This window comes from Lissotriton vulgaris, chromosome 7 (assembly GCF_964263255.1).
Source record: "Lissotriton vulgaris chromosome 7, aLisVul1.2, whole genome shotgun sequence".
Classification (NCBI taxonomy): domain Eukaryota; kingdom Metazoa; phylum Chordata; class Amphibia; order Caudata; family Salamandridae; genus Lissotriton; species Lissotriton vulgaris.
In genome coordinates, this window is record NC_141695.1 from 249200789 (window position 1) to 249272877 (window position 72089).

The following is a 72089-nucleotide window of genomic DNA, read 5'->3' on the forward strand; positions in this document are numbered from 1 at the left end:
TCTTTTCATCACCACCCCCTTTTCTGAATCATTTTGTCCACCATAAGCGTGGAAGGGTATACTCAGATGTGAGTCCCTTGCTCATTGCACCATCAGGATTCAAGCAAGCCAGGCAGAGGATGGCTGAAATGCCAGAAACCGGTCCCCGGAAGCTTGTTTCCTTCCCAGTATAAGAATTGGCTTTGTAGTTTGGTTTGCCCTGTTTCCATAATGCACTGCAACAGGAACAGACTAATTTGCATGTAGCCAGGTTCTGAGCTGGGATGGTGCAGTGAGCTAAAAAACGGTGATGGATTAAGCCCTGATCTTTGGACTGGGTAAGAGTGGTCTGCTTAATTCAGACACTCTATTCATCACCACCCCCTTTTCTGAATCATTTTGTCCACCATAAGCGTGGAAGGGTACACTCCGATGTGAGTCCCTTGCTCATTGCACCATCAGGATTCAAACAAGCCGGGTAGAGGATGGCTGAAATGCCAGAAACCAGTCCCCGGAAGCTTGTTTCCTTCCCAGTATAAGAATTGGCTTTGTAGTTTGGTTTGCCTAGTTTCCATAATGCACTGGGACAGGAACAGACTAATTTGCATGTAGCCAGGTTCTGAGCTGGGATGGTGCAGTGAGCTAAAAAACGGTGATGGATTAAGCCCTGATCTTTGAACTGGGTAAGAGTGGTCTGCTTAATTCAGACACTCTGTTCATCACCACCCCCTTTTCTGAATCATTTTGTCCACCATAAGCATGGAAGGGTATACTTAGATGTGAGTCCCTTGCTCATTGCACCATCAGGATTCAAGCAAGCCGGGACGAGGACGGCTGAAATGCCAGAAACTGGTCTCCGGAAGCTTCTTTCCTTCCCAGTATCAGAATTGGCTTGGTAGTTTGGTTTGCCCTGTTTCCATAATGCATTGGGACAAGAACAGACTAATTTGCATGTAGCCAGGTTCTGAGCTGGGATGGTGCAGTGAGCTAAAAAACGGTGATGGATTAAGCCCTGATCTTTGGACTGGGTAAGAGTGGTCTGCTTAATTCAGACACTCTGTTCATCACCACCCCCTTTTCTGAATTATTTTGTCCACCATAAGCATGGAAGGGTATACTCAGATGTGAGTCCCTTGCTCATTGCACCATCAGGATTCAAGCAAGCCGGGCCGAGGATGGCTGAAATGCCAGAAACCGGTCCCCGGAAGCTTGTTTCTTTCCCAGTATAAAAATTGGCTTGGTAGTTTGGTTTTCCCTGTTTCCATAATGCACTGGGACAGGAACAGACTAATTTGCATGTAGCCAGGTTCTGAGCTGGGATGGTGCAGTGAGCTAAAAAACGGTGATGGATTAAGCCCTGATCTTTGAACTGGGTAAGAGTGGTCTGCTTAATTCAGACACTCTGTTCATCACCACCCCCTTTTCTGAATCATGCCTGGATTCAAGGCAACTAATTAAGCGAGCTCCAAGCTTAATAGGAGAGCGTGGCACAATATGGACTTAGGAGTACTGGAAAGTCAGCTTGTGCACAGCCTCACAAACTTAGAGCTTGAAGTAGAGTTCTCAGCTAGAAGTTATACCTCCTGGCTGAAATACAACTTTGATCAATTAGCACCCATGACAGTGGCTAATAATCTGCACTATGGTTTTCTGATATTCATAGATCAGATAAACAATCATGTAGGAGGCAAGAAAGAGCCTGGCGAAAAAATTATGATGCAGTTAAAAAAGAGCAACATAAGTAAAGGTTAGCTGACCATAAGAAAAAAATTATCACTGAGAAAAGCCAATATTTTACACTGAAATGGCAGGAAATTCTAGCAAGGAACTTTTTAAGGTCATAAACGATCTGACATTTGCTAAAAAGGATAATGCTGCCAACTGTCCTCAATATTTCTGTAGCACATTGGCACAGGCGTTTAAATCAAAGGTTGATTTCATTTATGATCAATTTGCCATGTATACACCTATCACTAGTGTTACAGAACAGTAAGTTAAGTTGGTTATGCCTCCCTTAAATTTTACCCCTACATCCACAGTGCAAATTGAAATCCTTGTGTTAAGGACTAAATCGGGCTCCCCGGATGATCCTTGTCCTCCGAGGATTCTACATAACTTTAGCCATATCATTAGTCCTCAGCTGTAGGGCATCTACAATCAGATGCTCCTGCTAGGAATATTTCCAACGGTGTGGAAACAGGCCTGTATCTTACTGTTATAAAAAAAACCTAACTTAGATATAATCAACCCAGCACACTATCGATTACGAGACTTCCACTTCCCACGAAAACTTTGGAAAAGTTGTAAATGCAAGACTTTCTACCTAAATCCTAGAAAACCATATTTTAGACCACAGTCAGTTTGGTTTAAGGTCATGTCACAGTACTGGGACAGCTTTGATAAAGACAACAGAGGAAATTCACACTGCGCTAGATGGCGGAGGGTCGGCGGCTCTCATCCTCCTTGACCTGTCCGCGGGTTTTGATACTGTGGACCATATCTTGTTGTTTGAAGGCCTTAAGACCATAGGTTTGGGAGGAAGCGCCCTCACGCTTTTAAACACATTTTTAGCAGATAGAACTCAAACAATCCAATTAGGCAATTTTAAATCTGCACCTTTTATCCTGCCATGTAGAGAACCAGAGGGCTCCTCACTGAGCCCAACGCTTTTTACCATGTATGTGTCTGAACAAGCCCCTGTGATCAGAAGTTTTGATCTAATCCCAACCTCATATGCCGATGACACCCAATTGGTTATATTAACAATAGAACAGGATGTTAACTACTCCATCAAACTTCATGATTGCATGGTCGCCCTAAGCAATTTGATGAGTAGGCATTGCCTGAAGTTAAATTCAGGTAAAACCGAGGGGATGCTTTTTGGAAAGCTATTTCCTCTATGGTCACCAGTTTGGTGGCCGAGTACCCTGGGCCCCCCTCCGACACCAGTCGCAAAGGCCAAGAACTTGGGGGTCATAATAGATGAAAAGCTTAATTTTAAATCCCAGATTTCTAAAGTGGTGTCCTCTGCATTCCTAACCATCAAAAATGTGAGTAAAATTCTTCCATTTATTCCTAAAAAGATCAGAAAAACAGTTTTAACTTCTCTGGTTTTATCAAAATTGGATGATTGCAATTCTTTATATATTAACATGCAATCCAACCAGCTCAGAAGACTACAATTGGTACAAAATGCCGCCGTCAGATTAGTACTGGACGTTCCCAACACCAGTCTATTAGGGCTGGAAATCAAGAGCTTCATTGGCTTCCAGTTGCCCAGCGCGTGAATTTCAAGGCACTTTGTATCGCACAGAAGGCTCTCTACAGAGAAGGCCCTGAATTTCTTTGGCACGCCTTTAGCTGGTACTGGTAGTAGATCATTACAGTCGGCTAACACTTTCCTAATGCCCAACTCCAGAGTCAAAAAGATGAACTGGGGAGGAGGAGTTTCAGACATAGCACCATGAGGATATGGAGCTCTCTTCCACTTTCTCTCAGGAAGATTTCTTCCCTTCTTAAATATAGGAAATACTTGAAAACCTGGCTTTTTTAAACTTAGTCTCCCTCTTACAGCATTGAATGAAAAGCGCCTAAACACCCAAAATGTTATAACATAACATAACATAAATGCCAATGCCACCCGCCACAAAGCCCACTAGACACCAGTTATTTTTTTCCAATAAATTACCCACCACAAAATTCCTGTATTTCTGCCCCCCGGGGGGCAAATGGGGGCATTCCCCACGCAGGAATGTGAGAAAAAAATCTTTTTTTCAACAAAAATTGAGGTTTGCAGGGGATTCTAAGTGGGAATTGTTGAGGGACCCACACAAGCCATACCTCGCTGGACTCCCCCGTGTGTCTATTTTCAGAAATGTATGGGTTTGGTAGTTTCTATAGATGGCCGCTGAGCCCAGGCCAAAATCCAAATTACCCCACCTTTGCAAAACCAGTTGTTTTGTGATAGGTAATTTTGATGTCTCCTTGATAAGTTTAGGGCCCTTGCCTGTCGCAGGTACTTGACCCACCCACAAGAGGTACCAGGGAAGCTTCTGTGATAGGAAATTTGTGGATCCACATAGATTCCAGAACTTTCCCACTCAGACATTTGAGAAAAAAAGGGATTTTTTTCATCAAAATCTGAGGTTTGCAGTGCATTATATGTAGAGAAACATTGGGGATCCACGCATTAGTTAAAACCTCAGTTGTGTTCCAGGGGAGCCCCTTACGCATGAGAATGGAAACCCAGCGAGAATAGCAAGAGTAGAATGAGGAGTGAGTTTCACCCTAGTGATGAGAGCAAACCCTGTCAGAAGTGGAGGGCTGCAGGTGAGTTTCCTGAATGAAGCATATGTCACCTTTATGACGGAGGAGGTGAGCATGCACAAGGCTGCCCTTGTGGTGGTCATTGAGACCGCGGACATTCCAGGTCCAGAGTGTACGGGCTGTCATGGTACTATGCCAGGAAGAGGAATGATGGATGTAGGTTGAGGCACAGATGGAGTCAGATATGATAGTGAAGGGAAACACAGCAGAAAGGCCGATGCAATGAAGAACATGATGCAAAAGAAATCGCAAAACAACAAAACCAACAAGCCTCAAAGGAGAGGCAACGTACCCGTAAAAACAAACTCCTCACCACCCACACCAACCCCTCAATCAGGTTGAGAGACCAAAACCACCCACCCAGGTGAACCCCAACATGGAGGGGAAGGGGTGAAGACTGAGACAAAGGGAATTATCCTGTAGAGGCATGGCTCGACACTGCGAACACCCCTGCCTTTAGGGACCGGGTGGCCTAGCTAAAAGGTATTGCATACTGCAGTTAATAAATAGAGAGAATTGGGGTGCCAGAATGGACTTCCATGGCCAGCTGGGTGTTGGTCAGGAACCGCTAGAAACAGGAAGGGAAGTCGAATCAGCGAAAGGGGAAGGATGAAGGACCACATGTCCAAAGCTGGCCACACTTGAAAGGTGGCAGCAGAAAGATATATCAGAGCAGGGAAGGAATGTTTATCCAACCAAGAAAATGATGTTAATGATGCCCAAAAAGTTAACTGTTCACAAGGGAACGAAATGGAGAGCAAGCAAAAAATGGCCACAATAGTCAGTCATTGTGTGTAAGGGGTCAGGACACCCTCAGGGTCTGACACCCGCTGACACCGGATCCAGCAAAAGAAGTGGCCCCCGAGGAGGAGGCAAGAGGTGAGCAGGGCTGCCGGCGTTGGCAGATGGAGAATGCACAGCTACAAGTGGAGAGCCCAGGGCCGGCCAACTGGTGAGTCGGAGGCTGAGAAGGGCTGCCAGCCAAGCGGTAGGCAGGCAGCTGGTGGGCAGGTATTAGAGAGTGGCAGAGAAGTCGCCAGGTGCAGCAGCGATGTAAGCCAGGCAGTCAGGAGGTCACGCCAGAGGAGGGAAGTAAGGAGTGAGGAGTCGTGGGGAGTTCACCGCCCGCGTCGCCATGCCAGTTAGGGGCAGGCCGTTACAGCGGGTCCCAGGAGCTGGAAGATGGCGTGCGCTGCAAAAAAGCCAGGGCCTGGCGGTTCGGCACATGCGCTTCCAAACTCACCGCAAAACGCCCCCACAGTGGCAACACTCACCAACTCCGGAGGTGAAGGGCTGGAGGCAGGGCCCAAAGCGATGACCGGTTAGCACTGGTTTCCTATGCTTTTGACACTAAGCTGGTGATTTAAATCCACACAAATCTAGCTGCAGTCACTGCAGTCTGGCCCCATGTCTTCAGGAAGCTCAATGAGAGGCTTTCCAACCCTAAATGTGTGGCCACCAGAGAGAGGCACCAGTGAAGCCAAGCCGTGCCAGCAGAAGGGCCATTAGTCCGCGCCAAGGCCCAACAGCAGATCTCGGCATAGTGGCACTGGAGCAGTGCCAAAGTGGGATCAAACTATGCCCCGGGGCAAGATGAGTCAAAATGGCATGGCGCCAAGAGGCAGCGATGGGGATGTCTGCAGGATTCCTGACAGATTATCGGCTTGGCCAGCAGAGCCCACTTAGAGTGCGGCCATTTTGCAGCCAGCTAAGCCATGCCCCCAGAGTATTCCAGAGTTTGTGGGTCAGTTGATAGAGCAAACAGCCTCCCTAACAAGCTTTTTTAAGTTATGAACCTGAGGCGAATGAGCTGAAGAGGATGGGGGGCTAGTGATCTTAGCAAAAGTAAACCGCTCTTGTGGAGTGATGTGTGCAAAATGCATAGGACCTTAACTTGCACTAGCTGTTTCAATGGAAGCCAGTGTAGATCTTTCAAGGCATTTTTTGCCTATTGGTGCCTTTGAAGATTCATGAGGAGCTGAGGGGCAACATTCTGAGTGACCTGCAGCCTTTTGATCATGCATTGGGGTGAATCAAGGTACAGGACATTACCAGAGTCAATGTATATATTCATTCGAGGCTGGATGATTCATCTTGTGGCTGAAAAAGGAAGGAGATCAAGAACCTTTCTTAACAGTTTTGGGGTACAAAAGCAATTAGCGGCAAGTTGTTTGGCCTAGTGATCCATTGTGAGGCTGGAGTCCAGCCACATGCCAAAACTTTTTATTACACATTTAGGGTTGGAAAGCCTCTCGAGACAGTCCAGAGCAGGGGTAGGGATTTTCTTGCTGAGATTTATTCCTAATATTATAAACTCAGTCTTGTCTTCATTGAGCTTCCTGAAGACATGGGGCCAGACTGCAGTGACTGCCGCTGTAGTTGTGTGGATTTAAATCACCAGCTTAGTGTCAACAGCATAGGAAACCAGTGCTAACCGGTTGGATTACACAATTTCAGCTAGGAGGTGAGCATGAAGATTTAAAAAATGGTGGGGTTCAGGGACGACCTCTAAGGCACCACACAGCATAAGGGGAGTTTGTCAGAGTAACATGAGTGATCTAACACCTGGCATGTTCTATTGTCCGAGAAGGGGAAAAGCCATTTCAAAGCACGGCTGTCAATCCCCACGTTTGATATCCGAAGGATGAGTGTGGCATGATCTACCATGTTGAAGGCCTCACTGAGTTCGAAAAGAATGAATTTGTTTCTTTGGTCCAACAAGTGTCCTAATTCCTCACAAAGCTATTTTTGTCATGTGCTGTGGTCTAAACCCGATTTCAGTGGGTTGGAGGATTTTGTTGAACACAAGGAAGGCAGAAAGATGATTGTTAACATGTGTCTCAAGGATCTTCAAGTCTCCTGGTAACAGAGAGATCGGCTTGTAGTTACTCAGACAGAGGGGATCAAGACTAGGCTTTTTTAAAATTAGTTAACCACTTCCATGCGGGGCTAATTCCCCCGTGGTGCGGGGTGAAAGGGGGAGGGCGGCATCTCAGTACTCATGACGAGTCCAGCTCGTCATGCTGCACAGTGGAGCTGTGCTCATGACGAGCTGGAATCATCATGACTCCACCCACTCCTGTAGAACGCCCACATAGCTGGAGAATTCGCCACTCGTGAAAGGGCTGCAGAGTAATGACGAGTTCAGCTCGTCATGAGCACAGCTCCACTGTGCCTCATGATGAGCTGAGCTCGTCATAAGCATCGAAGGGGTTAAACCACTGAATGATTCTATTGTGAGTGGACCTGCTTACTGGAGAGGAAGAGACTGAGCAGATCCACCAAGGTTGGAGCAATACTATGAGACCCTTGCCGGAGAATGTGAAGGGGGCAGGGGCAAGAGGAGAACCTGACTTTGTTGCACTTAGAAGATATGTGAGAAGTCTCACATAAAGTTCAGGAAAGACATTGAGAGTCTCTTCTGACTGTATTAGATGTTATTTGAGGAATCCTCAATGTTTAAGCTGTCGGGGAAGGGGGAGTCGATGCCCAAAATCTTCTTCTAGTAGAAGACAGACACATGATTGCTGTGTTCGCTCAAAGCTTATGGAGCAGAGTGAGAGAGCTTTGGCTCTGTCATATTTCATAACCTGAAAGATCTCATGATGGAATTGGTGGAGAGCTCACGTTTGAAAGTAAAAAGGCTGATTGAGAGTCCTTTGTTTCTGAATGATTAGAACCTAATGGTGCTCCTATACTTATATTTGCTTTGTCAAAGTACTTTCTCCAGCTTCTCTCCAGACTCCTACAATCCTTTTTCAAGGCAAGACTGTGGGCATTAAACCGAAGAGATGTTTTGCTTTGCTGGATAGTCTTATACCATCTTGCAGGAAAGAGCATGTCTAATATGTAAATGATCCACTCATTAAAATTACAAATGGGCAACATAACTTGGTCAGATCGAACCAATCTCGTTGCCTTCAGGACAAATGACCAGTTATCAAAGTTCAATTTCGGCCAGGGTCATTCCAGAAGTCTGGCCAGTGATTAGGGGAGAGGGGAGGAAGGCACAGATAGAGTAATAGGAAACAGAAAGTGATTAGACCAAGTTAAGGGTAAAGGGCTCTGCACCTGAAGATTAGTCATATTGCTGAACACCAGATCAATGGTGTGGCCTTTCTCATGAGTCGGGCCCTCCACTAGTTGCAGTAACTGTAGAGACACAATATCTTAAAAAATGGTTCTAAGAGGCACTATTGTTGGTGTCATCAGTATGTATGTTGAAAAAACTGAGCAAAGTGAAGTTTGCCTTGTTCATAACTAAAACAGCATCCAAATCGGAAGAGCCTGTAAAAAATGAGCAGGCGAGCCCAGCACTTAATACAACAAAATTCTGGAAAAGCTAAAAGTGGGTCTAAGTGTCAAAGTAAAAAGCAAACTCACGCAATTTGGAATCTGAGGAGGTGAGAACATGCCCTTTAGGGTTTCCTTATTGGTTATACCTATGCAACCACCTCCTTTACCCAACCAATCTAACATATTGATGCAGTAACCAGGGGGCAAGGCTTCGATGATATTGGGGAGAGAGCCCTTGTGTAACCAGGTTTTGGTAAGGAAAAGCACACCAGGTACAAATTCCATAAGGAGAGGGTATATATACAATGCATGTGCTTCCAAGGAGCGTCAGTTGACCAAAAACAAGCTAAAGGTCGAAATCGCATGTATATGACTAAGGCCAAGCTGGCAATGCCAACCATAACTGTCACAGACCAACAAAAAATGACTAAGGTCTATAGAATGGAGACAGGAGATAGTTACAGAGGTTTGAAGAGCTGGTAGCTTAATAGTGGTGTGATATACCTTATTTTCCAGAAAGGTCCTGGACCCTTGTTCCAGAAGGGCGTTGATTGGCGCAGACAGGTTTGTCTTTGGCACACCTTTGACGCGCCATAGGTGCGCCCGGTGCGTGCACCCATGTGGCTTCCTTCATTCCAGGCGGAACACTAAAGTGCATCAGAATAAGATGGTGACTAGTAATGTGCAAAAGAACAATGAAAATGTCCTTGCCCAGTACAGTTTTGTCTTTGTGAGAGCTCACGCCCCAGATAATTTTGTGCAATTTTCCCAACTACAGGTAAAGTATATTCAGTTCAACATTCATGTAATACAAATTTTAATAAGAGCTTCTTGAAAAAGTGTGATACCAATCTCGTCACCCCCACAACAGCGTCAATCGGTACTGTGACTTTGCAGGCATTAAAAGTTGCCAGTGGTTTAAAAGCTATTGTGGGAGAGCGCTCTAAGGGCAGGGGGCTGGCACTGGTGGTAGGAGGCAGCAGTCCTTGGATATTAGTGGATGGAGGGGGTGTCACTCTAATGTGGTTCACAACAGAAATTACAACTCCACGATGAAGAAAGGCCGATTTTAAGGGTTCATAGACTGCTCGGATTACTGGAAGAGATGCTCAGACTTCACTGCACAAGGGGGGACAAGAGCAGAGCATCCCACTTCTTCAACGGCCAGATTACTGCAGACTAACAGACTTACCCACAGCCACTGTGCCCCAGGCAAGAGACTTAATGGAAAAAGCACATGTTGTGTAGCGGGTCACCCAGTGACTAGAACGGCAGAAGCGACCCCAAACCACAGTGAGCACTCCGTGAGTTAAGGGTGGTGGTAGAGGGGGCTAGCAGGGTGGTGAAATAAGCAGTAGTGCATATGTTACATACTGCATATTTGCTAAACTATCACAACAAGTCAAATTGCACTTGTATAGTTTTACAGATTATGTTTTACTTTTACTGTGGAACATGATAGCACAACCCCATTCTGCGGGCTGTAGCTCGGACTCTCCACCAGCATGCAGCAGCAGGCTGTGCTTCACAGCCACAGCAGCAGGCGGCACAGCTCCACATTTCACGTTTACTGCTTAACATGATAGGCTTGACGATACCATTCCATGGGCGGTACTTCTGATGCACCGCAAGCATGCATCGACAGGCCGCAGCTACCCAACTGCAGCAGGAGGCATGGATCCTCATTTCACTATTACTGTGTATCATCATAACACAACCCTATTCCATGGGTCATACTCCAGACTCACCACCAGCCGTGTAGCAGCAGGCCTCAGATCCCCAGCAGTAGCAGGAGGCATTGGTCAATGTGTCCGCATCAGGCCAGGGGCTCCATCACATTCCACCAATTTTTATTTTATTTTACTTATTTATTTAATGCATTTTTATAAAGCGCGGACGTTACCCGAAGGAGTCAGTGCAGAATCTATGACAATATATCGACTACAAAAAAATCTACCTACCAAAATATCGCAACAAAAATATCCATTACATTATTATCGAGATCCTATCTCTAACAAGGTAAGCACAAAAATATCGAAAAAATAATGTCGATGTAAAAAATGTAGTTTTTTTAAAAATATTGTTTTTTTTTTAAATTAAAAAACATGGAATATTAACAAAATAATACTTATAAATGTAATAAACATAGTTAAAACTATATTATAATATTTAAAATTATTAAATAATGTAATAAAAACTAATAATAATAACGATATAATACATAGTATATACTTCATTATTAATACCTCTGATAAATTATTTTATTTAACTTATAAATAAATGAAAATATAATAAATTACAAATACATTTATATACATCAAATAATAATATAAATGTCAAATAATAAAAATGTAAAACAAATAAAAAAAATTAAATACATTTTGGATAGCGTACAGGTAAAAATTACTATTCCCACTCCATAGAGTGCAACAGTAGGGAAAGTGTTGAATAGCGTAGGGGTAACAATTACTATTCCAACTCCAGAGAGTGCAATAGTAGGGAAAGTGTTGGATAGCATAGGGGTAAAAATTACTATTTCCACTCCGGAGAGTGCAACAGTAGGGAAAGTGTTGGATAGCGTAGGGGTAACAATTACTATTCCCACTCCAGAGAGTGCAACAGTAGGGAAAGTGTTGGATAGTGTTAGGGTAAAAATTACTATTCCAACTCCAGAGAGTGCAACAGTAGGGAAAGTGTTGGATAGCGTAGGGGTTACAATTACTATTCCCACTCCAGGGAGTGCAAGAGTAGGGAAAGTGTTGGATAGCATAGGGGTAAAAATTACTATTCCAACTCCAGAGCGTGCTACAGTAGGGAAAGTGTTGGATAGCACCGGGGTAACAATTACTTTTCCCACTCCAGGGAGTTCAACAGTAGGGAAAGTGTTGGATAGCGTAGGGGTAACAATTACTATTCCAACTCCAGAGAGTGTAACAGTAGGGAAAGTGTTGGATAGCGTAGTGGTAAAAATTACTATTCCAACTCCAGAGAGTGCAACAGTACTGAAAGTGTTGGATAGCGTAAGGGTAACAATTACTATTCCAACTCCAGAAAGTGAAACAGTAGGGAAAGTGTTGGATAGCACAGGGGTAACAATTACTATTCCAACTCCAGAGAGTGCAACAGTAGGGAAAGTGTTGGATAGAGTAGAGGTAAAAATAACATACTTATAAATAAATGTATTTTTTTAAATAATAAAAAACTTAACTATTAAATAAATATAAACCATTTACAAATACCAATACATAATTATTAAAAACATGATTAGCAAAATATATTTAACTAACATTTTTTCTAAAAAATACCATTTAATAATATTTAATTACCAAATAATAATTAATTAACAATTATATAATTACCAAAACAATTTATTAAAAAACATTTTAACCTAAATACATTTAAATTACTTCCCACCCTATTCCCCTATAAACCGACAACCCGCTACAGAACATAATTATTAATTGATCAATTAATTAAAACAAATTACCAATTATTTAAAAATAATTATCAATTAATTAAAATTAATTTATATTTCCTACTAATTAATAATTAATTTCACATAATCAAATTACTCTCCACCCTATTCCCCTATAAACCCACAACCCGCTACAGAACATAATTATCAATTAATCGATTAATTAAAATTAATTACCAAATAATTAAAAATAACTACCAATTGATTAAAATTAATGTATAATTCCTACTAAGTAATAATTAATTTAACATAATTAAATATCTTCCCACCCTATTTCCCTATAAACCCACTACCCGCTACAGTACTAAAATACAAAATTACATAAATATAAATTAAAAACATAATAAATATATAATAATATACACAAAAATAATTAAAAAATCGATATTAGTAACATCGAAATTATTAACATCGATATAACTAACATCGATATTTAACACCTCTTTGAAGATCTGGATGGAAGTGATGGCATGGAGCGAAGCTGGAAGCGAGTTCCAGATTCTCACCGCATTACCTGAGAACCATTGTGCCAACAATTTTTCCCTTTTGAAGGAGGGGTGTTCAAGAAGGAACTTTTCTGCATTACGAGAAGGTCTTGAGCCTCCAGATAATTTCAGTTTCTTCGCCAGATAGCGAGGGGAGTAAGAGTGCAAAACTTTGTGGGTGATGCACGCTGTTTTGTAGACAGCTCTAGCCTCGATGGGAAGCCATAGGAAGCCATAGGAGAGAAGACAGGATAGGAGTGATGTGGTCACTTCGTTTGGACCCTGAAATGAAGCGAGCTGCTGAATGGAGGACGGATTTGAGGGGGGAGAGGTGAGATTTGGGAAGGCCAGTCAGAAGAGAATTACAATAATCCAGTCTAGAGAGAACTAGCGATTGGACCAAGGTTTGTAGGTCATTCTACGGGAAGAACCGACAAATCCCCCATAAAAGGCGCAGCTGATAACGTGCGCTCTTGGCCATGGAATTAATGTGTGAGATTAGGGTGAGTCTTTTGTCAAGTATGACACCTAAGCTCTGTGGTCTATCATAGCGGAGGTGGGGCAGAGGGGGATAGGCTGCTGTGGCACAGACTGCCTGACCCGGACACCAGGTCACACACCAACACCACAAGATCCTCTCACAGTGCAGGCCCCTTCTCTTAACTCCATCTCTTCCCTTTCAGTGCTGCTACTGTGATAATATTGCACCTTAGGGCAGGCATGCCCCAGAAGAGTAGCCCTTCTCATCATAATCTTCCTGAGAGACAACATCTGATGTAAATTAGCCTCCAGGAGCTACAGGGAGGGAAAGAGTAACTTTCTAAAAGTCCCTTTCCCTTAATGTTTGATTTTTTAATACATATTAAACACAGTCTTTGCATTATTTTTCTAGTGAGCCCTTAGTCCGAAATAGCAGAGTTAATGTAATATTGCTTCCAGTGTTTCTCTAATGACCAACCAGCGTGTTTAAGGTGTAAATTGCTTTTGGGGGCCAGTCACTGTAATAACATGTTGATTTAATATTTCTAAGTGTCCTACATTTAAATTCTATGTACCCTGCCTTTTGTGCTACAATGCATTCTTATAGGTGGTTTTATTTATTTATTTTATCAATTTATAGGGCGCAACAGCTACCCAAAAAGGGTTTCCCGGCGCCTAGACACAGCTAGATTGAGGACAGAGAAGGAGGTGACTGTTAAGTGGTTATTGTTCATACAGCCAGGTCTCTACAAGCTTTCTGAACCTACAGTAGTTTTCTTCCTTCCGAATACCGGGGGGAAGCGTGTTCCACAGGGAGGGTCCCAGATAGGCAAAAGATCTGCCACCTGTTCTTGCACGTTTAAACCTTGGTATGCAGAAACAGGCTGCTGTCTGTGACCGGAGGTTTCTCTTGGGCGTATAGAGGCAGGCAAGAGATTGGAGATATTTTGGTGCTATTCCTGCTTTTATTCTGAACATGTAGTTCAGGGCCTTGAAGCGGATTCTGCTCTCTATCCTGAGCCAATGAAGATTCCGACGATGGTTCGAGACTCCAGAGTTCTTCGGAATATTGCAAAGGAGTCTGACCGCAGCGTTTTGCGCTACCTGTAGTCGTCCGATCACAGATTTGTTTGCGCCCAGATAGAGGATGTTGCCGTAGTCAAGCCTTGATGTGATAAGGGCATTGACTACAGTCTTTTGCGTTGACACTGGCAACATCCACAGGATCTTCCTCAACCATTTAGCTATGGTGAGACAAAGGCCGGTTACTTTACTGGCCTGTTTGTCCATGGATAAGGCATTGTCCAATATAAAGCCCAGATTTCGAGCATGGGACACCGGGGTAGGAAAAGTGCCCATCTGGTCCGGCCAATGTGCAGGGTTCCAGAGAACTTGATCCTTACCCAAAATCAGTATTTCCGTCTTGTCGCCGTTCAGTTTTAACTGGTTTGTTGTCATCCAGTTCAATATTTTTAATAGTCCTTCCTTGAGTAACGACGGGGAGTGGGGACAAGATTCAGACAAGGAAAAAATGATTTGGGTGTCGTCGGCATAATTCATAAGCGTTAGACCTAACTTTTCAACAAGTTCTGCCAGAGGTTTAAGATAGATATTAAAAAACAGAGGGCTCAGGATGGACCCCTGAGGCACTCCATGTGATGCAGGTAGGGTGTCTGACACGGCTTGTGCAGATGCGATCTGAAAGGTTCTATTTGCCAGGAAGGATTTGATCCAATCCAGAGCCTTTCCTCTTACACCATTTGTATATAGCTCTTTAATAAGCGTTTCATGAGAGATGGTGTCGAACGCCGCACTTAGGTCCAATAACACAAGTGCGACCGTCTGGCCTTGGTCAAGAAGTTTTCTGATGTGTTCAGTGACACCTAACAGGGCGGTTTTAGTCGAGAAACCAGCCCTGAAGCCAGATTGCGAAGGATGGAGTAGGGAATTTTCTTCTGCAAAAGTGGCTAAAGTAGAGTGTACGTGTCTCTCAAGACATTTAGAAAAAGCAGGGAGCAGAGATATAGGTCTATAATTGGCCAGTATTTCTGGGTTTGCAGTTGGCTTTTTCAAAAGGGGTGTCACCATGGCATGCTTCCATAAGGCTGGGACAGTGGCGAGATCGAGGGATGAGTTTAAGAGATTGGCAATGATTTCCAAAGACTGGTCATCCAATTTTTTAATAATTTTAATAGGGATGGGGTCCCTAGGGGAGCCGGATTTAACAGTTTTTAGGATTCCTTTCAATTTCTCTAATGAAAGAGTCGGCCAGGCTTCCAGTAAATTTTCACCCAGAGCAATGGGTTGAGGCAAAATTGGGTCAGAAAGAGGGGGAGGGTCAGGATCAGAATTTTTTGTCTTGATGTCTGAGATAATTTTATCGATTTTCTCAGTAAAGAAACAAGCTAACGCCTGGCATTGTTGTGTGCTTAGTGGGGGTGCAACAGCTGTGGTATGTGCGCCCGCCAATTCCTTGACTTTGGAAAAAAGAGTTTTAGGCATGTTAGTTGCTTCGATAATTGTTTTAGAGACAAAAGCAGCTCTCGCTTTTGTACAGGCAGCATGATAATGATTTCTGGCTTCATGATAGCTTCTTTTGGCATTGGGGTCGTACTTTTTACGCCATTTGCGTTCTAGTACTTTGCATTTTGATTTTTCAATTTTAAGGCTGTCGTTAAACGATGCCTACTCCCTTTGGTGCGAGTAGAGGGCAGACAATTATTTGCTGCATTTGTTAGCCAGTTTTGTGTTTCAATTGCTACGCGGTCCATGTTGGAGTTTAGGCTTGGAGGGTTATGTTTTAGTGCCGCATTTAAAGCATCGATGTCGACTGACTTCCAATTTTTCCTGTAAGTGGCATCAGTGTTTTGTTCCAAACTGGGGGAGGGTGGAAAAGTAATGCTAAAATTAATGAGATGGTGGTCGGACCAGCCAGAAGGTACGGTGGCGATGTACGTAAGTTCCCTGATGTTGGATATTATGGGGTCCAACAAATGGCCCGCTATGTGAGTAGGGCTGGAATTTATTATAGACAAATTTAGTGCAGCTAGGTCTTCCAACAGATTAGAGCATGAGGCGATGGTGGGATCTTCTAGGTGTAGGTTTAGATCACCCAGCAGGGAAAAATTGCTTGATGACATAAAGTAGGGAGTAATAAAATTTGCAAAGTTTGATACCCATTGAGAAGGGTTGCCTGGAGGTCGATAAATCAGAAGGCCTGACTTTGTAAAATTGGGGTTCAAAGAGATTTTGAAAAGACCCGCTTCACAGTCTGGAATTGATACAGATTCCAAAGTGCATTTGAATTCTCTGTTAAAAATGATAGCAATCCCACCCCCTATCTTATTCTTATATTTAAAGGATAGGTTTTCTCCCCTCAAAAGGATTCATTTTGAATGGTTTTGCAGCTTTAAACTTGCAGCATCCAGGCTTCTATGGTAGGACTTGAGTCATGTTTGTGCTTTCACAAAACTGGATGGTTGGCGCATTAGTCAATAGGGGACATTTAAATGTTCATGTCATGGGTGTACGTTAGGCACTATATATCACGGCTTAGGAGAAAGTTAAATATGCCAGTTATGGCTTTAGGCAATTTTGACCTGGTTTAGTGGTCAGAGAACATGCATTGAGGCCCGGTCAATAAAATAGCAGATGCATCAGCTCACAAAAATGTGAGTGACTAGGGAAGAGGGGAATGTTCTCAGACTAACCATGAGACTTATGATGCATGCATCCTTGTATGTATCCTTGTAGATGTGTTCTTGCTAATCATGAGACATATGTGTGTGTCTGCTAAAGAATCACCCCGTAAGATGTTTTTGCAAATATACATTTTGGCAGTGCTGCTATTGGCAGAAGCACATCACGCTATATTTACTATGGCAATGCCTTAAAATCATCATTGGCTATATAACCTTGACAAACCTCCTGGCAGCAACAGGTTTCAGGCAGTAGTACTTCTCGGAGCTAAAACAGCTGAGGTGAGTTGTATCTACCAAATATTTATTTTTTATATGTTTTTTTGCTTACTAGAGCAGCTTCACTGTCTTCAATTCAATGGTTTATTCAGTCTTGAAAAACTGTCTCTTAACTTTATGTAATGTCAGTAAGGACAACGAAATAAATAATAGCATATATTTAAACAGATAATGTGTAAACGGCGCGTACCCCATTAGTCTCTGCACTTACTGTCAACTGTGACACTACTGCATCGGTGTACCTGTATAATAGTCTAACACGTGGTATTTGTGTCGTGTGCATTTAGAGGAATAAGTAGGTTTCTCTTATCTTTAGAAATATCAGTCCATTTTGAGACAGTGTTTTCTGTTGCTGGAAACAAAACATCTCCATTTGTTCTTGCTTTTAAAAAAAAAATCTTAGGAGATCTTTCATTTATTAAATATTACAGCTATCAAGTAATAACAAACGAAGGGGCATATTACCAACGTTTAGCGATATTTACCGCGAATTTTTTAACGCTAAGCATTACCGGAAATTATCGCAGAGATAACTTGCTATTAGCAAGGTTTATTTCAGAAGTGATAAAAATCCTCGCGCTAACTGCCAATTGAGAGATTATCACTGGAAAACCAACGATAATCTCTTGAAGATTGGCGTTAGCTTGATGATAGGGGCTCACAAACTTAGCCATGATATCCACCTTCAATAGGATATCATGGCTAAGTCAGAAAAATACCAGCTGTAAAAAAAGCAGTGCTAACTGCGGTTAGCGCTGCTTTTTTTATCACTAACAGGGTTAGCGAAATCCTTGATAATAGAAGAAATGTCGCTTAACAACATGCGAATTTGCGTGTTAGCACCCTGTTGCTGATAGTGAGATAATTTTATCTCCGCTTTCTTGGCTTTTAAAGCCAAAAAAGCGGAGATATATCCCTTGATAATATGCCCCACAGTCCACAAAGGCAAAGTTGATGCATCATTCACAGTGAAACCAGGAAACGTTTCAGGCGCCATATCGCAGGACTCGGGTTGTGAAAGTTATAAGATGTGGCAATTAAGAACTGGGGCAATGAGAGGGTGGAAAGCATGAGACTAGCAGGTCCTTGATAAAATCGCATCTGGACATTGCATCGGGTATAGATCAATACACCATCGAACAGGTCAAACAGCCTCGAACAAAATAAACCTTCAACACCTCAAAAACTCAGAACCAGACACCTGAAATGTCTAACAATACTTCAATCCAAGGATTAAAGCCAGCAGTATTTACCCTGGGAGATAAGTCCCTGGAAATGGAAAGGTTTGTAACAAGCCTATAACTAGGAGTGTAGCAATGGCGCAATAGGCCTAATTCAAGCACACATAATGCACCCCTGATATCCATTTGTTAGTAAAGAAGAGGCATACTTCAGATGGAGCCTGTGCCCCGGTGCCACTGTACATGCTGCACGATTGATAGCTATGCGGCAGCCTGCAGTAGGTTAGTGAATGCAGCACTCATGATTCACCGAGTATGGAACCCTGAATTCATGAAGCCCATATGCATCTATGGAAAACCATCTCATAAGCACACGTTGAAAGCACCGAGAAGTGAGGACACTTTGTATTTTATTATTAAAAGTTCTGTGCGGACATTTCAGAAAGCACAGACTCAGGTATCGGCATAACCATTCAGGCTAAATGCAATATGAGCAGTCGTTTTTCATATTCGATATTACTTAGCTTCAGAATGGTTCTTTCCTCTGCTTCTCATGCTTAAAACCATCCTTCACTAACCGATGCCACTTATGTATTAATATAAATGAATCACGGGAGATTACGGTGATTTTTATTGGGCTCTTGTGAAATTGTAAAATGTAGCTTCTCAATGTATTGTGAAATTTCATGAAAACACTTTGAAAATTTCATGAAATCGTCAAATTGTTTAAAACGTCTGCAAAAAATTCTAGTGGAATAAGTAGCATTTGACATGGTGCTGATTTTTGGCAGAATATTTAGCTAAAATAAGTAGCTAGCAGTTTGAATTTTCAGGAAGGTTTTCCTTCAAAAGCCAGAGAATGCTGACAGTCAGAGGGGTAAAACAGATTTTTTTTTAACTCATGAAAAAGAAACTGATTAATTTTATTCCATCAAACCAACATTATTATAATTGTGTTCATCCGTGGTTTTAAAGTGACATTGAAACCATTCTAATGCATCATGAAATATACAGAACCTGATGAACAGTTAAGTGAAAATAAGCGAAGAATACACTGAGTGAGTGAGAGAATGAGTGAGTAAGTATGTAATTCACTGATTTCTCAAGTCTGTTTATTGAAATTACCACATCACCTAAACATTGACCTGGTCAATGATGTATGAAACTAGACACCCGGGGCCAGGTTTAAGAAAGTGTCACTCAATGCAGCAACTATAAATGCTACGCTACGTTGTGTGAGCTGAAGGGAGCAAGAATGCACCATATCTAAAGAGATATGGCACTCTCCTCCACTGTCCCTAGCACTGCTCGCACAGAATGTTGGTGCTGAGTGCAATACACACCGCTTTGCACCACAGTGCAAGGGTGTGATCTTGACTCTAGCATAGGCTTTGTACTGGAAGTGTTTGATTCCAGTACATAATACTATGCTTAGACTTTTACAACTTTTCCTACATTGTGTGTGTACTGTGCAATGCAGCAGAAAAGCAGATTCGAAGATTTTAAAACATTTTGGCCCACATGCATCAATGTAGGATTTTGCATTTCTCAAATAGCGAAAATTAAGGAATCGCTATTTGAGAAATGCAAAATGCTATGCATCAAGAAATCCTAAAAGTTTTTAGGATTTCTTAATTTTCGAAAATTGCGATTCCTTAATTGCGAAGTGCAATTAAGGAATGGCATTACATTGATTCCTATGGGCCTAGAGGCCCATAGGAATCAATGTAGTCAATTGGAAGCCAGTAGCAAATTGCGAGTGGCACTTAGAACATTTCATGGGTGCAGGGGGGGGTCCAAAGGACCCCCCCATGCACCCCTGAAATGTATTTTTCGCATCATGTTGCACACACACATGTCCTAAGGACATGTGTGTCCGTAACATGAACGTTTTAAAAATGCATTTTCTGCATTATTTACAGTTTTTGCAAATTTACCGAGTAGTTCAACTACTCGGTAAATCTGTCCCGCAAAATGCGATTTCTCTTTTGAAAATGTATTCATGCATTGCTTTTAGGAAATCGCACATTTGCGATTTCCTAAAAGCAATCGCATTTTTGGAAATCGCTCAAATGTAGCGATTTCCAAAAATGATTGATGCATTCCAAAATGCATTTTTGGAGTCGCAAACGGCCGATTTTAAGGAATCGCACCGTTTGCGACTCCAAAAATGCTTGATGCATGTGGGCCTTAATCTTTTAACTGCTGCTTTCAAGTGGTGTCTGTTTACTAATATTAGTAGATAGGGCTTTGTGTCAAAAATCATGGATGTTTGCATGGGAATGCCTATGTAAAAACCATGGAACGCCCCCTTGATACTAAGAAATGAAAAGCAGTGCTCTGCACTGGTTTGCATTGATTTCAGACTACTTACCAGCGCAAAACATTTTTTTGCACTCAGAGGAAAAGTGCTCAGAAACATTTCGTGTTGGTCTGAATCACTTTTTTGACAAAATGATGTTAATACCTAAACGTGTAATTATACCTTGGTATAAGAAAACATCACCTAATGAGACTGTGTTCCTAATCATAAACGGCTTTGCCTAATGTATAACAGACTCACCTGAGATGAAGAATTTCACCTGATGTAAAATGGTAGTATCTTGGTACCCTCACATACACTTAATAAGGTCTGCTACCAAAGAGTGCATATTGTATACAGAATGTTTCATTTCCTGCCAACACAAAGCCCAAACCAGTATGTATATAGATCCTGGTGGTAGTTGCCAGTAGCTAGTTATAGTTATGACCATATTTCCACAGGGAAGATGTTTTTGACTTGCCCAAACATATTAGGGTGCAGTGAAGCAATCACAGAGCTAAGAAACTAGTAATGAAAAGTATACCAGCCCATGTACTCTCTACGACTTCCCTCTGGACTTAGAATATCCAAGGATGGAGTTGATATTACAGGGTCATAACTGATCATACACATATGTTCACACATGGAATACAGTGCAGCCTGCTTTATGGCTCAACGGTCTGCTGTAAGGGTGACTTACCTATACCTCATGCAGTGCATGATGGCATGGCATACAGCGCTATGTGCCATTGCAACTTTTCAGTATTATCTGCACCAAAACACCAGCCTACAATAACAGTTTCCATGGTCTTGGTGAGGGGTCCGTAGGAAGCACAACCTCTGCAGCAGCCCCAGTAGATCATCTTCAGTCCCAATGCCCTAGATACCAGTGGTACCATTCATATGGACTTGTAGGGGTTTCTGAAGGTGTGCCAATGGTGGTATAGTTTTAGGGAAAGACCACTGCTACTGGGAGGCTAGTTGGCAGTGACCCAGTAAACCTCAGTCAAAGCTGCATCAAACACCAGGCAAAAGGTTGGGGAGTACCACAACAGATGCCCAATTTCTCACACACCCACTCACTCACCCAGTCACTCACTCATACAGTCACTGACACATACACTGACTTACGCTTGCAGTCACTCACACAGTCACTCACTAACCCATAGAGGCAGTCATGCATTCATCTCACTCAACCGTACACGTACTCACATAGTCACTCACACACTCATACTGCCACTTAAACACTCATTATGTCACTCACATATACAACAACTCACTCACCCACTTGCTCACTCATAAACCCATTCATACACTCACTCACTTACTCATATAGTCTCTCACACACTAATACAGGTTCTCATCTACCCAGTCAGTCACTCATACAGCCAGTCACTCCCATATACAGGCACTTACACATTTAGTCAGTCACCCAAGCAGCCACTAAGACACAGCCACACACTTTATATATACACACATACATACAGCTTATCTTTTTTTTAACCATAAAGGGCTGTTCTGACAAGAACCTTTATTTCTTCCTTTTTTCTGGAACAGTTTTATTTCTAACATTTGGAATTTTTGTATTTTTTATCAAACAAAATAGCAAAAAATGGGGGGTGGGGGGTCAATCCAGAAACACATAAACTGTGGAAAAAACTGGACCAAATAAATAAAAAATTAACAAGTATGTTGCCTTGCTGACTCGACCATGACATTGACAGACTGTTCACCAGCTGTGAGCATAGTGTTGCAGACATGGTTGTTGTCTCTCCACAGTTGGTGCAACCCTGGATGTCGATGGCCCGTCTCCAGTATTTTTGGGCTTTTCCTCTGGAAAGGGTCTCATTCCGGAAGTTGCAATCCATAAACTTTGCAACTGTTTTAGATTCTGGAAAGGAATTATAAAGAAATCCCGGCAATACTTTGGCTTTCAGGGCTGGTCCTTCATCTTCACAATCTTTAAGTTATTCCTCGTGCTCCTTTGGTTTGCTGTGCCACCTCCTGCTGGTCTCTGCCTCCTGTTGCCATTTTTGATGTAAAAAAATGACAAAGAAATGCCCTAAGCAGAGTTCTACACTACTAGTACAGAACTACTCGAACTCCAAAGAATGATTCAGATATCAATTGGAAGATGAAAGAAGAGAGAAATGGGCTGAAACCACCTTTGATGATTAATGAAACTGTCTTTTCCAGTCAAATCTCTTTCTTACATAGTCACATTATATTCACAAACGCGGACATCATCACAAATACTGGTGTTGTCGAGAAGATATGTAATACAATTTAAAGTGCTTTATATTAAAAACAATTAGAAACATTGAACAGCTCTTTTCAAACATTAATTACAATATATGTGTTTTACACTTTTTCAAAAACCAGTGTCTTTTCCATGAAACAGGAACATACATGTCACAAGAATTGAATATGAATTTGTGACAAAGAAATATTTGAGAAAAAAACAGTTAATAACCCATTGAAACAAACAACAAGGACTGACACAGAGAAATACATGTTCATTTCAGATAAATGAAATCTTAATGGGCCTCACATAAAGGTCCCCTTGAGTTAAATGAAAATAGAGAGCAAAAACATTTCATCTAATATTCCATATGGAAAAATGATCTGAAAGTGTTAGCTGGAGTGAATGCATCGTAAATATATTGGAAGAAAATCTGAACTTCAGTGTGTGGAATACATTCCTTAATGACATCTCCTTGGAAGAGCAGAGTGCATGGTTCTCTCAATTAAATACAGCTGGTATGGAAATCCCCAAATCACAGCACACACTAACATACCCACCCACATATCCATAGCAGCTCTCACACTGCCACTCCCAGACACACATAGGCTCTGACACTACCAGTGACTCACCCACACAAGCACTCACACAGTCTCTTACAGACCCACTCATGCACTCATATACAACCTCACATAGCTACTGAGACACTAACACTCACAGTCCTCCTTACACACTCATTCTCCCACAAAGGGCTTGGTTAAAACTTTGGTCATGGGACGCTGGGTCCGCCGCCACTGCACCACCAAAGCAGTGGTCAGACTGCTTGCCAGATTTGTATTTTTTTTCTTTCTGACAGGCTTTGTTTCTGATGTTCCAACAGCAGTGCCCTGAAAATGGGCACTGCAATGGTAATGCCAAAAATAGTTCCTGCACAGAATGTACTGTCAATCAATCAATCAATAAATACATTTGTAGAGCTCGCTACTCACCTACTAGGGTCTCAAGGTGCTGTAAATCATGCTGTGCAGGAACTGGTGTGCCTGCACACAGGGGGATGCATGTTGTGCCCCCTGTATGCACCCACAGGCCATTAGGCACCATGGAGACCAGTAGGGCCCCCTTCGTTTAGTCTCTGGCACAGTTTTCATGACTGTGGAACTGCCATGAAAACTGTGGTGGAGAGAAAACTTGCAATATGCTTAGTGGGCATACACTGATCTGGCCAAGCATATCACTGCCCCCTGAACACCGCAACACTGCCAGGGAATGGCGGTTTCCTGGCAGCTGCAGTGCAGCTTTGGTGTGCCCTCTACCCAACTCATAATAGGGAAGTTGGGACACCACTACCACCACACCCCCATGTGCCAGACTCATAATCAGGGACTAAGTGACCCACACAGGTGCTCAAATATCCACTTCAAAATATTACAGGTTACATTTATGAAAATAATTCTTGAAAAACCTTTTACATTCAAGAAAACAAAGGTTACAAGGACGTTATAGTTATGCTCAGATTTCAAATGTACAAAAAAGTTAAATTTAGCAATTATTGTTCCCCTGAGCTAACTATGACCTATGCTCCCTGCAAAGAACTGATTATGACCTGGTCAGTGATATCACTGATGATATCTCAAATGATATCACTAATCACAACATCCAGAGAATGGCTCACACACCCGCTTAAAAGGTCTCATGGAACCACTCACACAGCCACAAAACAAACATACTGATTCGCATACTCATTCAGGCAGTACAACCACTCACTCATCCATAGAGTTCCTCTCATACTCACTCACTCACCGGTACAGCCACTCACATAACCATACACTCACCAATACATCTATTGATGCAATCAGTTACTCTCATACCCATTCACTCACCCATGCAGCCCTCTGCACAACCACTCACTCAACCATACACACAAGCACTCACACACCTATACAATCTCTAACATAACAACTCACACAACCAAGCAGGCACTCTTACATATGCTCACTCACTCATAAAGCCATTCACACAGACACCACTCATTCTCCAATAGTTACTCACACTCTAACTCATTTAACCAATCACCTCCTCAAACAGCTATTCATTCAACCCTACAGCAACTTACACATCCAGTCAACTACATATACAGCCATTCAGACACCCATTCACTCACCCATACAGTCACTACAAACCCAGTTACCCACCCATAGAGCCACTCACATGGCTACTCACTCACCCATACAGCTCCTGACACATCCACTCACTCACCAATATAGCCACTCACACAAAATCTCACTCACCCACAAACACTTATACACCCATGCAGTCACACAGTCACATACATGTGAGAAGTATTATCACTCAGTAGTGGTGCATCTATTATACTAATGTAACTTTGGTAGTAGATTAGTATATATGTTTAACACACATAAACTCTTGAAAACACTTACACTCACTTGATGATGTGCTTTCTGCAACCAACTCGCTGGTTATTTTAAGGACAAAGTACAAACCATTTTCAAATCCCTCTCAGACTGGGATGACCCAACGCTAGTCACTCCCGCCAAAATCCCTGTATGTCCCATCAATGCTTCAGACTCCTTTGTGCCTCCAAACATAGAACAGGTAGAGCAGGTAATTAAATCAATATATTTCGGAGCACCCTCAGACCCCTGTCCTCCCAACATATTTCATATGGCACCAGATAAAATCAGTGAACAACTTAATACACTTTTCAAAGAAATATTAATCTCAGGTGTCTTTCCAGACACAGTTAAAGACAAATAGCAAGGATCCCCTTCCCAGCTATTGTCCTGGAAAAAATTCTTAACTCACAACTTACGACCTTCATTTCCTTGGCAGACCTGCTGGACTCCTCTCAGTACGGTTTCTGACATGGCACTGAAACCGCATTGATCATGGCAGCAGACAGATCTGTGCAATACTGGACACGGGCGCCAAGGCCGCCTTGATCCTGTTGGATCAGTCGGTGGCTTTTGACACCGTGAACCATGACATTCTAATCAGAAGGATCCAAGAGGTGGAAGTCATGAAATCCACTTAAAAGCTGATCGACAGATAGAAATATGTTAAGATTGGGGACACCTGCTCAGAATAGTTCATGCTGCCAAGTGGGGTGCTGTAGGGCTCTTCTCTAAGCCCCACCCTGTTTAACCTGTATGTGACCCCATCAGCTAATATCATCAGGCCATTCGGCTTTACACTTATATCTTACGCTGATGACACCCAAATTGTGGTGTCCATCTCTAGAAGGCCAGAGGAAACAGCTGATTGCTTTATCCAATGCATGTCCCACATAAACCAATGGATGGAGACAGACTGTTTAAAGCTTAAAGAAACAAAAACAGAGGTCCTCCTACTGGGTTTTGATACACCCTTCTGGTCACAGAACTGGTGTATGGGTGCTCACCCTACCCCAGTCCATAAAGTGAGGATCCTGGGTGTCATTTTTGATGACCTTTCAATACCAGGTCAGCAAAGTCATCCCTTCGGTGTTTCTCACAATAAAATCAATCCGCCAAGTGCGATTCTTCATTCCCCCTAAAGCAGTAAAACCCTAGTGACAGTCGTAGCCATGACTATATTGGACTATGGAAATGCCCCATACCTAGGCCTTCCACAGCACAATGGCAAACTTCAGCAAGCACAAAATGCAGCCGCCAGAGTGCTGCTAGACGTTATCAAATTCCATTCCATCACAGAAGGCTTGAAAAAATGTCCCTGGCTTCCTATGAATAAAAGAATAGATTTCAAATCCCTGTATCTAGCGTATAAAGCTGCCCACGGAAAAGGACAGAATTCTTTAAGAAACACCTCACATGGTACCATCCTCAAGACACCTATGCGCAGCACAGAGAAAGCTCCTCCAGACACCAAAATATAGAAAAGATTGCTGGGGAGGAAGGAGCTTTGTCATGGGTACAGTGAGACTGTAGAACTCGCTATCGGTAAATACCAAAAGCTTCCCAATATTGCTCGGTTTCAGAAAACTAGTACAGACATGGCTTTTTTCAAAATAAAATATCCCATCTCCGGCAATTTCCTCCGCAGTGCTCCTAGATGCACCTGGGCATTTGTGCGCTATATAAATTCGACAACCAAATCAAATCTGTGATATCGTTTGAGATATCATTAGTGGTATCATCAGTGATGTTGTAAACATTTCCAAGAGTTAACAATACATACCAAGTTACTGCATAAGTTAAAGTACTATACTTTTTGTAATTCTAATGAGTGATACTGTTTCAGTGTGGTGTGGGTGTCAGAGTGGCTATAAGGGTGTGTGAGTAGATGTGTGGGAGGCTGCATGGGTGAATAAGTAGGTGTGTGAGTATCTGTACAGGTGAGCCAGTGACTGTATTGTTCCCCTGAGCTAACTATGACCCATGCTCCCTGCAAAGAACTGCTTATGACCTGGTCAGTGATATCACCGATGATATCTCAAATGATATCACTTATCACAACATCCAGAGAATGGCTCACACACCCGCTTATACCCTCATACAAGCTCTCATGGAACCACTCACACAGCCACAAAACAAACATACTCATTTGCATACTTATTCAGGCAGTACAACCACTCACTCATCCATAGAGTTCCTCTCATACTCACTCACTCACCGGTACAGCCTCTCAAATAACCATTCACTCACCAATACATCTATTGATGGAATCAGTTACTCTCATACCCATTCACTCACCCATGCAGCCCTCTGCACAACCACTCACTCACCCATACACACAAGCACTCACACACCTATACAATCTCTAACATAACAACACATACAACCAAGCAGGCACTCTTACATATGCTCACTCACTCATAAAGCCATTCACACAGACACCACTCATTCTCCAATAGTCACTCACACTCTAACTCATTTAACCAAACACCTCCTCAAACAGCCATTCATTCAACCCTACAGCAACTTACACATCCAGTCAACTACATATACAGCCATTCAGACACCCATTCACTCACCCATACAGTCACTACAAACACAGTTACCCACCCATAGAGCCAATCACATGGCTACTCACTCACCCATACAGCTCCTGACACATCCACTCATTTACCAATATAGCCACTCACACAAAATCTCACTCACCCACAAACACTTATTCACCCATGCAGTCACACAGTCACATACATGTGAGAAGTATTATTACTCAGTAGTAGTGCAACTATTATACTAATGTAACTTTGGTAGTAGATTAGTATATATGTTTAACACACATAAACTCTTGAAAACACTTACACTCACTTGATGATGTCATCAGTTATGAAGCTAGTGCTTTCTGCAACCAACTCGCTGGTAATTTTAAGGACAAAGTACAAACCATTTTCAAATCCCTCTCAGACTGGGATGAACCCACGCTAGTCACTCCCGGCACAATCCCTGTATGTCCCATCAATGCTTCAGACTCCTTTGTGCCTCCAAACATAGAACAGGTAGAGCAGGTAATTAAATCAATACATTTCGGAGCACCCTTAGACCCCTGTCCTCCCAACATATTTCATATGGCACCATATACAATCAGTGAACAACTTAATACACTTTTCAAAGAAATATTCTTCTCAGGTGTCTTTCCAGACGCAGTCAAAGACCAATAGCAAGGATACCCTTCCCAGCTAATGGCCTGGAAAAAATTCTTAACTCACAACTTACGACCTTCATTTCCTTGGCAGACCTGCTGGATTCCTCTCAGTACGGTTTCTGACATGGCACTGAAACCGCACTGATCATGGCAGCAGAGAGATCTGTGCAATACTGGACACGGGTGCCAAGGCCGCCTTGATCCTGTTGGATCAGTCGGTGGCTTTTGACACCGTGAAACATGACATTCTAATCAGAAGGCTCCAAGAGGTGGAAGTCAAGAAGTCCACTCAAAAGCTGATCGACAGATAGAAATATGTTAAGATTGGGGACTCCTGCTTAGAATAGTTCATGCTGCCAATGTGCTGTAGGGCTCTTCTCTAACCCCACCCTGTTTAACCTGTATGTGACCCCATTAGCTAATATCATCAGGCCATTCGGCTTCACACTTATATCTTACGCTGATGACAACCAAATTGTGGTGTCCATCTCTAGAAGGCCAGAGGAAACAGCTGATTGCTTTAACTAATGCATGTCCCACATAAACCAATGGATGGAGACAGACTGTTTAAAGCTTAATGAAACAAAAACAGAGGTCCTCCTACTGGGTTTTGATACATCCTTCTGGTCACAGAACTGGTGGCCTTCCAATATGGGTGCTCACCCTACCCCAGTCCATAAAGTGAGGATCCTGGGTGTTATTTTTGATGACCTTTCAATACCAGGTCAGCAAAGTCATCCCTTCGGTGTTTCTCACATTAAAATCAATCAGCCAAGTGCGCTTCTTCATTCCCCCTGAAGCAGTAAAAACCTAGTGACGGTCGTAGCCATGACTAGATTGGACTATGGGAATGCCCCATACCTAGGCCTTCAACAGCACAATGGCAAACTTCAGCAAGCACAAAATGCAGCCGCCAGAATGCTGCTAGACATTATCAATTTCGATTCCATCACAGAAGGCTTGAAAAAATGTCACTGGCCTTTGAGATATCATCAGTGATGTCATAAAACATACCATGAATGACATAATATGTGAGTTCCTAAGCAGCGTATTGTGAGGGTGTAAGTTTTAGTTAGCTTAGGTAACTATAAGTGCCAAATCTATATGTATGCATACTGAGAAAAAATGGGGGTCCCAAAATGCGTTTTCCCCATGTTAATTCCTAGAGAAACTTTGAACAAGTCTAAAGCCCCAATCGCTGTACAGAATTACACCAACTTTTTCAGGAAGCTAGATGGTGGTAAGCAGATCGTGCTTTTAAAGATTTGGTGTAAATACCTTCAGTATTTTTAGAGATATTACCTGAAAATTAAATGTGTCCGTGGATTCACCCACACCAGCTAACTCCTGATTGACTGGCCACGCCTTCACAGAAAAGTTGTGGCTGCCATTCTGTTTGTTGGGGAAAAGGTCTCTGGGGCTAAAAATAAGTTTGCAAATTGAATAAAAGGGTCAGGTTAGATGTTTTCTGACCCCATGTACATGTTATAAAAGAGGGCTGAGAATATGTCCTGACACCAGAAATTCCTCCATTAACTCAAATATCCGCGTAGACACACTTATACCCATTCACATACCCACACACATACTCACCCACCCTCTCACATAACCAGATATCTACTGTCACAGCCTCCCGCATACCTATACATACACTGTCACACTCTGTTACATACTTACACAGACACCCGTATACCCAGTGATAGAAGTATATAGATACAGGCATCCTTATACTCATTCATATAGCTGTAGACAGACTCTAAAATCCTTTCAGAGATTCATACAAGCCTCTTTTATTCTGATTCACAATCTTATCAAGACAGTGTGATACCCATTCAGATACACATACTAAGACTCTTACACCCTCTCAAAACTCCATAAAGACACTGTAATACCCATTTCCATTCTGATACTGTGATTCTGGCATCCTCTCACATAACCATAGAGAGACTCACATCCTCTTAGATACCCATACATGAACTATCCCATCATCTCACATAGCCATATAGAGTTATACCAATGACATACTTATGCAGAGACTCTTACACACTCTCACATAATCCTGTCAACATCATCATATCGATTCAAATAACTTTCACATCCTCTCACATACCCATTCGTAGACTGTTAGATCCTGTTATATACCCATATCAACATCAATATATCTATTAACATACCTATACAGGTACTTTGACACCCTCTCACATATCCCTATATGCACCCTTATACTCATTCACATATCCATACAGAGACTCCCACACCCTCTCACATACCCATGTAGACACATCTATACCCATTGACATACCTATAAAGACACTCTCATATCCAATCGATTTACCATGTAAATACCCTTATAGCCATTCACATACCCATAGATTGAATGTCACCTACTGTCACATACCCATTCAAGGTCCCTTTATATCCATGTATATACCAATAAACAAACTCTTATACACTCTCAGATTCCCATACATAGACTGTCACACTCTCTTACGTACTCATACAGACAGTGTGAGAACCATTTACATCCTCATACAGAGAGTCACATACTCATGAAGACATGGGTATATGGATTTACATACCCATACACATACTCCTACACCCTCTCACATACTCATACATAAACTGTCAGATCCTGTTTCATATCCTTACAGGCACCCTTATACCCGATCACATACCTATATGGATTCTCTCACAGCCTCATACATATTAATAAAAAAACCTTTATACCCATTCACATACCCATACAGAGACTCGGATACCCTTTCACATTATGATTCAAAGTCCCATACTTATGCAGACAGTGTGATACCCATTCACATATTCATACAAAGACTCTTAAACACTCTTACATACCCATACAGACATTATTGTACTCATTTACATCCTGCCACAGAGACTCTGGCATCCTGTCACATGCCAATAGAGAGACTCCCCCACCCTCTCGCATACCCATATATAAACTGCCACAGCTTGTAACATACCCAGTCAGCCCTTCTTTATTTTCATCCATATACGAATGTAGACAGTGAGAGCCATTCACATCCCAATACGGAAACTCTTTCACAAACCCATATAGAGACTCTCATATCCTATCACATACACATATAGACACACTTATACCAGTGGCCACTGCTACGCTAAGGCAGAGGAGTGCCACCACACTGCATTGCAGCAATGATGGAAAGAAATAACTTGGAAATATCATGATGTTATCACTTTATTTATTCCTGCAGTGTCAGCACGGGACAAAGCTGCTCACAAAGCAGGGCATGGGAGAAGTAGTGGGCACACTGCAGTGTGTATGGACTTTGGCCGGCTAGCTTGGGCCGGCTGTCTTGGGCCAGCCAAACAGTCATTACAGCCTGGGTGGAGAACATGCCCAGGCCCGAGTCCTCAGTGCTGAATTGCAAGTCTCAGACCAATCACAACGATGCAGCATTGTGATTGGCTCAAGAGAGCCTGACTGCTTCCTGTTTGGCAGACGTGTCCAATTTGTACTGTATGTTGCTTTAATACATATGCAGTGTTCATATGTGAATTATATTGAATACCAATCAATTGCATCTATTTGTGAAATTTATCTTGACATATTTAAGATAAAATATCATTACTAATCAAAAGTTATTTTCTCATTATAGTAAATTGTGACCTTACTAGCTTAAAGTGTGTTGTGCTAGGCATTCATTGTATGTTTTTGTCGGTCATTGCCTTTGGCAATGTCTCAATTGCACTTATTTGCAACAGTGTTGTATGTGGTAGCAAACTAAACACATTTTCTTATTACTGACCACACTTGTTAAGAGGTCTCAGTGATGGTTGTATCTTTAGCTTAATGCTGGTTTTGTAATGGGTAACACTTCAGTAATTAGATTTTTATTATTTCATTTTCTAACCAGTCCCAGAAACCCTGGGGTAAGCGTCACAGACAGTCCCCAGTTGTCCCTAGACTACGGGTTAAGGACCACTGGGTAAATGTCAGTTAATTACCATCCATACAGTTCTTCACACATGTTATTGGTCAAATGAGTTAATGTTTAAAGCTGTGTTTGAACTTTAAAACCAATTTCAATCAACACTGGAACAGGTGATCAATTGAATAATGACACTTTCTCTATTTGATTAAGATTCAGATTTCTTCCTGTGATCCATCAAAGCAGCAGAATTTCATGATGATGAAAATGCAGCTCTTCTTTCTTCTCCTCGTCCTTGGTGAGTGCACATGAATACTAAAACATTCAATGAGTTGTAAGAGCAAGCAGCATACTTTGTATAATGAGGGTGTTTAAGTGCTAAGAAAAAGGCGAGGATATGAAAGAGGATGAAAATGAGCTCTGTTTTTATTTACCCTATCATTTGTGCACCTGTTTGATAACAATTATTGGAATATGAAGGAAGTGATATATGTTGCACTGGTGCTCATAGGTGCAGTAGATGTGCACATCTGCTTTTACCATTCTGAGGCCCTTTGGTATTACAGAATAGGCCACAGAACTCCAGGAGAATACTGACGAGTGGATCAGAAGGTCCATCATTCATACCTGGTGTCAAACTTTGAGATGGGGGGGATTCCCTATGCATGCGATTCTTTAAAGTACTTCCCTTCCTCTGTCAATGCTGAGTTGACAAGAGGCTAGACTCAGGTTCCTTTGTGTGCTGGAGACGATTCTTTGAACTGTAAATGGGCAGAGCCGAGCCCCACCCCAAGCCATCTGGCAAGACGGTCTTCTGGGCTGAAAAAAACAACAGAGCTGAGATATCTTTTTCTATAATTTCTCTTCTCTTTTTTTGAGATTCTTTCTTTTTTCATTAAATCTGCATTGTTGGGAGATGGGTAGGTTACATGGATTATTGGCTAAATGATAATGAAATTGTAAATATGTCCGGAATGAGCCTGCATAACTTTAAACATTTTATCAACTCATATACATGAATAAAGCACAGGAGGCATGTAGAAAATATTACATTATTGCCAATTGGGGCACAATATTGTGAAGGGAGAGCTATTACAGTGCAGAATTTGATCAGAAATGTTCATGATTAGTTCAGGTGGGTCGAAGTGCATTAAGAAATGCCACAGCTGGGGACACTCAATATTACAGCTGCAATGTAATGAAATGATTTCTGTGTATAGTATTGCACACTTGGGTATAATGCTATGCCTTTTGTTAGTTTCAATACACATGCACACATATTAAATGGTAGTGTTTAGCAGACAATGATGATATGTGTAACTGTGTAGAAAACATTTGAATATAGTGTATTTTCCACTTGGTCATAATATTGTGATTCAAGAATCAGCACATATGCATATAAAGGAACTGAAAGTATTTGGCACGCAATGAGAATATGTAGGGCCTTTTTAACTCTTTTGCCAAGCAGCAGCAAACATGATGTTTGCTCCCAACTGGATGGAGCTTCAAAAATGCTCCCCCTAACTGGGAGCTGACTTCAGATCTGTTTCTCTGACCGCAGTGATGCGAGCAGAGAAAAAGATCTAAATGTTGCTCCTGCCTGGAGGGAGCAGCATCATCACCTGCTCCCATTGTGCGGAAGCCATATTGGCTCCTGACAGATGCAGAGAGCAGGCTGGGGCTCCCCCCACAGCCCCCAACTATAGTTTGGTGGGTGCCCTGGATGGGCACCAGGGCACCAACATTTGGTTTTCCTGGCCGTGGGGCATGGGTCTCCAGGATTGAAATCAGGCCGGGGAGGAGGGCTACATGCCCACCTTTTAATTGGTGATTGCCTCAGGAATGGTGTCACCGGGGATCAAATCGGCCCAGTAGGTCACACACTTGCTCCTCCTTGTTCAAATAGTGTTGTACATTGGGGAATGGGGACGCTGGGCTGCAATCGACTGGAGAGGCTAAATGCCCCTTCCTCTAACATTAATGGAGGACCACAGCATTTGGGGTCCCCGAGGCTGAAACCATCGCAGGGAGGGTAGTCCCACACCCCCTCGATCCTTTTTCAAAAGAGTGACCCTGGAGGATGAGGTCCGCAGGGCTTATTAGGCCCCCCCTCCCTAATATTTAAATAAGTGGCTCTCGGGATGTGATCCCAGGGGCTGATAACAACTAGGGCGTGGCACCCGGGGACCCCTCTCCTTTCAAAACAACGGCCCTGGGGGATGGTGCTACTAAATAATACTGGTGAATATCTGTGTTTTATTTTGTTCAAATCTTTAATGTTACCACTTATGTATTCACCTAATTATAATGTTACTTTTCAATGAATTTTTAAGGTTTCTAAATAAAGAAAGCAAAAACAGAGCTTGTTTTTATAGTTACTTACAATGTTACTTTAACCTTTAGGTTTTTGTATAGATGGATACATAGGTAGACAGACAGACAGACAGACAGACAGACAGACAGCAGATCAGATAGTTAGATAGATACTAGGTTACATTCAAATGGAATTAAGTATTGCATTATAATTCATTTATGCCTCAATACGTACATATAATATAATTCAATTAACTGCTGCCAATAGCGTCCTCACTTCAGGACCTATATTATTTTAGATATGCTATTTAATGCTGTAACACGATAGGCTGTGCTGACTCAGTGCAGAGCCCAGTGCTTTTAGGTATGTGCCTTCTATAGTGGATTCATGTAGCCTGTAGTATTCCAGGGTAGTGCATTATTTTAGAGAGCATTGCTCAGAAACAGGACGTGGCAAACCATGCTAACTAACTGTACTGTCTGTATATCAAACCTCAATTTGATTTACTCACTGCAGGTTCAGCGGGTATATCTTTTGGGAGCCAGTGAAGCCCCTAATAATATGAATCCTGTCAGAACATAACATATGCTTGAAAATCATATCACAATAACACCCTGCAGAATATAACATGAGTGCATGACATAATTGATGTAAATGTCTTGGTGTTGCTCTCATTATCTCAAGATTATGTTAATGCATTCCACGCACAGCCTCACTGACTTGCCATTGATGGACTGACAGGATTTCTTGTGCTTTCTATTCACAGATATTTCCTTGATGTGGGTGAACGGAGGTAAGAATTTCTAAAAAGAAACCCTCTACTTTTATGGCTGTTCAAACCTGAATATAATTTGAAACTATGGCTAAATATCATCTGAAAACAAAATAACAATTTAGAGCATAGTTTTTATGTAGGTTTGTAATTTAGCATCTCTAACATTTTAAATTTGAGATTATAGATATGCCAATTTGTAGTAGATTAGTATTTTGGTGATTGTAATAATTCCCCTTAGTTGGGCCCCCCTCGTGCAAATTGCAGTTCTCCACTTGGAATTAGTTGATACTAAAGCCATTTATGTTTGTCGTTTTTTATATGAGAATGAATGGATTCATCATGCAGATCCAAATAAGTAATAATGGACATTTTTTAACAAGAATCATAAGATACAGGAAATCAAACGTGTCTACCGATATCCAGCAAATAGGAGGATATAAAGTTTTCTCAAAGTACTGGTAAAAATAGTACCACCAATTCACAGTACTACAAACTGCAGTACAAAGATACAGCCCTCACGCATTTTCATGACAAAATATCAAGATCAGACACATCTTGAGTCTGTAGGTCACTGTAGCAGCTAGCTTTACACATTTATCCTGTTAGTTTCTCATTGGTGCAATTTGTGACTATTTTAGTGATGTAGGAAGAAAGGGATCTCTAAATATTTTTTGAAGCAGAGCATGTAATATCACATAGACTTTGGTCTGCATGCATCATTCCACACTGGTATTAGTGAGGATATCCTGTGCCAATGGTCAATTATGTGCATTATTTCTTTGCACAACATTGTTTATTATGGAAGGTTAATATATACTATGGTCATGTTTCGGGCTATAAACAGTAGTAGTACTAGATACCATAAAAAGCATTGTCAAACTCAGTAGGGATGAGTAGCATTTTTAGGTACAACTAGTCCTTTTGGCTTGTGTAAGTTTATGTGACAGATACTATTTGAATAGTACCGAATCTGTTAGAAGTGTAATTATTTTTTTGTGACTGCTACCCTTAGTAAACATGATCCTGTTATATCACAAATGCAGTTCTTAAGAGAATCACTAATATCAAAAGAATAGGGAAGAGTGTGTGCAAGGGTCGAGCAGTACCAAATAAACACACCACAATAAAGTTTTCCTACCAACGTGATAAACAAAAAGACAGGAAATATTTGACTGGATATGGATGTTTTCATTTTTGGGGAAAGAAGCAAAAGAAAGCACAAAGTGTCAATGGAAAGTAAACGTTTATTGCTGTTTATGACCTAGGCATGGGTTTGGGTCAAAATTAATTTGGGGATGGATAAATGAAACAAGCAAAAAATATATAATATATTTTTTATGTAATATTGAAATTAGAATGTAATTCAATATTATAATAGGAAAACTGTATATGTGTGTTACCAATAACACTAAACATACTATGCATACATGTCACTTGTCCCAAAATTGATCAACCTTCCTAGATCACACATACACATACAGTAAAAGAAACATAGACATAGAAGATTGGGATGTTAAACTTCACTTACAACCAGTGATGATGGACAGAGTGGAGGACACTATGCTAACTACTAGTAATTAGCAGGTAGTAGGTGAAATTGATATGTCTAATGTTGTTAATATATTTCCTATAGAAGGTGCTTGATGTACATCTGATTCAGAAAAGGGGGTGGTGATGAACAGAGTGTCTGAATTAAGCAGACCACTCTTACCCAGTCCAAAGATCAGGGCTTGATACATCACCGTTATTTATCTCACTGCACCATCCCAGCTCAGAACCTGGCTATATGCAAATCAGTCTGTCCCTGGCCCAGTGCATCATGGGAACATGGCAGACTAAACTACCAAGCCAATTCTTCACCAGAAAGGAGACAAGCTACCGGGGACCGGTTTCTGGCATTCCAGCCGTCTTCGGCCCGGCTTGCTTGAATCCTGTACATCTGGACAGCTGCCTGTACTGAGACAGGGCAGGGCCTCTATACAGGCAGAATCTACATGTGTTGAAAACATTCCAATAGGAGCCCTGTGCATCTGATTTTAATGCTTTTGTTTTTCAATTCAATACAAACAACATAAAGAAACCTGTATGTTTAGTTGAAGCAATAACAAAATGAACAAAACCATCTCTGAGTGCAATAACATAATTCAATCTGGTACCTGAAAAGCATTAAAAGAATAGTAGCCAGGTGTATGGCGCAATTGAAATATATCCTTGAAGAAACACAATCACCTAATGTTCCTAATAGATCTAACAAGAAAGTGAAGAGAGATCTTCGTAGGGATTACGATGTCCCTTTCACACAGCTTTTCAATGTGTCATGACCGCCATTGAAAGGCTGTCGGAAACTGAATGTGGAAGCCCTTAAAAGGGCCCCTGTCCCTCTGCAGCATCTGTATGAGGCCTGGTGAGCAACTGTGGTGCCCCCAAAACATCCATACCCCATGTGCCAGGCTCCACATGTGCATGGCACACTGTGCATGGATGTTTGCAAACATCAATGTTTCCAATGCGGCATGGGCTGTGGCCAATTTCCACAGTACAAACTGCAATGGAAAAATGTATGTTTCTGATGGCCTCATGGGCTGTTGCATCCTAAATTGTCAGATGGCTGCTGACAACAAGTCAGTCGGTTTCCATTCTGAGAAGATGTTGGTGGGACTCGTATCCAATCAGCTTCGTAATCGAGGCCTAAGTGTTTTGTCCCTACTTGGTGCAAGTACTGTTAAATTATATATGCAACTTTTTGTTTTTTTGGCCATTCTCAAATTGTGAAATTGTGAGTAATTTGAGTTTTACAATTTAATAAAGGCAAAAAGCAACTAGAAAGTGAGAAATAGGGAAATAGATTGCTATGCAATTATAGCACGCCTATATTTTCAAACACTTACATTTTCAAACACTTCATACTTCAAAGGTGTCTGTTATGCTTGTAAAACTAATTGCAAATGGTATGCAATTTGCATTCATATATGAGGCTTAAAACTTTCAGCAATGATTTTGCTACCCCTCTTATGATTAACTTTGTGTCATCCCATTAGTTCTTTGGATTCAGTGCTTTAAATTGAAACATTCTTGTAGGAGATCCGGGTCATTAATCCGTAATGTATTTATGAGATAGATATTTAGAAGCTCCATCACATTTCAACTCAACTAAACCTGCAATTGTTGAGTTTATAGTTCTTTTCAGAAGTAGTGTCAGGGGTAGTAAACAGGCTGAATTCTCTGTTTAATTCTGGTCCAGTAGTGTCAGTTTATCACACCCATTAGATGCTCTTGAACTTGATCTAATTAATCTTGATCATGGAATTACTTGTGGTGTGTCAACACTTGTACTAAAAGAAATTATTTTCCTCTGTTGCCTAAAATATCATCAGCCAATTTAATGGCAAATATTTTTGGCTAATATTTTTTAATTGCATGGTCTTCTCTGAAAAATAACTGACTGTCACACACTATGTCATCACTTTGATGGTGATTCCCTGAAGACATTTGATCAGTGACGACAGGAGTTATGTTTCCCTGAGTCCACTAGACTACAATATCATCAACAGTGCCACTGGACTTTCCCCGTCCCCAAGGCATGGGGACTACTCACCGACCAACAGCTTTTAAGACCCTGCTTTGATCATTTGACGGGACTTGTGGGATCATCTCGCACACACACAAGGCCCTCTAATAATTCACCCCTATCTGTCTACATCTTTATCAACCACAAAGGCACATTGACATTGGGAAAGACTTATTTGCATCCTGTGGATTTCTAAAAGCTTAGACCAACACAAGACAGCGTACAAAGTATTGCATCGCTGATATCTCCACTTTGCTGGGGCTGTAATTCAGTACCAGGAGACATTTTACACAATATGGTGGTCTTGCCCAAGCATTACCACGTTTTATAAAGACATTCTTAGCCTAATTAGGAGGAACTATTGTTTCCCCTCTTTCAGATTCCTACCCAACAACCATTGTTGGTATCTGACCACTAAACATGCAGGCCATGACGCATGTTGAATGGCACTTAAAAACACCCACATGTTCAGGGCTGCCAAGCAAATGATAACCCTACCTTGGAAGAAACCTTTTGCTCCCCCATAGCCCAATTGTTCATGTGACCGTAGCACGTCTTAGATATCAAATTGCTTTCTCATAAAATAACTCATGCGGAGAGGAAGTTCACCCCCATTTGGCATCACCCTCAAACAATACTTGTCCAATTTGGAATTTATTTAGTTTATGTATTTATTAAGTTTTGGATAGCGTGAACATGACCCTAGTGGGTATCATAGCTCTTTGCATGAGTATAACTGAATATCTAACATGATCACCTGTATAAATGGAGGTAAAAAGCATTGAGCATACATACCATACTATACTTGTTCTTAAAGATAGTCATCAAGGAAAATCCAGGCTCATCATAGAGTAGAGTTACAGTTAGGGATACACCCAATATACACAAAGGAGATAGCTTAGGGTAAGAATATGTTCATCAGAAATGATTTTACTTCTTTTTTTGAATGAAGCGGTAGATGAAATTAAGCGAGCATCCTTGAGGCAACCATTGGCAAAGAGTTACATATCTTAGGTGTGACACCTGAGAACGCTCTGTATCCAGCGTTTTTTTTATTGAAGTGCTGTAGTTCCAATAGCAAACCTCTCGTACTTCGCAATTGTCCGCAACCCTCTGATTTTTCGAGTTTTTGGGCCAAACATCTGGGGGTGTTGAAATGTAGGGCTTTGTGTGTCATTGCTTTATCTTTCGTTGAATTCTTGCCTTGTAAGGGAGCCATTCAGGGATTTTATGGTGAGGGAGATGTGTTTGTTTCGTTTTGTATCAGAGACAAGTGTGGCGGCCGCATTACGTGAGGCTCTTAGAGGGGCCAGTTTCTGTCTAGGTAGGCCACATAAGGTGGCACTACAATAGTCTAATCTGGGCAACACAAGAGCGTGAACCACATGCTTGAATTCCTCCTGTGGGAGGAAATGTTTAAGTTTCTATTAGATACTCATCTGACAATTTGCTCCTTTGATGAATGTTCTAATGTGATCCTGCATATTCAAGTGTTTGTCTAATGTAATTTCCAACAACCTAGCAGAATCTATGATGTGGAGAACAGTTGAGTAAGATGTTTCATCTAGAGTTCAATTTTGGGAATGCTGTTTAGAGGAGATATGAGTGGGAATTCGGTTTAGGTGGAAGTGAGCCAAAGATGAGTAGCACGTAGAATAGAGTCATCTGGGGAACAGATTTTGATATACAATTGCGTGTCATCAGCATACATGTTATAATAATTGGGAGCAGATTTTAAGGAATCTGCAAGTCGTTCCAAGAATCAATTGAAGAGAATAGGTGAGAGAGTGTAGATCCATGTGGAACACCCAGTGTGACTGTGGAAGGCTTCGATATGGATTGGTTCATCTTGACTCTTTGGGATCTGCTGTGGTGGAATGATGTCAACCATTGCAATACAACCCCTGATATGCACATCCTTCCTTTAAGTATGGTCAATAAACTATCATGTTTAATAGTGTCAAAGGCAGATGATAGGTCAACTAGTATCAGAAGGCATGATTCCTTAGAATCCAACATTTTTAGTATGTCATCCACCACATGAGTGAGTGCTGATTCAGTGCTGTGACCATGACAGAAGCCTGACTGGCATTGGTTGAAAAGTTGGGAATTGTCTATGTGATTACAGCGTTGAATATGTAGATATTTTTCCAGGAATTTCACTAGAGAGAGGATGTTGGAGATAGGACGGTAGTTGATAGGTTCTGAGCAATCAGCGTTTTTTTTTTAAAATTGGGAATTACCTACTTTTAGACCGCCAGGTATGGTGCCTTGACGTCGAGAGGCATTTTCAATCTTCGACCAAAGGAGGGGATCATGGCTTTAATCTTTTTGAAGCTAGTCGGAGGTAGAGGGTCAATGAAGTGATTAGATGAGTTTATGGATGAAAGGAGGTTTAAGATATCATTATCATTGATTGATGTGAAAGTATACCAGGAGGCCTTTTTGGGGACCTGCCTGGGAGGATCACTCCATTCACCAGGATAGGTGTAGTGTGGAAAGATTAATGGGGTAGCCAGAACTAGTTTGTTTGCTAATTGAAGTTCATTCTTGATATTTGTAGTTTTGCATAGGAAGAAGGCAGCCAATTCTTCACAGCTTGGGAGAGGGATGCCTCTGATACATTGAGTGATTGGTGTTTTTGAGGATTTCAAATAGTTTTTGGGTCGTTTTTTGCATGGTGATGTTGAGGTTTAAAAAAGTTACCTTTTGTTTTTCTTATTCTTCTGTTGTAGGTGTTCCTTGCTGATTTTAAGCTTTTTTGGAGTTCCAAGGAGGGAGAGGATCTCCAAGCTCATTCAGCTGATCTTAGGATGTGTCTTTCTGAGTTCAAGTTGTCATTGAACTGGGACTTGGATTCTTTTGTGGATACTTTCTTTTGTTGGAGGGGGTGAAACGAGTCAAAAGCTTCCACTATGGTGTAGAAGTCTGTGAGGTCATGGGTATCATCCATGTCAGCCTGAGGGATCAAAGTGATGTTGAAGTGGTTAGCTAAGTCGGTGAGGCTTATGACTTGTAGATTTCTATTCTATTGTTGTATTTTCTTTGGTTGTACTCTATTCTGGGTCACCCTTAGTTCAATGTGGAAGGTGATTTGATAATGGTTGATCCAATCACGGGGGCTAATGGATTCAAATGTGATGTTATCTCTCTTTCAGTTTATAGGATCCAGGATCTCGCCCTTGATGTGAGTTGGGCTGTCGCAGGTTTGGATCAACTCATGGTCTGACATAAAAGACTTCAAGCTGTTCACTGCCTGGTCCTTCAGGTTGCTCCAGTGTGGGTTAAAGTCTCTGACGAAAATCTAGAAAACCTGAGAGATATCATTGGTTGTTATGATCTCCATGATTTGTGGGATGAACAGCAGATTGTCATCAGGAGGGTGATGAAAGGCGTGTAGCTTACAACTGAGCTTATTATTGCTATTGATGTTGATGCCCAGATAATCGCATTCAGGCAGGATGATTGTTCCTGCCTGAGACACTGCAAGAGTGTTGTGGAATATGGAAGCTATTCCCCACCAGATTTCTTGGATGTATTTAGTCAAATGATCTCATGACTAGGGGGGACTTGTAGGTCCATGATAGGGTGAGATGATCTGTGAGGATAGCAATATCAAATTTGTGTGTAAGGATGAGATCAAAAATACCGGCTGGAATACTCCTGCCTTTCTCTGCATAGACATAAAGCAATCCATCTCTTCTGAGCTCTCACTTCTAGTCTAAACCCTTGGCCACTTTCCCCTCCCCCTTACTCTACTACTAGGGCCTTCCATGAATATTTGAGTGTAATAGATGGTTGTTTTCAGCCTAGAATGACGCGCTTCTCTTTTAAGCATGTCTTTGTTTTTTCATCCTGTGTCTTTTGAAAAGGTGTTTGGGGAGACTCTAAATATGCTGAAATTGTATTCTTCCACTTTTGCTATACTTGAAGGAAGTGGCCTGTTTAGGGTCACTCGGGTCACTAATGACCACCTCTAAGCCTTCCATTCCAAATAAAGAGTCAGTCAGAAAGTAGAGAATACAAACCAATAACTGTTTATTACATACACTCAGAGCGGTGCCCAGTCACTAGGAGTGCTGCAGAGGGACTGAAATTGACAAGCATAGAGATACATTATGTATGTTTCATTACTGGGATAAAAGACGCCCATAGTGGAATTTTCCAAGCAGGTTCTGCTAAGCAATGGAAGACAAAAAAAACGTCTCAGCACTCGTATCTTACACAAAGTCTCAAAGTCCAAGGTTGTTTTAGTCGGGCCCGGTTACCAGAAAAGTGGGAGTAGGCCTCTATCTATTGAGAAAGATATGCCCTAATAGGAACAGTGTACTTATTACGGGAACAGGCCTACTACATGGCAAAAACGAAACTTAGACTAGAACATTTCTCAGACTTAAACTAATTTAGTTTTGAACTGTATAAAATGGTACCTGCAAAGAAAACGGCACAGCGAATGCTAACTTACACTGGGTAATGCGCAAATATGAACATTTTTATTCTAACATACTTCATGGTCGCCTTACTATTATACATGATGTAAGTAATGGATTTCACATCTTTGGTGCTGTCTGTCAGCATAATGTAATGCTTTTGCCTTGTTGCGCCTCAGGTATAATGGCCCTTTGTGTAGTCTCTGTACGACAAAATCATCAATGAAAAAATGTTTAGTAAAAAATATATAGAATCAGATAAAGGGCACCAAAATGCTTAAACAGAACAATACAAGCAATTGAAGAGACCTGTTCACAGAAAAAACTGAATCAAACCCTTCAAGGTTAAGCGTTTTGCTATGCCAATGCATTTCAATCTAATTGAAAGACCTTGCGTCCTACAGTTGAATATGCATACAATGAGCAGTACAGGATTGTGGTGGTAGTGTTTCTCAAGGATGAGAAAGCGTCCGCACATATGAGCAATACAATTCTCTAAACACGTATACGTGTATTGTCACTTATATACAGTTCCTAATGTGAGGTGCACTGTTGTCCTGTCAAACACCCACCACCTGGAGTGTTAAATTAGCAAAAAGTTTTTTTTTGCTAATGTTAAATACCAAAGAAAAAACAGGCATTAATCAAGCACCCTCACAAGATATCCAAGTAATTATCATAAGTTTATAGAAAACAGTTCATTGATAGGAGAAAGACTTCCAAAATACGGATCCAGAGCCAGGTGTTAGACTTCAAATCTTTTATTTCATAATCATTAGAATTGTTTCCAGCTTGTCCTGCCGACACGTGTTTTGTCTCTTTGGAGACTTTTTCAAGGCCAAGAAGACGGAAATAAAGCACTGGTATTGAACACCACGAATCTTGTTGTCAAAAGCAGATGAAGCCAAGTTCTATGGTCACACCAGTAATATCAGTCCTAGAAGAGATATATCTTAAGGACACAATCTTTATAGTTAGGTTCACTGGTGTATAATCTTGAAGAGCATGAAGTGACATCCAGAGCAATGGTTGAGAGTAAGAAAGGAAAGACTTAGTCAAATATTAATCATGCTTCGTGAAGGTGGATTCAACTATTCTTAATTTTGAATGATGACCATGATAAGTCACTCATAAGTCGCAGCGTCACCCTGACACCTCCACTGCTGTCAGCTGCTTAAACAGAACAATACAAGCAATTGAAGAGACCTGTTCACAGAAAAATTGAATCAAACACTTCAAGGTTAGGCGTTTTGCTATGCCAATGCATTTCAATCTAATTGAAGGACCTTGCGTCCTACAGTTGAATATGCATACAATGACACCGAAATGCACCACAACACTATCATCCTAGAATGTTATCACATTTTCACTCTCTGAAGGTGATCTTTTTTTAGCAGTAAAAAAACTATTCTATTTTTACAAAAAAATCATGAAATCCTAATTTCCCATTCTCCAGAGAAAAGAACAAAATAGCAGGGGAAGAGGCCAAAAGACGCAGAGGAAATGATCCACCTCATCAAATTTATTTTATTTATTTTTACCATTTGTTGAGCGCGCTGTTACCGGGCGGTGTCCTGGCGCTGAAACGATACATTATCTCCAAGAGGCAAAGAAAGTTACTGGAGGTTAAAAAGCCATGTTTTGATATTTTTCCTGAAGGTCAGGAGATCATTGCTTTGTTTTAGGGCGAGAGGCAATTCATTCCAGATGTTAGATGCTCCGTGGAAGAAGCTACGGCCTCCCCAACGGGCTTTCCTAATACGGTTAGTCATGACCAGGCTTTTATTAGCAGATCTTAGTTGTCGCCCTGGTTTGTACAGTTGGAGGTGTTCTTGAAGGAAGGATGGACCTATTCCATTTACTGCCTTAAATACCATACAAAGAGCCTTAAACATTATACGTTTCCGTATTGGAAGCCAGTGTAGATTTTTTAATTCCTGAGCTACCGATGCAAACTTAGGTAGACCGGTAATCAGTCGGGCAGCAGCATTTTGTAGCGTTTGCAATTTGTTCAGAACTCCCTGCTGGGCCTCCAGATACATGCTATTGCAGTAGTCAAGGCGAGACAGCACAAGTGCTGTCACCACCGTTTTCCTGCTATCACTGGAGAGGAAAGGAAGAATTTTCCTAATAGTTTTTATTATCCAGTGAATGGAGGATGATAAGGCATTAGCCTGTGCTTTAAAGGAGAGTTGGGAGTCAATAATTACCCCCAGGTTTTTTACTGTAGTGGCTGGAATGGGTAGGGCTCCCATTTCGTGAGGCCACCAGTCAGGGGTCCAGAGATTGGTCACATTTCCAAAGAGAAGAACCTCAGTTTTAGAGGAATTCAATTTAAGGCAGTTCTTAGCCATCCATGAACTTACTGCCGTCATGCAATCCTGGAATCTGGCCGCAATTCCTTCCTCTCGCCCCGGGAGCAGAGATACCACAATTTGAGTATCATCTGCATACGATGTTAAAAGTTTGAGCACATTTGATTCACTCCGTTAAAACTTCCTATTTCCATACAAACCTCTAATCTTTGCCTTAAGTTCTTTAGTTAACAGGCTAGTCAATCCTACATTACTAATTGTTTGGGAAGGAAGGCAGTTGGGATTGGGTACACTACTATTCAATACATACCAAAAAATAATCAGAACGATTAATGTACTTCATCCTGAGGAACCAGAACCTTCTAACAGGGGACACAGTATTCCAAATAGTGCCTCTTACCTGGAGGATTTGGTGGGTGACATCACAACATAGCTAGGAAAGTAGGAAACATTTACACTTTACATTATTACAGTCGCAATTTGAATATGATAAGACTTGTATTAAAGAAAGATATATGTTTCCTTACCACTGTCTTGCTAGAATGCTGCAATCATGGCACTGAGCTTGTCTCAAACAGATTCACATGCTGAATTCGAAATAGTATTGATTTGTTGTCACAAGACTTTGTTCAGGAAATTCAGTCTTAGAATTTGAAATAGGACTAATGATATTTCACTCCTGCTCTTTCTTTGAAAAAAACAATTCAGAATTGTGGCATCTGAGTCCTAGTTCCTGTTTCCACTCCATCTAGGTCATTCTTCTCAACTGTGTATAAAAGCGGGTAAAGACCTGCACCCACTGTATCACTCTTTCCCTTGTTTTCTCCGTTCAATAATGCCGTGCTTTTAAACTGCAGTCCACCGTCAGCACAACTGCTCTCTAGGACAATGCACTTTGGGGATAAATGTATGTACTGTAACCAAACTGCTAATCTGCTATTCATGTTCCACCTTATCATAACCTTTGAGGATTATTAACTAAGTCAATTAGATGAAACCAGTTTAAGGGAGAAGCACACACAGTGACATTATGCACATAATCCTAAAGCTGTCAGACCCAAAACAGGAGACAATGAAGGGGGGGGGCTTTAAGAAATAAAGAACCAGGTGTACAAAAGGTTTTAGCATTGCCAAGCCTCCTATTCGGTAAATCAGGGGATTTTGGATGCCTAAACCCTTATTCATATGTATTTTGGGATCTATTAGCATGGCGGTCGCAAAACCTCCCTGACCGCCATGGTAGCGGTAAAAGACTGCCTGCAAGGACTGCGACATAACCGCCAGTCCAATTAGGATGCTCTGCAGTCGAAATCCGACTGCGGCGGTCGGATTTAGGCTATTAACATCGCGGTGGTCGCTGCAGCCAGCAGCACCGCTGCGATGTTAAAAGGAGCATGTCCTGCATCTCCCTGCCCTGCGTGGCAGGCACTGCACAGTGCCTGCCACCTGGCACAGGGAAATGTAGGGATACCATGGGTAGACCCCCAGTGCACCCTCTCCCCAACAACACATTTGGGGCCCACAATGGGCCCCTGGAACATGTCTCCGCATGCCTTTCCATGGTGGTTCCACCGCTGCGGAAAGACTGGCAACCGCCGGCATCATATTCGTGCTAGCGGTGCTTGGCCTTGATTCACCACAATTGTAGCCTTACATCTCTGCCCGCCAGGCAAGCGGGCAGACTGCAACCGGTGGAAAAGTGGCGGGTGGAAAATCACACCGCTGTGGTCACAACCGCAATGCTAATATGACCGCAGGCGGATGGCCGCTGCCTGTACGGTGGTTGCCAACGCCTGTTCAGTGGCAGCTATCCACTCTCCATATAATAGACCTCTAAGTCCATTGACCAATTTGGAAAACATTTTTTGAGGCGTTTTTAAAACGTCCCTTTCAAGTGCTGATTCATTATGTCATGCATTAATATTTGCAACCAAAATCCGGTGGCAAAACATTAATATTTTACCTACTACACATATGTAATGGTAATCCATTCCCAAAGTTGGAGGGGTCCACAGGTGAACAGTTACCTTTGTGAATGCTGACAAAAAAGTCCATGGGACAATTGCTTACTCCCCAAAAATATTTGTGAAACTTTTTTTTTTTTAAGCACATCCTATTTTTCTTTAAGTAAAATGAGGTTTATCTAAAAAACATATGATTTCTTTACTTAAAGGCAATCACTGATATAGTGGTATGCTGCCCCAGCAGGCTACCACCCCTGTTATGGCAAAGGATCATACATCATCAGTGATTTGGATTTTAAGGAACCTATGTATTAGTCCGTGATTTATGGTCATAAAACAACGTGCTGCAATTTGTTGCCCAAATTCTTATTTGCAACTGCAGTTAGGAGAGTGAAGGAAGCTTCAAAGTAAGTTGCTATAAAGTGCTGGCTGTATACCAGAAGATTGAACCTGTTCAATCAGCACTTGATAGCTGACACTGATAAAATGCAGGAGTAGGGGGTCCTGTTGTACCTCCACACATTTTCATAGTGTCCCTGTCCCTTTTGAATGCCTTCGCTTCTTGACATTTTTCCAATGAACACCTGTTCAGACCTGAGGTATTCAACAAACATCCAGAACCTCCAATGTGGATTGTTTTGTCATATAGTTGGCATCATTGGGGTCTATGATAAAAAAGCAACATTTAAAAAAGTCATTAAGACTGTGTGTCCAAAATCCTCCAAGTTGTTCATTTGTAGCCTCTGTTCATGTGAAACATGTTTATATTATTTTAAGTTGAAATCGAATTCTTATATACTTTATTAATACTGTTCACAGTATATATTTTGTTCTGGTTATTAATATGTTTTCAAGATCTAACACATTTAAATCTGCATTGGACTACAAATGTTTCAAGCAGCCCATCTATCCGTTTTTTCAGTGGGCTACTTGCGAGGCATGTGTATGCTCAGATATGAGACCTGTAGTTTTCTGTGCGCTGTAGGCACAATCTATGCCTGATAAAACTGAATAATGTCAGTTATATCATGTGTTCAGAAATAGGAGACCATAATGCTAAGTTTTTTAGGATAGCCAGTGACGTTTTAGAAAAATTTAGAGGTGACTTGTTTTTGTATGGCCCAGCTTAGTATTGGTGCAGTGAGCATAAATGACAAGAAATATGGCCGAGGGAGTAGCAGTGGCTTGTTTCAGCCCCCACTCTTTAGATCTGGCTTGACAACTTTACCTATGTGTGAGTTCTCTTTTGTATAATACATGAAGAATAGACTTGGAGTCAGCCCCATTTGTCCTCCTGATTGTTTCAGGCAGAGTTTTAAAAATAGTAAGTCACATCTTCGATTCGATCTTAGATTAGCTATATGGAGTCCTGAAAAATTAACATGGAATCCCATACTGAAACGAAAAAATCTATGACATTCATGCTAACACATTTAAACGGTGGTATCTCATAGTAAGAGACTTGACGAACAGTTAATACATTTTACTCTTCTCTATAATTTGATTCAGCTTGTGCAATGTTTCAACTACTTACATATGTATTCAAATTCACTTTATATTGTGAGCCACACCTTGGTTCTAGACACATGTGATCGCACATTTGAATTATGCCACACAGTTATGTTTAAATATAATATTGAGTAAAATAAGATACCTTAAAGTGTTCTAGAAAAAAAGAGCCCTATTGAAGAAAGTGTGCCATCACAGTTTTTATGAAACACAGATCGTTTGAGATCAGCATAAGAGGAAGCGGGAGTGTATTACCTTCATAGGTGCTTACACTGCAAACTGGCAACTTCCAGTATTTTCCTTTCTTTAGTGGGGAACAGTAAGATCTGCAGTGACCATAGAGCAAATTAGCATAGAAGGGTGGCAAGGTTGGACTGTATCTTGATTATAACTGGGGCCAACATAACAGAAGGGTGATGAACAAGGCAAATGGCTTTTAAAAGAATTCTTCAGGCAGCTAGTGAAGCTGAATTCTAAACATAAAGAGATGAATGTGTCTCTGATGGCCAAAAAATTATCACTGTGACCCCTTTGACTAAATCTCCTTGGAGCATCCAAAGATGAGGACTAGGGTCTTCTCAGTATCATACTTTAAGTCATTGTCTTACATATAGAAAGCCAGTGGTGTAAGACAGTTCTTGAATTAGAAATGAAGTAGTGTGGCTCGAGTGAAGTAGTGTGGCTCACTGGTTAGAGGCGGCAGACCCGAGAGCAGAGGACGGCCCGGGACCAGGGTTCAATTCCCGGCGCGGCAGGTTTCTGGACCAGGGTCAGCGGACTCGATAATTCTCTCGCCTCGGTGCCCACTCTGATCAGCGATCACACTCGGCAACTCTGGGCATTAGCTTGCCTCATCTTCACTAACGGCCCCACCAGACCGCCGGGGATGCCTGGTCTCACCCTGGAGATACCCATTAAGGGACCATCTCTCAGGGAAGCCAGGAAGGGTTTCGCAGCGGTCGAAGCGCCTTGGGACCCTACGGGTAAGTAGTGCGCTATATAAATGCCAATACATTTACATACATTTACATTTGAATCGCTCATAATTCTGCTGCACTGGATCGACTAAGCATATGATTATTGAATGTCATCCATGTAGGTCATAAACAGGAAGCCATATGTCCTAATGAGGTCAGCCAGAGGCGTAATGTGGGTATCAACCAAGTTCTGCATCAAAGAAGGGATGTCTGTGAGGCACTAATTTAGTTCTTGAGTAAAAATAAGAAATCTTCAGAGGTTGGGTATGACCTTGATGGTAAGCGGTAATCCAGTAGAGGTTAGGATCCACAATCTCAATACTATAAAGCTGGGACTATAAAATGTCATGGGAGATGGTGTCAAATGCAGTAGAGATATAAAGGAGAAACAAAGCAGCTCTGCTGCCTTCCTCAAGCACCCAGTGTAGTTCATTCACTACTGATATCAAAGTTGATTTTAAAACAGTGGAATGGTCTAAAACTAGAATAAGTTGTATCTAGTATGAAATTCCATTCATGAAAAGCAGTGATTATTACATTCACTTCTTTACTCGAGTAAACCACTGTATATTTTCAGGACATTAACACTTGGGTGGGTAAAAAAGAGAAATTATAAATTACGCTGATTCCAGGACAGAACTTGTCTAACCCCAGATTTAATATCAAATCCAAACATAATTCACAATGCAATTCTAATTTGATGGATTGGATTAATCCTTTTGCAATACCACAAGTGAAAAAGCAAACTGTGTTTGATTGGAGATAGAACAATCAATCTAATGTCTACCAATGCAACATAATAAAATGGGATAACCTCTGAACGAGAGATCAAATCAGGATTCACAGAGCTTGTACATGTCAGTATCTGGCAAGCAGTCAACTGTATGGAGGATCTCCTTAGTTTAACTATAGGACGAGGACATGTATTTTCAATACAGGTCCCCTATGGTGATTCTAATATTAGTGTTATAGTTCTGAAGGGACACTAAACAGATACGCTTTAAATTTACATTTTAGTACCCACTCAAACTACACTACTGTCTTCTTTTTACATTCAAACATAGTGGCCACAAGTTTCATAGAAAACCTGGGTACTAAATGAAGAGAACCTGTACTGTGGATTGGCTTTAGATTTGCAATACCTCAAAGAGATTCAGGGGCTTATTATCAAGCCCAATTTCGCCGCTTTAGCGACCGTTTTGGGACGAAAAGTGATTTATATATTGCTCTATTATCAAGAACACGCTAACGGGTGTTTCCTTGAGGTAGCTATCGTCTTTTCTCCACTTTGCATGTCAGCGATATTTATCGCTAACGACATTCAAAGTGGGCGCTCCTCACTAAAATGACATGAATACTGTTGCTAACACAACTTCCCTCTATTATGAATCTGGCCCCGGACCCGCGTAGCGATATCAAAAGTTGAGCTAACCGCGATCATCGCTGGTTATTATTGCCTGTCTAAAACCTAACTTACCCATCTTGTCAATGGGAGGTGGATTGTCAGGCTGAGTCTGCACTTGCCTATTAGCAAGCTTTGCAATAGCGCAGTGAAAATAGTGCTTGTTTTCTCACACTATTGGTAGATTTCGCCACTATCACTTGCTTTTGCATTGCCTCTGAGATAAGCGTTCATAATAAAGCGCTATCTCGGCGATGAAATCCAGCCATAGGAAACAATTAAAAAAACTGTGCTAAGCGCGCTTTGCGATAATTATCGCAAATCGTTGATAATATGCCCCTCAGTCAGTCATGCTTTAAGAGTGATGTTCAAAGCCTGCATTTATGTATGATGTGGGATAGAGAAGAATCAGTCAAGAGCGTGGCAGACAGCATCAAGATAAATTGTTCGCTCAGGCTCTGGTAAATATAGTCTGCTGTTGAGATGCAGTCTTAGTGTTGTGTTTTAGCAACCAATTGAAGTTAATCAGCTAGTAGACCAAGAAAGGGAAATGATAACCAACACTCGTAGGTTAGATAGTGAATACAAAATAAGATATATTGTGTAAAGCTTCTCATCAGCTGGCCTATAAAAATTAAGTCTATTCAAGGGTGAATAACATTTCTGTTAGCTCCTACATAAATGATGAAGACATCAAAGCAGCCCATGTTTTAGTAACCTCAGCTATTTAAAAAAAAATAAGAACAATTCTATATAGAACAATATGAGTGGATTTCTTGGTCTACTACCCTTGAGGCTGCAACCATGATTCTCACTCCACATTTGTAAGTCAGCTATTACCTCATCTCACGTGTTAGTAACGGCACAATGGCTTGAGAGTAGAACTGCAGCTGCAAACCACTGAAGTATTGCACTGTAAGGTGAAATTGGGAAAGAATGATCCTATTGCTCCGCTTCCAAATTTATTGTAGTTCATAAGATCTCATTTTCTGACTTTTGCAAATTGTAAAGTAGCTTTCGTACATTACAAAAATACATTTCGAAAACCAAATGATACTGTTAGTTCAGTAGGTTTACCATCGCAAAATCCTTTACATCCAGCATGCTGTATGGATTGAAATTAGAACATACATTTCGTCAATTTTGATGTGGATGTTCTTGTTCAAAGAATGCCTGCGAAATGATGTGGGAAGATGCATTTCTCTCTTCAAAAGCACCTAGGGACCTGGTCAAAGAGATTTAACATCACTGTACCATATGTGTTACATTTACTGTTATTATTGATATCATATGTTCATAACAATAAAAAGCACTTCTGGGATTCCATTAATCCTGAATTTGGAAGAGATTTTGCTCCTAATGTTTCCATGATTCAAATGTGTTTGTGTTGTTGTAATTGTTGTTGTCTTAAAGGATTTCAATGTATTTATATGTGTTCCAATAACGTGTATTATCTTCTTCCACAGAATGCCCTGAGAACCAACATATGTCAGATTGTGGGGCTGGTTGTCAAATACCCTGTGAAAAGCGAAATAAGAATGAGCCATGTAACAGGATGTGCGTCCCTGGCTGTGTCTGTGATGACGGATACATTCTGGAGCATAAAGGTTCTCACAACTGTGTTCGGAAACAGGATTGTGAATCCTGTCCAGAAAATACCTATTTCAGTCCCTGTGGGAAGAAGTGCCAGAGAACCTGCAAGAACTACAAACAAGAACATATTGCCTGCGTCATGATGTGTGCTCCTGGTTGTGTTTGTGCGAAAGGATTTGTCTTGCATAATGACAAGTGTATTCCCGAAAGTGAGTGTGAGTAGACAATATTCCTACAGAGAGCTCGGTTAGTGAAAGAAGGAAGCACATTACCCCTGATTTTTTAGGTTTCCGAGAGCAAAAGCCAAGCTGCACATCTAGCGCCTTATCTTTCACGTTTATGTAGCCTGTCTAGCAGCTTCTTCTGCGCATATAACTCCCTAGAGCTGGTGCGACCACTATCACCATACAGGGAATCGCTAGAGTCGGGCCCAAATTATGAGTGTCAGTCCTTTGAATGGGGTGCACTGTCTTATAGGCAAGGGTGTGCAAATTACAGAGTGTCGTATACTCCTTCTGGTTACGAATTGCTATGCAATATCCACACAATTGGAACTCAGTATTTAAAGCAGAGATTATGACATGAGTCTTGTTATTTTCCCTTGTTAGATTTTATTATGATTTTCTTGATGAAATCTGTAATGGAAAAATGGTGGTACTGTAGAAAAAAGTACACTCTGGACAAATACTTTATATGGTAATTGCCACACTGACCACAATGCTGAATCCTGTGCAAACTTGGGATAGGTGGCCATGGGCAATGTTTAAACATTTCAACAGAATAGAGATTGCTCCCTCTATCATCTCCAGGCACCAAACTGTTGCAAGCAAATCCAGATGTACTGTACTGGTTCCCTACTAATACTTTGCACCAATAGTGTTTTAATTGCTATTTGTTTTAATCAAGTTACTTGAATGGAATTTGCTTTTTGTACTGACAGTTCGATTAATGAGAACCAATACAATGCCCACTTTGACCCTAAATTTCTTCCTGCCCTCAATTTGGTTAGAGCCCCTATAAAAGTGTATTATTATCTTTGAAGTTGTTTATGTTTCAATGTGTTCTTCCAAACTCGACCCCATTCACTATTCTAACAATTTTATTGTATAGCTAAATTATTTGAATGCATTATGTTTAAATTAATCTCATATCAACTTTCTGAACTAATGGTAACAGTAATCAAATATGAGTTACAGACAAGAAACTGGTTATGGCCTCCGCACCCACCTAAAGGGGGCATCAAAATTTACCAGATTAATTTTAGCAATCAAAAGCTGATAATCAGGCTTTTTGCAACCGCTAAATCGGCTGTCAGCATGTACCAACCTTATTTTGCAATTCAGTAACCTATCACTGACTTTCAAAATAGGGTTTGTGAGTTGGTATTCGGATGAGGGTCTCTTTTCATACGAAACCTTGCTCCATCAAGTGCATCTCTTTCTAATAGCCAAGCACATGATCATGTATGAATCTTCTGCGACCGGAATGGGGTCGCAAAACATTCATATATTACTGACTCAGTGAAAGAGGTGATAACCCATTTGTGAGCGGGAAGGGGTCCCCGAGACACACCTTTCTCTTTGTAACTATGGGCACCAACATTTAGCCAGCAGTGGTCCCAGCGGCCACTGCCTGATCTTAAAAAAATGAAAAGTTAGCTTCTAATTTTTATTTTTGAAATCTATCCCGTTTTTCAAGTGAGGAAAACGGGCTGCATTTGAAAAAAAAATGCTTATTTAAAAATCAATCCCAGGCATGGTAGTCTGCCTACCCCAGCTGCCCCCATCCCTGTAATTACATGCCATTCTTAATGGGTCTCAAATTTTGACCCGTCTCATGAATATTAATGAGGCAGGTAAATTGCGGTCACATTGGGAATCGCTAAATGTTTCTGAGACACATTTGTACATTTCATTTTGTGAGTCCCTAATTTTAAGTCGCACAAAATCATAATTCGGGGCTCTCAAAATTAAATTTTCATACATTTAGCCCTATAGCCCACTTTATTTTGCGAATCTCTACTTGCGAGTCTCAAAAAATTGCAAATTGGTACTCAGAAAATGTAATGGTTGTACATCTAGCTCTAGGTAACCATACAAACTTAACAATCTTGTTCACACGAGAATCTCTCCTAATGAGAAAAGAATATCAAAATCCACATTATTCCACTTTTGAATGTTCAAATGGAATGGGTTTATTATCAGAATTTGTAAACATTTGCTCTGCTTCAAAGCACTAACATCAATAAAGATTGCATATTAATCAAGATGTCTAAAATGTTCTTGTTGTAATGTTCCCCAGATTTAAATGAGATTCTTGCAGCCATCAATAAAATAAGGTTTGTCCCGAAACTGCAGAGAAATGGGTCAGGAATTATGCAAGGGATATCATTACATCAGCAAAAAGATCATTTGTGTCAACGTTTGCCATATGTGGCATCTCTTGCTGTCATGACCCAAGTACAATTCAAGGGGCGTGGCCTGCTGGACCAGCTCATCAAGACTGTGAACTCAGTGAGGCTCTGGGTGCATCGATGACAGACAACCCAACTCTTCTGATTGGTGCTCATGTTGAACTATTACTGTTGTTTGGAGACGACTGTTTATGAAATTCAGGGCCTCATTTATGGGTTTTTTGCCACAGGGCAGCAGGCCTTCCTGCTGCACTGCCCTATGGCAAATAAAAAGGGCAGGATGGCACTATATCTGTTAGATATGGCAGATTCCTTTCGATTTCCCCTGCGCTGGTGCTCAATGGGCTGTGGTGGGCAACGCTGGCACCTTTTAACCATGGTGCACAAGTGCCTGGGTTGAGGAGATGATTATTTTTGTGCAGGAAGGTTTCCCGTCCTACACAAAACCTATTAGAATAGGCTTTTTCCTCTTTCTATGTGTGCTGCCGAATGCAGCACACAGAGAAAGAGGAAAAACGAGGAGAAATAAAGATATAACTCCACGTTGTGTATGTATGTATGTATGTAGCAGATTTAAAAAGCACAGGAATCACTCCCGAAGGGGTATCTCCGCGCTGCCGAAGAGCGAGAGTCAAACAAGCACAGACTAGCACAGCTTAGACTTTGAATAATTCCTTCTTCAGGAGTTTCCTGAAGGGGATGTGGCTGGGGCATTTGCGTAGGTCCTCCAGTAGGGTGATCCAGTATTTCGAAGCCAGATAGGCCACAGTTTTGCGTCCTGATTGGATTTTCCTAAAGCTTGGGACCACTTACAGCCCCTTGCCTTCCGACCTGAGACGAAGATTTGGACAGTAAAGTTTGAACTTGTCTGCCAGATAGCTTGGGCTCGCACCATATAAAGCTTTATGGGTGAGACAGCATAGCTTAAATTTAATTATCTGGCGTATAGGGAGCCAAGGGAGAAGTTTCAACAATGGTCTAGGTGAGGTGAAAAGTGCTTCTTTAAGGGCCAGGCATGCAGCCACATTCTGGACAATTTGCAATCTGCTAAGCAGTGATAAGTTTGCAGCTACCAATAAAGCATTGCAGTAGTCCAGGTGACCAATAATCGGACCCTGAATTAAAGTTCTGCGTACAAAAAGGGGCAGCCATAAGAACACTCTATGCAGAAGGCTCAGCGTATGGTAGAAGGTCCCTACGATGGCCAAAATGTGATCCTTCATAGATAATTGTGCATCCAGACGGACCCCTAAATTTTTTGACACAGAGGTTGGAGAGGGAGGAGGGCCCAGCACTGTTGGCCACCACTCAGGGGACCAGGCGGGTTGTGCAGTGCCAAATAGCAACATTTCAGTTTTTATGCATTTTGTTGTAATAAATGTTCAGTCATCTACTCTGATATGGCTAACATTCCCCTAGCAAAGCGCTGATCACCTAACTCCATGTCTTTGTCAAAGGACAGGAGTAGTTGCGTATCGTGCGCATAGGAGAATGTAGTAAAGCCGTTCTCCCGGATGACTTTAGCAAGGGCGGCCACATAGATGTTAAACAGGGCCGGCTCACACAGGAGCCCTGGGTCATCCCCTTAGTGAGCTTCAAGGTTTGGGATCAGAAAGGGCCTAGGTTGATGGTCTGGGAGCGCTGGTCAAAGAAGCTTAAAAAACAGTCAAGAGCTTGTCCCTGCAGACCGGCCTCTCTGTTGCAATATCAGTTTCTGATGAGAGACGGTATCAAATGCTGCTATCAGATCCAACAGTACCAACTGCACTGCTTTATTATCTTCCAAGGCCAGTTTGATATAATCAGTGACCCAGATGAGAGTTGTCTCTGTGGAATGTTTGGATCTGAACCCAGTCCTCGAGGGATCAAATATGCAGTTGCCATCAAGATAGTTAATTATTTTGGTATTAACATGACTCTCCGGCATCTTGCTCATTAGTGGAAGGAACGAGATGGGTCAGTAATTGGAGAATACTTCGGCCGGCATTTGATCTATTTTCTTAATAGGAAGCGCTTGGGCGGCCTTCCAATCCTGAGGCAGACTACCTTCACTGTTCAGGATCTCAGCAATAGGGGCGGCCAGGAAAGAGGCAAGGAGAGCATATTTGTGAGAGGGCATAACATCCATAGGAGATCCAGGTTTAGCCATTTTTAACATGACTTCCACCTTCGAGACCTGAATAGGATTAAATTGATTCAGGCCTCCACCTAAGCTTTCAATCGGGACATATACAGGATCAAATGGCAGCACATGATCAGTGTTTTGGGGAACTGGAATGTAAATTAGGTTGATTTTGTCATCAAAGTACACTGCTATACTGTCACACAGTTCCTGTGAGGGGATAACCTGTTGGGCGCATGCAGTGAGATTGGTGAAGGAGTTCAGAACTTTATAGAGAACCTTTGATGAATTTCCTGCCTGATTTAGTTTTGTTATAATGTGAGCTTTACATGCTTTTTTCAAATTCTTATGGTAGGTGGAGAGGGACAGTTTAAATTTAAGCCTTTCACTTTCTGGTTGAGATTTACGCCAATATTTTTCTATTTACCACTAGATTTTTAACTGCGTAAGTCAACAGTGTAGCAGTCTTCACTTTTTTCCAAGAGTTACTAAGCTGGTATGTCACAGGAGCCAACCTATCTATCACCTCACTCAGGGTATCGCTAAAAGCCCTAAGTTTCCTGGTGACATTCAAATATTCATTAAAAAGTGGTGAGACATATACTTTACTACAAGACTCACACGCGACTTTATGCCAGTGCCTTTGAAAACTGTTCAGGGGACGTGCACTCACTAGGTGTTTAAGGCAGCTGTTCATCCGAACAGGAATAATACAGTGATCTGACCACATCAACGGGCAGTCGGTATCAGCAACAATAAGGGAAGAATTAGTGAATATAATGTCCAGTGTGTGACCAGCTGAGTGTCTAGGCCCAGAATTGATCATATCTAAGCCTAGAGTGGACAAGTCGGCTAAGAAATTCGCCACCTCTATATTCTCCTTCTCTTCATTATGGATATTGAAATCTCCAAGTAACAGGAAGTGTTTGGAAGTGATAATGTGAGGGGCAATTTTCTCCACTAATTTCGAATTGAAATCTTTTAGTGGTCCAGGAGGCGATAGATGAGAGCGCCCTTTAAATTTTCCTGGGGTGTCAGCACAATTTCAAATATACACATTTCCATAGTGTTATCTGAGATGGAGTCAATCACTGTAACTTGCAGTGCCTTTCTGTAGATTATAGCACCCCATCACCCACTTTCCCTACTCTGTCCAACCTAAGAATCCAATAGTTCTCTGGGAGGACTAGAGCAATATCAGGCATGGAGGTGGGTTTTAACCATGTCTCTGTAAGGAAACCTAGATCTGGGGCTGCTGAACTGACCAGATCCCAGCGTTTGGTAGCATCTTTAGGTAACAAGCGTACGTTAGCAAGGAAACCCTTCCAGGAAAGCAGTTAATTAGAAGAGTGGGGACTATCTTGACTAAGAGTAACCCGGTCTGTTGGACTTTCACTGCAAGCATTGTTATCTTGTGTATCCAACGTATCGTCATAGCAGTTAAAGTGACAATAAAAACAGGCAAAGGGACTTTCAGGATGAATCATTAAAGGTGTATACGAGCATGGAACCAGGACGTGTCTCAGCTGTAAAAGTTGAGAGAACATGTAGAAGAGCCTGGGAACGATAGCTATCGCCAAATGGGCAGAATCTCTGGCTCCTGGCGACGAACAGGTGCGGACGGGCGGAGACAAGCTTGCCTTTTCGGCACGTCTACGGTACGCCCGTTGAGCACGTCCGCTGCATGATAGTCCAGGTATCTGGTTAAACAATGTGGTGGGCTACTAGAGCGCTAATCTCAGTTGCAGTAAATTACAGGAAGTGCCACAGGGCTTTCTCAGCTAGTGCTAACTTCCTCCAGACAAACGGGACAATACTGTTGAAGCCACACACCGAGCAAGAAGTAAAAAAATGCTTCTTGCTAAAAGACAAATGCTTTACCAAAGTATTACGTGAGTAATGTGGGGGCTAAATTCACACAACACACAGTTTTAAAATTAGCAGGTTAAAGCCTAAGCAGTTAGGCCCGTTACTCGAGGACTTTAGTAGTTACAGTACCAAGTGTACTGGTTCATGAAAACCAGAGTGCCTCTAGCGAGTCCGTTACACCATATGTTTTTGGCACTGCCTCTGACGTACGATTTGTGGTAAATATGGGGCAGTGTCAAAAAGCCATGGATGTTGCTGAGAACACCCCCACCAACACCTTTGGAATTACCCTTTCACGCAGTTTTGTGAGTGAAAGGGGCACATATTTATAAGGTCATAGAAAGCCATGTAACATGGCTTTATGTGGCCTTATAAATATGAAGTGGCCCATTGCAGCACTGGAACAAAAAAGTGACGTTCTTGCGGCGCGGTAGGGCCTCTTGAGGTGATCTTGTCCAGCGTTTAGAAAAGCAGAACAATCATGGATGTGTGCCATTTATTGGTTCATAAACCATGCTTCAGTTATCTGTAGCTTTGGTGGACAGACAATATCCATTAGAGGAAGTGACATTGCATGCCCATTAACCCATTCCATGAGAGGATTTGACATTATATAATATTACTGTATATTATCTTTGTCCTTGGTAGCAAATCAGGATGGAATGTCACACATCATTGACCCTGGTGACATTAACAAAAGTGGCAATTCTGAAATTAAAAATAAACCTCACTAGGGGACAATGGAAAATGAAATAGTATACTAATGTAAATGAAAGTGCCTTATTAACTAAACAGCAGTGATCATGTATTAGGGGCACAACCACAAACAGCGAATGTCAGAGACCAGGGCACAGTAATCATAAGCCAGCTACAATCTTCATCCTTTTAAACTAGTTTATAATGCTCAGGTACACACTCAAATGTCCCTGCTCAGACATCATACCCTACTATAGACATAGACATAGCCTCAAAGACCAAAATACAGTGTACGTCCAGTACGAATTTTGACATGCCATTCCAAAACCAGTGGCTTCCCAGAAATAACCTAATATGTATATCCTGACTCTTAAAAATATACTTGTTAAACAAAGCTTGATCCTGGGTGGTAGAAGTCTGTACTCTCTGTGTACCTGACCATTTTGCACACAGGATGTTCCAACTGAGTCTTATGCACAAATATGCACATGAATGTACCTGCATGCACCAAGCTAATGCTAGCTTTTGTGCCCAGACATGTGTGCATGCAGGCACCTCTCACAAAAGTTCACCTAGATATGGTCCTATTGCACGTTTCTAACCAGTGTATAGTTTCTGCCTCCTTCTTGTTTGTGTGCCATTAGGAAGCACTGTCATCTGTGTGGACCAAGCCACATCTCTTCTGTGGGCTCCTATCTCCTCAAACCAAACCACTTCAGCTACTAAGACCTAAAGTAAGCAAATTGAGCTTTCCATGGACATCCAGTGTACACCTAAATACCCTCTCATTTGCACACATGTTGCTTTCTTTCAGCTTTAAAAACCTAGCCTCCTATTTTATGTGGACCCTTTAGCCATTATTACCTGAGAAGATATGGTCCATCTAACTTATTTACAGCAGTATCTCTCCAAACTATTTGTACCTAGCTCCTGCACCTGAGTGTATTTGACCTTGTTGTGTAGTTCCTAGGAATCCACAGGACCTTCGCGCTTTGGATGACCTAAACTTGGTGTCCCATTTGTATCCTGACAACCCAACAGGATATGTCAGCCACTGGACCAGCTAGCTCTACAGTGCCATTACAAGCCCCCTGTATCTTACAGTGACGTAGGTAGTCTCTGGCAACCACTGAACATGACAACCCTTATTCCTCAGGGATCGTGAAAACAGTACAGTACTTTTTGCTCACACACTCATGCTTGCTTTCTCTCAGAAAATACACAGGATGGCGATTAGGATGTTTCCATTAGTTTTTATAGGTCCAGAGTCAGTCTAGTGTAAAACATATTTGCTGCAACAGTCAGGAGACAGAAGCATACGAGATTGCTAGTTCCAATATAGTAAATAAATACATTTGTACCATAGTGCTAATTAGATGAACATAAGCAGTTCAGATAAAAAAGTCACACTAGCATATTCCTAAAATACGCCCCCTAAGTAATTTGCTTAAATGTACCTAGCCTAAATCTGCATGTGTACCATGTATATGTCTATATGTATTTATGTAGCCAAGAAACCCCTACGTAAAGACCAGCACCCTCACCCGATGGTTGAGAATGAAGGACCCCATCTCTGCTTCGAGGATGACACCCTGCTAGGCATGTCAGACCGCTGCTTGTTGAAGATTCAGAATGCAGGACCCCCCCAGAAAATTAGAGGAATTCTCCTATAACTTGCAGTGGGAAATAAGGGTCTTATATAATGGAGTGGTCACTCCAGGGTTTCTTCTAGAATGGATGTGTTTTAAAAACAATCATAAATGTTTTTCCAAACAAATGTGACCTTGAACAGCTGTCTGTTGGCCAAGGATGAAAAAAGTGTTGAATCTTATGCAGAATAATTATCCCATGCCTGAGGACATGTTTATGTACGTCAAGTACTGGGATTATAATATAATACTGAGAGCCTGGTGTCGAAGAGACAGGAGCAAGTTACTAGGTAAAAGGTCATCTGTTCAGAATCGCTATTGTCGTGTGGATGGGACATATGTATGTAAAAAGGGATATACATGACAGGTCTAGCCTAATGGACATGTCACCCTCTCCTCATCAAAAGGTCAACAGAGTCAGCTAATTATTGTTAAAGCTAAGGCCATTAAAAAAATCGTAAAATCGTTTATCATAAAATACTAAAACAAAATTGTATTTTTTCCTAAAAAGCGTGAAAAAAGGTCCTCCAAGCTCGTATATGTGGTTATTATTACACTGAGCACCTTGAAAGTCAGTACGCTCAGTTAGAGCGGAGAAGGACAAAAATAAAACAAAGTCATTTACGACCTTCAGTTTTTGTAAATGTTTAAAAAATGCCTGATAGTTCCCAGCATAGGAATGGCCAGATTGTTTATGAATCCTGTGCTGAAAACTCAACATTGCTGAACATCGTATCCATAAGCGACAATCCCTCAAGAACTTCTAGTATCATGTGGAGTGAGCAAAGATGGTCGTCTCTGGTTCCCAAAGCAGCCACAGGGGAGGAATTAGATGCCTGCATGGCTGGAACTGGTGCCCGTACCTCTGGAGCAGAGCCAACTTCTCAACCAACAGGAACGGAAGCATCCATTGGAGGCTGTAGAAATGGCGTCACCTAGCCACAGACATCTAGCACCCAAAAATATATTGTCAGAAAACCTTCCCTAACATGTTTGCATTAATGTCTTCCCTACTTCTGTACACTGATTGCTGTCTCACTTATATAGATAAGGCCCTCTCACCTCTTTGGATGTAGATTCATTTGAAATGTGGGCACCCTACTCTCACAACTTAATACTGTGTGCACCTCTTATGTGCACACTTTCATACATGCCTGCTCATAATATTATCACAGGTGCACATTCCGAGCAGTAACACACAGACACATACAAACAAACATTTTATAGGCAAGCTGCAATCCTCATCCTCTTAAAACTAGTTTAAAATGCTCAGGTACACACTCAAATATCCTGGCTCAGACATCATACCTTACTATTGACATAATCATAGTCTCAAATACCAAAATACAGTCTAAGTCCAGTCAGCATTTTCACATGCCAACCCAAATCCAGTGGATGCCCAGAAATAACCTAATACGCATGTCCTGACTTTTCAAAACATATTTGGTAAACAAATCTTGATCCTGTAATCTCTGTAAACCTGACCAATTTACACATTGGATGTTCCTACTGAGTCCCATGCACAAATATGCACATGAATGTACCTGTCTGCACCTAGCCACTGCTTGCTTGTCTGTCGCATCCTATTGCACGTTTCTCACCATTGTGTAGGTTCTGCCTCTTTCTTGTGGGTGTGCCCTTAGGAAGAACTGTCATCTGTGTGGTCCAAGCTACATCTTTCCTGTGTGCTCCCACCTCCTAACCCAAACCACTTCAACTACTCAGACTTAAAATGAGCAAATTGACCTTTCCATGGTCATCCAATGTACACATAAATACACCGTCATTTGTGCGCATGTAGTTTTCTTTCACTGTTGGAAACCTAACGTCCTATCCTATGTGGACTTTTAGCCATTATTATCTGTGTGGATATGTTCCATCTAACTTATTTCACGCAATCTCTCTTCAACCTATTTGTACCTAGCTCCTTCCCCGGAGTGCATTTAACCTTTCATCTGTTTACTTCCCAGGACCCTATATCTGCGAACCTTGCCCAAGACACGACAATATGCCCCATCACCTTTAGAGAGAGGGAAGTGAAGTGGTTTTATAGACATAGAAAACATGAAATAAAAATAAACTGCAAACGAGCGTAGTACCGGTCATGAAAGCAGGTTACATTTCATACAACAACTTCGTATTGCATAATATTGTTTTCACACGATAAAGAGAAAAAAGAAGTATAACATATTGTTGCATTCCAAATTGACATGCATGTGTAATGAAGCCAAAGGAAGTGAAGAGCTACTGTGGCATAAAATGGTGTGTGGCAGAACATACATAATATCTAATCCCATCACACAAATCTGCTTAAAGATGCCAGTGCAACATGCTAAATATTTTTAAATGTAGGCATTCTTCTTTTCGATGGAATAGAGTGTGAAAATAGTACCTAATAAAAGAAACACAGCAATAACGTTCTACACAACGCAATGGGATTTTAAAACACCTTCGTGGGGTATGGTACAGTATTCAAAAGGATTTTGTGAAAAGTTTAAGGCAAATAGTGTAATTTATTCACATTTAGGCCATGATTGTGAGTACCCCTGTTCACGTGTGATATGTATTGCACCTATTAAATACTGATACTCTAGGGTTCATTATTTAACAGTGCCGGGATGCCCGAGGCCCACTTTACTTACCTGCTATTTCACGGCTGGGTGAGATTTCACACATTAGGTGGCCGGAAATCGTAAATCATACATTCTTATATAGCGCCTTTCACAGTAATGTCTCCAAGCGCTTGCTTTGGGAACCCGTCCTGTCTTTTATCTGCGAGATAACCCATACTGGGCATCTACAAGGTGAAAGCCAGGCATCCCTTCACAGTGGGGCCATAGTGGAGATTAAGCAAGCTATTGCCCAGAGTTGCAGGGTGTGAACCCATGATTCGAGTAGGCACCGAGGCGAGAATTATCGAGTCCGTGGACATTTTGAGTTCAAGACCCTGCCGCGTCAGGGATTGAACCCTGGTCCAAGGACTGACCTCTTGCATCTGGGTCTCCCTCCTTTAACCGGTGAGCCACACTTCTCCACGAACAAAGGCAGGATTTCTCTTATCTTGCAGCATCTCCTCCAGAAAGAGCCTCTACAGCCAAGAGGAAAGGGATTCAGAGGTAAAAAAAAGGGACTCTCTTCAACTGCGCCCAACCTTTTGTCAATGCTATGGAAGACACTGTTTGTCCTGCACTTGCACCTACATCCACTGACTTGGAGACTTTGGTCATTTCCTAATAGAACCTTGTGTCAGGGGATTGATGCATGACTTGTTACTGCCTGTCACTGAGCGACTGGGAACATTGAAAACCTGCTGCTTCACCAAAGGGACATGCGTAATGATGCTTTAGATGATGTAGAGGCTCATTTGCCACAGTAGTGATGTGTACGAGACTCCCCCCTCCCAGAATACTGGTTTAGGTTCTGGAACAAGCGTAGTCATTAATGCCAAGACTCACAATGGTGCAACTAGCCAGAACATTACAGACAGTACATCACTACCAGTTAAGTCACTGACTGCCTCTAATGGTTATCAATCTCAGGAAGCTCCTTCCTTTAATCAGATGATGTCATTGACACCCAAAATAAATAGTTTTCAGGACTTTTGCGCACCAATAACCATTAATTTACCACCAGCATATTGTCCTTGTGTGTCACTGCTTTGTCTTCCGGCACATATGAACCACTGGAATTGTTGAAGAATAAGGTTAATAATTGGTTGCATTCAAAACACATATTCCCAGTAAGTAAGGCTGATCAAATTGTGTTGGCTAGGCGAGTTGGATAGATTGGCAGATTGGCCCTCTAAGGAAAGTTTACTCGGGGGATTTTATTATTATCAATTTTAAGCATTCCATATTTGCAGAGGAGGGTTTCTCAATATTAATGCCAATTGCACCATCTGTAAAGAACATTGCCTTGCTACCTGTGGGTTTTTTCTATCAGCATATAGGAGTTAATGTTTTACTGGGCAATGGTGATTTGATCAACCAACCAAGGTAAGACATGGACCTGGACCTCGGTCAAAGGACTGCCCTCTTCCCGACAGCTCCTGCAAGCCGTTGCTGATGCTGAGCCCCCTGTCTTGTGTGTTTGAGGCTAATGCTGTTCAGGCTATTGTTCATTTTTTTATTTGTATTTACTCCTGCCTGCATTGGTACAGTATTTTTTTGTCACTGTTGGTTATTTTTGCCTCCGACTTTTTAATTTTGTGCCACCGTACCCGCTCTTGCCTCCTCGCTCTGTCCCCATCCAATGTTTCCCACCACTGCTCAACCAGCCCCTCTCCTCTACCCGTGCCTGTTTTTCCACCTCCCAGCTAAGCGTCCCGCCCCTCCCCTACAAAATGCAGAGCCAAAGGCTTGCCTAAGGCAAGCCCGTCCGCGATCCGAACCCTGGCTCAACCACGACCAACCGCTAGGATTCTACCATCCTCAACGCACTCAACCCCGGAAGGCACACCGACTGCATAAGAGCCTCACCGAACACCGCCCATGGAGAGTTTGCGTGCAGAGATTACCACAGATCCTTCACCATCGACAATACCCCCACCACCACCGAAGGCCCGCCTGATGCGTGCACCACCAACACCCTGACTCGCGTCCACCTCAATGTGCGCTCCCTACACTGACACGCCATAGAGATCTGGGACCTGATTGATACTCTCTCGCCGACGTCGCCTTCTTCATGGAAACCTGCACCAACGCCACCTCTGGCACCGACATTGCCACTGCCATCCCTGATGGCTACAGGTTCCAGAGAAAGGACTGCCCCTATTGCCCTAGAGGAGGACTCGCCATTGCACACAAGACCCCCTCGACTCTCCACATCCAGCAAGAGTGACTCCCACTCCAACACAGAACACCTCCACTTCCAGATTCAGACCAGCCCCAGGACCATGCTATACAGCACCATTACCTACAAACCACGGGGCCCTCACAACCAGTCTGCAACCACTATAGCCGAGCTCACCGCACTCCACGCAATCACCTCCACGGACTACATTCTTCTCGGGGACCTCAATTTCCACCTCAACAACCGCAAGGACCCCCACTCCAACACTATCCTTGAGAGCCTCACCAACCTCTGACTGAAGCAGCTTGTAAACACACCAACACACAGAACTGGACACACTTTAGACCCCATCTTTGCGGGAGGAACAAACATCCGTTTCAGCCACATTACCCAGCCGCCCTGGACAGACAACCACTGCATCCATTTCACCTTCAACACCAACCACTCCCAAGCCCGCCCCATGATTGCGTCAAAGAAACTGGAGCAAGGTTTGACATAGCCTGGCTCCATGCTCTATGTTCTAACGTGGAACCATGGATTCCTAAGTTTGTCAGTTTGCCCAGCTTTATGATGGCTGGGGTTGTTGAATAAAGTCTCTCCTAGACTTTACCTTAGTGTCTTCTTTACTTTGTTTCACTGGCGACGATCGCGCAGAGAGATGTAACAAACAAACCCAACATCGCTAGATTCCTTCACGGGAGAAGAAAGAAAGTTGAAATGTGAGCAATCAGAAAGCAAAAGGAGAAGACAAGACATCCACTATCCAAGTATCTGCTTTGAAGAGGCCAAGGAAAGCAGCGTGAAGTGGCTGACACACTCCCCTCTGGTACCCCGCCAATCAATGCCCACTGAAAGCCGCCTGGTTCACCACTGAGCTACAGGAAGCCAGACGCTCCTGCAGACACCTAGAGAAAGCCTGATGAAACCAGAAAACCACGGAAGCATGGAACAACCACAGGAGTGCCCTGAAGGAATACCAGCAGCGCATAAGGGACATCAAACAGACCTTCATAAGAGACAAAGTCCATACCAACGCGACCAACACCAATGAACTGTTCAGCATCATACAGCAGCTCACCAAACCGCTCAGCGAAGCCACGGACGTCACACCTTCTCAGCAACTCTGAGGCAAGCTCAGCTCATACTTCCACTGGATGATCAAGGACCTCTAGGAATATTTCAATGAACCGACGTGGGACATCACCCCACCCCCCATCTTGGTCGATAAGCCTACCATAATGACCTGGAAGCCCACCACCGTCAAACACATCACCACTATCACAAATAAAACCCACTCAGGAGCCCCTACGGACCCCTGCCACCGCACATATTCCACAGAGCCGCCGCCACCATCGCGCCAGAACATGGACTTACCATCAACTCCCCCTTCACGTCCGGCATCTTCCCAGACAAGTGGAAGTGGGATGAGGTGAAACCCTTCCTCAAGAAGCCCACGTACGACCCAACGGATCTGAAAAACTACAGGCCCATCTCTCTCCTCCTTTTTGCAGCCAAAGTCAGAGAGAGACTTGTGAACGCTCAGCTGACCACCTTCATAAAAGAGAACTCCATCCCAGACGCCTCTCAGTCTGAATTCCGAATTAAACCACAGTACCGAGACCACCCTCTTTGCCACCACAGACGACATCCGCATGCTACTTGACCAGGGGCACACTGCGGCCCTCATCCTTCTAGACCTCTCCGCAGCCTTCAACATTGTTTCTCATCGCACCCTCACAGCCAGCCTTCACAACGCTGGGATACAAGGAGCCCCTCTTGACCGGATCAGATTATTTCTATCTGACAGAACTAGGAGGATCAGACTCTCTCCCATTCTCTCCGAACCCACCAACATCAGCAGCAATGTGCCCCAAGGCTCATAACTCAGCCCACGCTCATCTACATGGCCCCCCTCGCTGCCATCATCAGACAGCAAGAGCTCAGTCAGCATTGTTTCCTAAGCGGATAACACCCAGCTCACCCTCTCACTCACGAAGAATCGCGAGGACACCAGACTCTACTTCCAGGAGGGAATGAAGAACTTGGCAGCCTGGATGAAAGACAGCTGCCTGAAGCTCAACTCAGAGGAGACTGAGGTTCTCATCCTCGGACCCTGCAACTCCGCCTGGTAAAACTCCTGGTGGCTCTCCACCCTCAGGAACCCACTAACCCCTACAGATCACGCATGAAACCTCAGCATCATCCTCGACTCTTCCCTCTCCATGAACCGCCAGATCAACACCGTCGCCTCCACCAGCTTCAACTGGCTGTGCATCCTCTGCAAGACCTTCAAATGGATCCCCCCACTGCATAAAGATCATCACCCAAGCGCTCATAACAAGCAGACTGGACTGCAGCAATGCCCTGTATGCCAGAATCAACAGATCTCTCCCACGTAGGCTCCAGACCATCCAGAATGCCGCTGTCAGACTCATCCTCCAGACTCCACACCACAAGCACATGACCCAACACCTCTGAGAACTCCACAGGCTCCCTGTCGAGAAGAGGGTCACCTTCAAACTCATCACCCACGCCTACAAATCCCTCAACCATATCAGACCCAAATACCTCAACAAGAGATTCTCCTTCCATGTGCCCAAGAGGAATCTCCACTCAGCCGACCTCGTCCTGGCAGAGGTCCCCTGCACCCAAAGAAACAGAACAGGTGGGAGAGCCTTCTCCCACACCAAAACCAAGACCTGAAACAAGCTCCCTGTGAACATCAGACACTCCCCAACCCTGCACACATTCAGAATGGTCCCCAAGACCTGGCTCTTCAACTGATCAGGAGCTCCCCCCTTCCTACCCCAGCTCCTGGAGACCCTCACGGGTGAGTAGTACTCTTTACAAACCTCTGATTGATTGATTAAACCAACCGATGTCTGGGTGTAATCCCAAGCATACTTGACCCATAGATTTGTCGAACAGATTTCAGGTTTTGAATTCGATACAGGACAAAGATTGACTTAGTTATACTGATGAATCTATCTTTCATCCTAGAAACAGTTGTGGAGCTATTTTCCATGCTATAATAGCTGAATTGTCTGATCCCATTGATTCTGAAATTTGTGACATGAAATGAAAAGAAATTAGCGTTTTATAGAGTGCTACATACCACCCAAAAGTGTCTAGGCGCTGCTTTCAAAACAATGGAATTTATATAAAGTTAGCTTGGAATCACCATCTAAAAAGCCAAGTCTTTAGACCCTTTCTGAAGTTTAACAGATTTGTTTCTTTTTTTGACTTGTTGGTAGGGAATTCCAAAGTCTAGTTGTGGTGTAAGTGAAGCTCTGCCCCCACCCCCATTTAACTGTACACGATCTGGGAGTAATAAAGTTCCCACAGCCCGCTGCCCTGATTGGTCGGGGTATAAAGCTTCAAATAGTGTGACATTTGCAGCAGACCAAGTCCATGCAATGATTTAAAAGCTATGCATAAGGCTTTGAATTGAATACTCTTTCCCACTGGCAGCCAGTGCAATTGGACCCGGGCCTTGGAGGAAGAATCAAGTCTCGAAATCCCAAGAAGAACTTGATTTTCTGCGATTTGTGTCATCTAGAGCTTTCAAGTACTTTGCTTGTTTGCACTAGTAACTAATGCATTACAGTAGTCTAGCCTAGATGAAATTAGTGCAGTGGCACTGAGATAAAAGGAAGTACCTTCCTTAGAACTTTGAGAAAAAAGAAGCAAGAAGAAGTGGTGTGAATGATTTTATCTTCAAATGACAACTTGGTATCAAATAGTACACCAAGATTTTTTACATTATTTGATGTGGGTTGGCAAGGGGCCAAGTTGGGAGGGCCGTGGACTGTCTGTCAAGATTAAAGAGCTATTCCTGAATATAAGAACTTCGGTCTCAGATGAATTAAGTTTAAGACAATTGGCTAGCATTCAATTGCCTGTATGAAACATGCAGTCATGGAATCTAACTGCCTTTGAGTTGAATGGACTATTAATTGACACAATTATCTGTTTGTCATCTGCTTAGGATACCAGAGAAAAGCCATAGCTTTTGAATATTTTGGCCAGGGGAATGACATACATGTTAAATAAAATCAGACTTAGGGAAGAACCCTGAGGTACTCCACAGGGAAGTGAGAAGGGAGTGGATATGTAGTCTCTAAGAGCCATTGTTTAGGAGCAGTCTGATAGCACTGTCTCTGTCTATTCCCCCTCCTCTCTCTCTTTGCCTATGTTTCTCCCTCTGCTACTCATTTCCTTCTAATTTTTTGTCCTATTCTCTCCCCTTCACCCCCTTTCACTCTTCGCTTACTCTCTCTCTATTTTGTCTTCACTTTCTTCCTAAAACCCAATACACACCTTCAGATCTTTTCCACTCTTCCTCTTCCCTTCACTTCCATGTAGACCTTTCAGCTCCCTCCTACTGAATATTATCTTCTGTTTTCAATGTTCTCATCGTTGTTACCTTTGGCTTTCTCTTTCTTCCTCTTGCAGCTCTTTGTTCTTTCTTCCTCTCACACTTTTTCCTTGTATTCTTTTTGTCTCCTTCCGGCTCTCACATCCTTTTGAAGAACTTCTTTCTTCTTTTTACTCGTTCTCTATAAAGTTCTGTCTAGCAAACGTCTCCCAAGGTTTATGCTACCATAACATTCTACAAGTGATTTCATTCACTAGCCCACGCAGGAAGAGGGTATTCGCATGGAAGTCAGCAAAATCAACATATGTTTGAGTTTTCTGCACTACAACCATGCTTACAGGAAGGAAAGCCAGAATCTACATGCATGTAATGGTGAATCCATAGCAACACTTTGCTTACTCTGAAGCCACTAGGTCTGGTGGGTTAGTGGACTAATACATCCACCGTAGGGGCCTGTGTTTGACCTCATGGTCACAGTTTCAAATCCCAAACAGGCCACTCAGCCTTTCATCCTTCTGAGGTCGACTAAATGCGTACCATTGAGTTTTCAATTATTTATAGAATTTTATAGAGTTTTATAGAGCATAAACTAGACCCTGGAAGGGTATCAGAGCACTTTACAAATGTTACATCAAATAGATAGAGTGCAAAACTAGAAACATATGTATGAATAAATAACAGGAAAACACAAATGTTGTCATTACTATTTGTAGATCACATCGAACAGATAGAGTGAAAAACTAGGAACATGTATGTGAGTAAATAACAGGAAAACATAAATGCCGCTACTCGTAGATCTGGAAGGTATTCGAGTGTACGTTAGTCATTAGCACTTAGAGTCAAATGCAGATCCTGATAGTTGAGCTGCATCTGATTAGTACCCAACTAGCTCAACAATTGGAATCAAGGAAGAAGTTTGTTCATTAAATGTAGTTTGATTTCTTTTTTGAAGGAAGATATTGAAGGGCTCATTCTGATTTCTGGGGGCAGGACGTTCTAGATCCTAGGTGCTAGTCGGGAGAAGGTATGGTTGTATGTTTTCTTTTTCGAAAATCTTTGAGGT

At 42.1% G+C, this 72089-nt stretch overlaps 1 protein-coding gene across 1 annotated transcript; it reads left to right on the forward strand.

Annotated features, from left to right (window-relative positions):
• The first annotated feature begins 16936 nt into the window (after nt 1–16936).
• LOC147701311 (von Willebrand factor-like) lies at nt 16937–55374 on the forward strand. The gene is made up of 4 exons (XM_086930032.1): nt 16937–17021; nt 32475–32559; nt 35342–35368; nt 52982–55374. Exons 2-4 carry the CDS (start codon nt 32517–32519, stop codon nt 53329–53331), a joined length of 420 nt encoding a protein of 139 aa, XP_086786158.1. The 5' UTR covers nt 16937–17021; nt 32475–32516; the 3' UTR covers nt 53332–55374.
• Nucleotides 55375–72089: the final 16715 nt, after the last annotated feature.

What these genes read in the sequence shown, in the direction of transcription:
- LOC147701311 (XM_086930032.1), top strand. Translation starts at nt 32,517, where the DNA reads ATGATGATGAAAATGCAGCTCTTCTTTCTTCTCCTCGTCCTTG. An exon ending in CTTTCTTCTCCTCGTCCTTG is followed by an intron (nt 32,560 to 35,341) that starts GTGAGTGCACAT and finishes TTCTATTCACAG; the next exon opens with ATATTTCCTTGATGTGGGTG. An exon ending in CTTGATGTGGGTGAACGGAG is followed by an intron (nt 35,369 to 52,981) that starts GTAAGAATTTCT and finishes CTTCTTCCACAG; the next exon opens with AATGCCCTGAGAACCAACAT.